The 58,427-nt window shown below is 35.7% G+C and overlaps 2 protein-coding genes across 2 annotated transcripts; both read left to right on the forward strand.

Annotated features, from left to right (window-relative positions):
* Nucleotides 1–18,060: 18,060 nt before the first annotated feature.
* Nucleotides 18,061–19,694, forward strand: LOC106767534. The gene is made up of 3 exons (XM_014652454.2): nt 18,061–18,241; nt 18,332–18,469; nt 19,434–19,694. Exons 1-3 carry the CDS (start codon nt 18,151–18,153, stop codon nt 19,448–19,450), a joined length of 246 nt encoding a protein of 81 aa, XP_014507940.1. The 5' UTR covers nt 18,061–18,150; the 3' UTR covers nt 19,451–19,694.
* Nucleotides 19,695–46,705: 27,011 nt separating this feature from the next.
* LOC106766212 (LRR receptor-like serine/threonine-protein kinase GSO1) lies at nt 46,706–51,792 on the forward strand. Its single transcript, XM_014650959.2, has 2 exons — nt 46,706–50,993; nt 51,097–51,792. Exons 1-2 carry the CDS (start codon nt 47,543–47,545, stop codon nt 51,465–51,467), a joined length of 3,822 nt encoding a protein of 1,273 aa, XP_014506445.2. The 5' UTR covers nt 46,706–47,542; the 3' UTR covers nt 51,468–51,792.
* The last annotated feature ends 6,635 nt before the right edge of the window (nt 51,793–58,427 follow it).

Consider the following 58,427-nt stretch of genomic DNA (forward strand, 5'->3'; position numbering starts at 1 on the left):
TCATATGAAAGTTCCTAAATTAAATCAAAGTAGATTCTCAATTAAACCTAGAAACCCTAGAACTCATATAATTAATATGCATGTAGATTCAAACACATAATGATGCAAAAATCTTTGCTTTTAATATGATATAGAGATGAAAGACATAGAGAGAGAGCAACTTAAATCAATAATCAAAATAAACAATTGCATTAATTCATTTAACCTCAGAATCCATAATGAAATTACAGCAGAATAACCCTAGATGCTTAGTTCTCCATGAATGGAGTTGAATACATGATGAAATAAGAGAGAGGAGTGGTGTATTCAGAATGGGATTACTGTTGGGCTTAATGTTGGGCCAGGTTAAGAAAAGAGGGTTGCATGTAGGGAAATTGAGGGTGCAAGGGTAAAGACTGTCTATTTGGCCCATCTATACATTATTTTCCAAACAAATCCTGATTTTGGGCCTTTAATTGAAATTTGGACCAATAAACTTTTAATTTCAGCTGCATAAATAAATATTAGAACATCCAAGAATAATTTATGCAATTAAAATCACTTTTTAACGCCTCTTTAATTCCAAAACCCAACAATTCAACTTCACACAGATTAACTTTAAATCAACCATTTAAGCACAAATATCTCATCAAAAATTTGAATTTTAAAGCATAAATGTGGGCATAAATATTCACTCATCACAGGCGCATAACAAAGTAGGCGCGTTAATGTTACTTATAACACGTATAGATAAAAATGGATAAACGATAACTTTCACTAAGTCGAAAAAAGGGGGAACGGTCGATGAACATCCAAAAAGTATAAAGAACATATCAAAAGGACAGGCGGTAAGGTAAACAGTCGAACACTAGTTGTTTATACTTTGGCCACCAAGTAATACAAGCAAAAAATTACACTTATCCCTCCCAACCATATACAAAAAACAAAAACATGAAAAGAAATTCATTTGTTAGCATTATCCTCTCCCATAACACTAGAACCGCCCGCCGCATCTACCACCGGATCCACAATGTTAGGGTCTGTCGGACCCTCACCAGCACTTGGTGGGCCAAGGTATACTAGCTCACCATCGCATACATCTTTCTCAATATCAAAACCGATGGCAAAAGGCTCGTGAACCTTGAGGAGGACAGCTGCTTGGCGCAACGCCTTGAAGAACCCCTCCTCGTGTTTAGTCATGACATTGGCGTTAAGTTCTGTAATTTTCTCCCGAGCGGCTCACAGATCCTCGTGCAAAGCAACGATCCTCTCCTGTAGCTTGCGTTCCACCTCCTTTTGTTCGATGGCCGCCGACTTCAGCTAATCACACTCCTCGTTCAGGTCAGAATTTGCAGCCCGAACCTCATTCAGCAGATCGGCCGTCTCCTTTAACTTCGAAGAGGTATTAGCAAGCTCTTGCCGCACTTCAGTCGAACGTTGCCTCGCCTCCTCGTGAGTCTTTCACAAGGCCTCCAACTCTGTCTCAAGAGCCACTGTCTTTTCTTTCTCCTTCAATAAAGCAACCTTGACTTCCCGCGATCCGCGATGATCACCGAATTCCTTAAGATACCCTATCATCGAAGCGGTACGGGATGCCATCTCAAAGATGGCCTCTACCAAGGCTGACCCAGAAAGCCCGTCAAGAATTTCTCGATGAGTGGATCCCATATGAAAATCCACCCGATGACCGATATTGAACTCGGTGCTGAAGACTCCACCAGGAAGCGGACAAGGGGGGCGGAGGCACTGCCTTCATGACGACTCCTTTTGGAGGACGACCGGTCGTCGTCCTTGCGAGATTTCCTCCTCTTGTGTGTTGGGGCGGAAGCATTGACTGGGGCCGAATGAGACGCCACCTCGGTTGAAACATTGACGTCCAACGAGGGAAGGACCCTTGTAGTGACAGGAGCAGACTGAGGTTGAGAAGTACCCTCCCCAAAATTAGCAAGCGAACTCCCTACGATAGTTACATTCCCGATGGGAAGCCCTCCGGGGATGATTTGACCCGACGAAGGGTGACTCACAACGACAATCACCCGACCGGTCGGCGGAGGACGCCTTGGGGGTGGAGGGGCACGTCCCCTAACTATAGAGGACACATTGGCAGAACCTCTCCTGGATGCCATGAGGTTGGATTGACGGGGAGCAGGGGCAGCCATGATATGTGAAAGAAAACAAAAAACTTAGCTAAGTTAACATCACTTTATTAATAAAGGCCACGAATTAAATGAACGACATACCAAACGCTCTCTAGTCACAATCCTCGCAAGGAAGGCAGTCATCCATGCTGCGAGCAGGGAGGCGGCGGGGGAGGGCGTTAATGGTTTCAACAACGCTAAGATCTCCAAGATCTAAATCGCGCACAAGGTAGGCTTTTATTTTTTTGGGATTCTCCGTCCAATATAAGGAAAAGAGAGGGAGCCCTTCCTCGTCAAAAAATTCATGCCAACTGAATTCATTGATCACGACCTTAAAAAATTGATCCTTAAAATTCTTGTAAGTCTCCGAATACGGCTTGAAGAGGGTCTAGTCCTTCATAGACGTCAAAGAAACCCAACCACCCTTAGGAGACGGACGAACGTCAAAATAATATAGAAATGCAAGAACAATAGGAGCTACTCCTACAACCAGGCATAAAGCACCGAACGCTTGAATCGTAGCCCACGCGTTCGGATGAAGCTGTGTCGGTGCCACATTCAGCTCATGGAGGACGGCCGTCTGGAACTCGGTTAAAGGGACCCGAATATGCAGTTGGTTAAAAAAGTTAGCATAAGCGAAAAAGAAGTTGTCTATGCTAGACCCCTTCCCGTGAGATACTCGCTCGTTCTCGCGACTGACGGCTACTCGAATCATTAGGCATCTGCCACATCCCTCACTATATACGACCGACTAACCAAATCCCGAAGACCCGTCCGCGAATGATATGAGGACACTTGGGCATTCATGTCAAAACCAGCCCAGTCATAGCCACCGATCACCAGCATACCACCGACTGGAATGAGAGGGACCAGGACGACTGTCACCCCCCTTGAAGAAGGAACAAGGAAATGCCATTGAGAACCCTGCCACCCTCGACAACGGGAGACTGTGTCCTCGAACCGTTGTCAGCTCTGGCAGGATTCGCCTGATCCACCATAGGTTGGACCTTTTTCGCCGGAGGGATCCCTTCCTAAGAGGAAGACGTAAAACTAGAACTAGAGGACGAAGAATTAGGAGATGAAGACTGAGCACAATAATCACTACCCTCGCTACTATCGTCACTGCCCATGCAGCCGCCGCCACCGCCGCGACCTAACGACTCCAAAGAAGACTCAATGGTAACCACAGTCATCTTATTACTTGGGGAAAACAAATCGAAATCGGAAAGAGGGGTTGAAGAAGCATGACCAGGACGCAACCTCGACCCTTATTTATAGAAAAATTTTGAAAAATTGCAACACATCCTCACAGCCCAAATCTCTCACATCCAACGGCTTAGATTAAAGGGTGTTCGGTTACCAAGAAAAGGTAGTCTTCCCAAGCACGACACGTGTCTTTTCTCGCCCAAAATACTCCCACGTTGTGCACCCTCTATCCCCTAACGACCAGACTACTTCTCAAACCCTACAACAAGGTTTTGCTTAGGGCTTAGGGGGCCTGTGTACTGTAAGGTCCGAACAGTCGGAGGATACAGCTGGTCATGAAGATGTAGGCAACAGCCCAATCGGCAGAGGTAAGGATCTATCGTGAACTGGCCGACCGTGAAGAAAAGAACATTAAGATTGAATTAAGGTAATGCAAGATTAGAAGCATTGGGCCAGCTATTGGGCCATGATTAAGACTTTGTTAATCAAAGGCCCATGGTGACACCTATAAATAAGAGGTCAAAGGTAGGAGGTGGTTGGTTATATTGAATGCACATTTACTCCTAGCATTTATTTTCTCTTTCTATCTCTACCCTTTGGTCGTTCACTGACTTGAGCGTCGGAGCTTCATTAGTAGGTAGCTGGCCGTGTGTGGTTGAAGGAAGTTCCAGATCGACCAAGAGGAGACGGAGGTTACGACCAGACATTCAGGAGAAATTGTGTAGGTGGAGTTTGACGACAGCACAATTGGAACAATATTTATTCTCTACAAAATATTACAATACCAATTTCATATGATATATTAAATTTTTTAATTATTCAACATACATTAGCATATATACCTATAAAACAGTTATTCCAAACATTATTAAAATAATAATCCAAAAGAACTCCATCAAGTGGGAGCTTCAATTGGTGCCCTGTGAGAGTTATTTAAACTCTGTAACTGATTCCTTGATGATATCATCTATTCTTGAAAGAGGTATAAAGTTAAAATAGAGCGTGGTTAATTATTGAATGAGATTAGAATAATAAATAGATTTTCTTTTATTTTAAATTTTTCATAAAATCCTTTAAATTGCTTTCATTTATTTTAAATTTCTTTTGAATATTTATGTCCACATTTATGTTTTAAAATTAAAATTTTTAATGAGATTAATTCTTATGTTTAAATGGTTGATGTAAAGTGAATTTGTGACAATTAGATTTATTAGGTTTGGAAATTAAAGATGCTTAAAATGTGATTTTTAGTTACATAAATTATGTTGGATATTCTAATGTTTATTTGTGCAGCTGAAGTTAGAATTTTATTCATTTAAAGTGCAATTAGAGGAAATTTCAAAGGTTTTTCTACAATTTTGGAAAATTAAGAAGGACATAAATGGAATTTCAAAGATAATTGATGGGCTGTCGCAACCCACACAAATTTGATGTGCAAATAAATGCAGTATAGCTAGGGAATGACCCCTAGGTCGTCTCTCAAGGACCAATTTTGCGGTTCGAGTTTCGAGTCTAACACAAAGTGGGGGGGGTTGAAAGTTTGTTTGGTGTGCAGAAAAATTAAACTTAAAACGCAGATGGAATTTAAATTAAAACGCAAATGTAAAAACGTAATTAAAATTAATTAAAACGAAACTAAATGCAACAACCATTTCACCATGCATGAAAATGAAATTAAAACAGTAAAAACGAAATTGCTACAGTAAATACGAAAATTCACGCTAGAACTGGATAACTCTGACCTTTGCTCAATGTTTTACCCATAACGTTTTCTACAGAGCTCTAAATGAGATGAGGTATTTTTTTCTGGAAAGTAGACTCAATTATCTTTCTTGTGACATATAAAACGTAGCATTTGGACCTCTGGTGTGGTTGCAGTTATTTTTTTAAAATCGAGTCCAGAGAGTGAAAATGTTAACCCAATACTTGACTAATCAAATATCTAAACACAGTTAAAATTATTAATATGCATCACTAAATTAAAAACATGAAACCCAACTCAACAAACTATGTAAAATAAATTAAAAACAAAAGAAATAAGAAAACATAAATTCCTTCTACCATTCACGTGGCACACATATTCTACCAAAAGAAAACTTGAATTTGCAAATACTTGAAAAGAACCTTCTTTAGCCGTGACATGTTGGCAACCATTTGCTTCATTAAAAAAAAATTAAAATGGGAAACATTTCCCTCTCCAGAGATGTGCAGCGGGTGAATGCATTGTTGAAGGGAAATGAAATAAAATGCATTAAGTGTGTAATTGACAAAGCAACACATGCATCTTCCATAAAAAAAAATAAAAAAAAATAAAGAAAAGTAACGTTTAAGCATAACAAATGTGTGGCTGGGATTAAAGAGGATAACTAAAAATAATCAATCACCATCTCCTATTTTTGCAATTTCAAGAACCATGGCAGCACCCACCAACTTTCACCTAATCCTCTTCAATCACAAAGATAAATACGGTGCAGCTAGCAAAGGAAATAAGCCACCCTTTAAACTAATTAAAAGAAAAACTTTAAATGAGTGAAGCCTATGCACCATGTCCCATCACCTAGCCTTCCACCTAAATCACTTTTCACTTAACAATAAAAAAAAAAATAAGCTAAAGAAATGCCAACCAACTTAGCAATGAACCGAAATGGTCAACTAAAAAGAAAAATAACTTGTGCTTCCCAAAACTTAGGATGTGACAGCGGGTGCAGTGCAATTTCAATGAAAATGTGCTTTCTACATGAACCAAATCCATGCTGAGAAAGAAAATTGAAATGTTTGGCAGCTGTTCCAGCTTAAAGGAAAAGACCGTGTGCCTTCAATTCAATCAACGAGCAATGAAAAGAAAATTAAAGTGCTTCATTCATTCAACCAAATTCCAAATGCCAAGCCATTCTTCCAAAAAAAAGAGAGAAGAAAGAAAAATAATCTCTGCAGCCCCCTTTCCCAAATAAATTCCCAAGAGTATGACGGCTGGAAGGAAATTCCTAGGACCAAGTGTCACTAAATGAGAGGGTGGGATCCACCCTAAAGAAACCCTAGTGCCATGTGTCCTACCCTACAATTGGGCCTATCATGTTTTTGCCAAAATTTGGCCCAATATTACAAAACTTGGTTTAGAAAGCCTAATCTACTAAATTAAAATTTGACTAATTCTAAAGTGTCTTTGTGGAGAGTCTTGAATTTATTTGGTGTCCTCTAAATGTCCCAAATTGTGTTTTCAAAATTTTCCCTGAAAATAATAATGCAAATAATTAGCTCAGAAAATTCAAATTAATTAAAATTAGAATTTCCAGTCAAATTAAGCATAATTAGGAAAAACGGAAAAATACCAGACAATTAAGCACAATTCCCTGATTAATTCTAGCACAATAAACTAAGTGAAATCACTAAAATATCGACTCATCAATAATTCAGTTTATATTTAAAGATGATTATTTTAATTTTAAAATACCAACAGGAAATATCTATCAAATATTCTTAAAAACTGATTAAATCTATTGAATATTTGAAAGATATAAGATAAAAGATAAAAAATAGTATCAACCGAATATTCCCAGTCCAAACTCAATCAAGCCTATATAAATAGACTCGTAACTCATGCATTCACTTAGACTCCTCCACTAGAAGCAATCATCCAACACTCCTCTCACTTTTATTTTACCATGTATTATACTCCATTCATGGATGACTAAGCTTCTAGGGCTATTCCACTATAATTTCATTAGGTATTATGAGGTTAAGTTGAATTAATGAATTTGTTTCTTTTGATTATTGATTTGAGTTATTCTTCTTCTATGTCTTTCATCTCTTAATCATATTAAAACTAATGATTTTTGCATCATAAGGTGTTTGAATCTACATGCATATTAGTCATATGAGTTCAAGGGTTTCTAGGTTTGATTGAGAATTTACTTTGATTGAATTTAGGAACTTTCATATGATTAAATGGGTTTTTGCTACTAATTGAGAATGTACTTTGGTTGGTGGTAAGAATTTCAACTATAATTAATTGAAAATTTACTTTGACTAATTAACTTTTAATTTGGTTAGGAGATTTAAGAATAGACATGATTAAACACAATAGGATTTGATTGTGAATTTACTTTAGTTGAATTCATTATGAAAAATCTAGAAAGGTCTTGCATTTGATTGAGAATCTACTTTGGTTAGTTGTATGATCGCCCTTAAGTTAATTAAGAATGTACTTTAATTAATTTGAAACCTGAACAATGATATGTGGATAACCAATGATGAATTTATCTTGGAAAAGTAGTGGAATTAGTCTACTTCATTATAATTGTTTCAAAGTTTCTCATTTGTTCTTCACTTAAACTCACGACATTCTTCAACATCAAATTCATTAGGATAAATTTTCGTTCTTATTTTTAACCATTGTATAACATTAACTAACCTTTTCAAAGTCTTCATAAGAGTCAAGTATTGGAAAACAATTACGTATTTGTTGGGAAACGAATCAAGGTTACTTTAACCTTATCTAGTTTCTTGACTACTAACTTGGCAATACTAAAGTTGCCTTGTAAAGTAGTATTAATTTGATAGTTTCAATGACATCGTATCACTCACCATTCCATAATGGTGGATGTGCATAAGGATATTAAAGCCATATGAGTGAAGCTCTTCAAGGTCCACCTAGTGCTCTAAAAACAACATGATAGGGTTGTCAAGGGTGAAGTTGATATTGATCCTTTTTGAAGCAAAATATACTTCTTCCATAGAGATGGCATCTTGTTTGATATTTTCCATTGATTCAAAATATAAGCTTTTTCTGGGTTAGGGTAAAGGGTTTGGAAGAGGGGTAGTTTTCTAAGAAAAACTTGAAAGTTAAGTTTTCATGCTTTGGAGGTTATGATTTCAAGAGTAGATATAACACGTAGAGTTGACGGTTATATGTAGGCTCAATTGAAATTATATTTTTTCTTTTGAAAGACTTTTTGACCTATTTGCCTTTCACACATGTATCACAAAAGATTTTGTCATTGAATGACATTTTAGACAAACCTTTTACGAAGTCATGACATTGCAACTTTGAGATTAATCTCATATTTTCATGTCCACATTTGTTATGTCATACCATAGCCTCATCTTTTATGGATACAAGTCATGAAAAGCTTTTAGCATGTGGTTTATTTAAATATATTTTTTACAAGTTATCTTTTCTATCAATAGAAAATATTATTTGACCCTTATTGTCTAGGACTTTACATAGGCATTTTTCAAAAACTACATTGTATCCACTATCACATAATTGAATTATGCTGAGCAGATTATGTTTCAAGCCATCTACTAGTAAAACATTATCAATAGAGGAGGAAGTTTTTATACCTATTCTTCTAATGACTATAATCTTGCCTTTTTAATTTCCTCTAAAAGTCACCGTTCCTTCCTTCTTCTTTTTCATGCTTTGAAACATACACCTTTCTCTCGTCATGTGATGTTATGTATAGTAGAAATAATTTTATTCTTAGGTAACTATTGTAACACCCCAATTTTTTGAGATGCCACGGTGCAATTTTTTTGTTCAAAACCTTTCTATAAAACATTTAATTCAAATGCGGAATCAAGTCATAACTATAAACATCGTTTGAAAATCTTAGAATATCACTTTTACATAAAAATACCAAATCGAAATACTTTCAAATAATAGAAAATAAATAATAAATCCTTGATCATAACATCCCAACTCTTGTCAGCTACTCAGATTCGATCTTATCTGCAAACCATCTACTCCCGTACAAGTACGATCATCGTAGGTGGAAACCACAACCATGACTTTCAGGGTGAGTAACTAGAATTATCATATCATACAATATACAATTATATTAACTGCAATAATAACCAAATCATAAACATATAACATCACAACATTAACACCACAACATTAACATCAAAACTACCACACCACCTAATCATCATAACCAATTTCCTGTACACTACCACACCACCTAATCATCATAACTAATTCACTATGATTCACACGACATCCTTTTTTCGTATCCCATAGCCCAAGAGAACCTCTTTTCTGCATCACACGACCAAAAGTTTCATCACTACCAACCCATCCTTTTTCCGCATCACATGACCGAAGAGAAACCTTTCTCGCATCACACTTAACTCATCTTTCTCTCTCCCGCTTTCACCCACTTTCACGTCACCCATCATCATCATCACTCCAAATTTACAATGCACACCAACAACCATACAGATTGCAACATATGATAAAGAATATCATACAATGTCAAACGTTACACACATAAGGTAATTCTAGTCACTCCCCTTACTTGGTCTTGTACGATTTTTATTTCCAAGATCACCAAGAAAGCTTCACAACGTCACCGATGGTCCTCCCTTTTTTGATGCCCCATTCTCGGCTCTATTTTCTCCTAGAAAACGTCTTTTCTCTCCCTTATCATTTTAATTTTCGTTTTTTTCTTTTAGGGTAACAAAATGCAAACCCCTTTTTACTCTTCTCCTTTTTTATTCTCTTATATTCTATCTCTATCTTTTTAGTTTTTGTTGGAAAAAGAATGGCTTAGTTTCAACACCAAGAGGGGGAGGGGAGGGGGGGTTGAATTGGTGAAAATAAAAAATCAGAGTCTTTTCGAAATCTTTTTCACAAAGTGTATAAACCTTTCAAAAGTTTATTGAATCTCGTATGAAAAAGATAAATCAGTGCAACGGGTTTTCCCAGAACGCAACAGTCCTCTTCCTGTAATCACAACAGGGCAGCCACAATCTTCACAAGATTGAGAGAAGTAGATGATCATGTTTCCAGTACACCTCAATGTGCAATATGGTCAAGCCTTTCTTTCAGCACAGCCTTTGCTCGTCAAGCAACTATCCAAGAGAGATCTTGATGAGGAAGTGCATGCCTAGAATGAATAGACTAAAATGGCATACAAGAAATGGAGAGAAATTAAAAGTGGAAAAGATTAGAGAAAGGGGAAACTTATGACTTGAGGATGCGCCACTTGAAGTAAGCTCCAAGATAAGCATCAAAGGAGAACCGCCACTTGCTTGAGAAAGATAAGGTCTGCCCAAATTAGGGACTTGGATTGCAAAAGTGCAAATCAACTCAAAGTACCGCTTATAATGTCCTGTTGGGACGGCCGTGCCTCAACGCGTTCGGAGCGATTGTATCTACCCCCATTTAACAATGAAGTACCCCACCCGAAGAGGAACCATATGCACCGTTCGAGCTAATCAAAAAACTGCAAAAGAATGTTATGCGGCCGGGCTGCGCATATACCCGAAGGAGGAAAGGAGGAAGATAAGTCGGTCCGAGGTCGCTTTGGCTGACCTCGATCCAAGGACCAACACGGACGATCGGTTGGAGCCGGTGGGTGAAACCCAACCGATACTGATAGGGAACAAAGCCGACCAGACCACAACCATTGCAAGAGGATTACCGGAAGAGATTGAGATGGAATTACGAGGTATGCTGTGGAAGAACCGGGACTTGTTCGCCTGGACGGCAGCAGATATGCCGGAGATCCATCCGTCCGTTATGGCCCACAAACTGTCCTTATACAAGGAAGCCCGTCCAGTATCCCAAAAGAAAAGGAAGATGGGAGACGAGAAGAGGAGGGCGGTGGAGAGTGAGGTGCAAAAGCTGAAGGAGGCGGGTTTCACCAAAGAGGTGACCTATATGACCTGGTTGGCCAATGTGGTAATGGTGAAGAAGGCGAATGGGAAGTGGCGGATGTGTACTGATTATACAGACTTGAATAAGGCGTGCCCTAAAGATTCTTACCCCCTACCAAGCATAGACGCGTTGGTAGACGGTGCCTCCGGGCACAAGATACTGAGTTTCTTAGATGCTTATTCGGGATACAATCAAATCCCAATGCATATCCCAGACTGAGAAAAGACTGCCTTCATGTCAGACCGGGCTAATTACTGTTACGAAGTAATGCCGTTCGGGTTGAAGAACGCCGGAGCCACTTATCAGAGGCTGATGGATAGGGTCTTCTCCAGATAGATTGGGCGTTGCATGGACGTGTACATTGACGACATGGTAGTCCGGTCACCTGACGAGAGAAGCCACTTACGTGACTTAGAGGAAGTCTTTGGCGAGGTCCGGAGGTATGGAATGAGGTTAAACCCGACGAAGTGCACCTTTGGAGTATCTGGGGGAAAATTTCTTGGTTTCATGTTAACCTCCAGGGGCATTGAGGCTAATCCGGACAAGTGTGAGGCCATTTTAAAAATGCCGAACCCGACAACTCTGAAAGACATCCAAAGGTTGGTCGGGCGTCTCACGGCTTTATCCCGATTCATCCCTAAACTCGCAGAACGGGCAAGGTCGATCATGAAAAAGATGAAGAAGGAGGTTGTTAGCAAGTGGGACGTTGAGTGTGAGTAGGCTTTCGCCCAGGTAAATGAGATCTTGATGAACCCGCCAATAATGAACCAACCGGACGGGGGATCGGAGCTTCACGTATACCTGGGAGTCTCGGACACGGCTATAAGCGCCATCTTGGTTCAGGAGCTTCCCTCCCCTAAGCTTGTATACTTCGTTAGCCGGACGCTGCAGGACGCCGAGACCAGATACCATCTGGTGGAAAAGGTTGCGCTGGCTTTGCTCCACGCAGCATGGCGATTGAGACCCTATTTCCAAAGCCATCAGGTGGTAGTCCGAACCAACCATCCGATCTCTAAGGTGCTGAGGAAACCCGACTTGGCCGGACGAATGGTGGCGTGGGCCGTGGAATTGTCTGAATTTGGAATGCGTTACGAGCCAAGGGGTTCCATAAAAGGCCAACATCTTGCGGACTTCGCAGCGGAGTTGTCGCCAGCACTTGACGACGTTTGGAATTTGTATGTGGACGGAGCCTCAGGCAAAAATGTGAGTGGCGCGGGAATAGTCCTTGAGGGGCCGAACGGTTTCCTCTTGGAACATTCCCTCCTATTCAAGTTCAAAACTTCCAACAACCAGGCGCAGTATGAGGCCCTAGTGGCCGGCCTGGAACTAGCTAAAGATATGGGAGCCAAGAAGTTAACCTGCCGAACCGATTCGCAATTAGTGATCGGGCAGATGAATGGAAAGTTCCAGGTCAAAGAGGACCACCTCTCTAAGTATTTCCATAAAGCATCCGCTCTGGTCGCCGAGTTCGAGAAGGTGGATATCCTGCACATTCCCCGGGAGTAGAATGCCCGGGCAGACCTCCTGTCCAAACTATCATCCGGCAAGGAGAAGGGGCAGTTGACAACGGTCATTCGGCAAGTCCTTTTGCAGTCGTCCGTCGACTGCCATGCTATTACCACGAACGTTGCCGATTGGCGGGGGGAGATAAGGGGTCTAATGAAAAAACAAGACGATGGAGGTACCTTACGACCAGAAGAGGCTAAGAAGATAGCCCGTTTCCTACTTATCGGCGACAATATGTATAAAAGAGGATTCTCCACTCCCTTACTCAAATGTGTGTCCAAAGAAGAAGCACAGTACGTGATGGACGAGCTCCATAACGGGATTTGTGGTTTCCACTCCGCACAGAGGACTTTGAAGGCCCGGATACTTCGAGCTGGCTATTATTGGCCCACTATGGAGGAAGACTCCCGCGTCTTCACCCGAAAATGTCTACAATGCCAGGCACATGCCGGTGATCTCCGAACACCACCTCATCCTTTGCACTCCCTCGTAGCCCCGTGGCCTTTTTCGTAGTGGGGTATGGACATCGTAGGACCATTCCCGATCGGTCCAGCACAGAAAAAGTTCCTTCTGGTAGCAGTTGATTATTTCACCAAATGGGTGGAAGCCGAGCCCTTGGCAACCATTACAGCGGGTCAAGTCCAAAAATTTTGCTGGAAGCTGATTTATAGGTTCGATCTACCAAGAACGATCATTACAGATAACGGCAGACAGTTCATAGATAAGAAACTGGGGGAATTCTACCAGAATTTGGGGATTAAGCATGTAACTAGCTCGGTCGAACACCCACAAACGAACGGACAAGTTGAAGCTGTAAACAAAACTATAGTGGCGGAGTTGAAGAAAAGACTGGGCGAAAAGAAGGCAGCATGAGTGGAGGAGTTGCCAGAAGTCCTGTGGGGGTACAGATGCACCCCGCACGGCACAACAGGAGAAACCCCTTTTAACCTGACATACGGTGTAGACGCCATGCTTCCTGTTGAGTTAAGAGAGCCCTCATTGAGAAGACAAGTGGAGGATATAGCCCTAAACGATCAAGAACTCCGGGTTGAACTCGACACGATTGACGAACGGCGCGATCGAGCGGCACTGAGGGCCAAAGCATGCAAGAGGATGGTGGAGAGGAGGTACAACACCAAAGTCCGCCCACGAGATTTCCAGGAGGGGGACCTCGTGTGGCGCAAAACGGAGGAAGCAAGGCAAACATCCTCAAACGGAAAGCTAGCTGCCAAGTGGGAGGGCCCATTCCTAGTCGTGGCCACCCTCAACAACGGAGCCTACCGCCTCGCACGACCGGACGATCAGATGCTCCCCAACACATGGAATGCAACCCATCTCAAATTTTATTTCAGTTAAGTCACTATTGTAATTCAATCAAGTACTTGATGACAATTCGAAAAGGGTCGTTCCAGGCACATTATAGTCGAAAATGGGATCCGTCCCAGCGATAAAAAACGATGTCTATTTATCCAAACAAGTGGGATCCGTCCCCCGAAGACGGGATCCGTCCCCTAAAAGGGATCCGTCCCACGAACTGACCAGGCACTTACCTACCTTCTCGTGTTCATCACAAAGGGATCCGTCCCATTAAAATGAAAACGAAGGGACGAACGGCATCCTTGCCTACCAAAGCGCATGCATTTTTTCACGGCGCAGTTGATGAAACAACAGGATAATAAGAATTCGCACAACTGATTAATTGAATTGAACGACTGATATATTGATTGTACTTCGACAAAATATGAAGTATGGGTTTGCAAAAAGCCTATGCATGAGCGGGTTGAACATCAAACACTAAACATTCCTAAGTGTTTTGAGGCCGACCCTACTGATAAGTGTGAAAAACAAATATTTTTACACTTATAAATTACCTTAATCATGTAATTATTCATGTTTTTACTCAGTGAAAAGTTGTAATTTGTAGCAGAGTGTTTCGTAAATTATTGTTCAGGAAAAGTTGCATAAATGTGAAGTTGACAGTCAATTCTCGCACAGCCAGCAAAATTCGCAGAGCCAGAGGAATACATTCGCACAGCGCACCACTATTGGTTCGCTGAGCGAATCAACCAATTTGGAGGAGCAAAACTCAATAATTCGCTAAGCGCACCAGTATTGGTTCGCTAAGCGAATTACAGCAGAAAAGAGAAAAAATTGCAAATTCGCAAAGCGCACCTGATGCTGTGCGCTGAGCGAATTACAGCAGTTGAGCTGCATAAATAAAAATTAATTCGCATAGCGAATCTGCTTCTGTGCGCTGAGCGAATGGTGCAAGTTACTGAAAAATTAACTGGCTTTTAATGATACGTGACAGAGAGGAAGGTTATCTTCAGACACGAGAAAAATTAGAGAACCTCTCTGAAGACCATAGAAGACGCTGAGAAGACTCTCTGAAGACATCAAGACTACACATGATGCAAGGAATTGCTAAAATGAGTACGTTTGTGATGTCTAGGATAGGCTAAATTTTCTTTCATTGGAATTGGCTGTATGGCAAAACATTGATGTATATGTCCTGATCAATAAATGTATTTGTTCGTGTTCTTTTCTTTACTTGATTTTGATTATATGGAAGTATAATCTTTCTTAAAGGTTCTTTTTGTACTGGGAAGTATTTTAGAACCAGAAACGTAAGAAAAGAAGCTAAAAGTGATCACGCTAGGAATAGCTTACATGCTTTTGGTCATTCTGAACATCTGAACTCAATGCAAAATTATTCATTAAATTAATTAAGGAATTAATAATTTAAGGAATAATTTTAGAACTTGTTTTAAGGAATTAAAGCAAGATATCAACTTGTGAATGCATGAACAGGTCATATATTGTACAAGATGTTACTGAGATGCTAGTCTGAAACCAATTCCAATGATTGTTAGTATCATATTTTCATCTTAACTTTTACGTTGTTAAATCCTGTGTTCTTTATGCAAAAATCAAAGCAACTTTCATCAACACGAATTGATCTTGATATAATTTTTAAATTAAATAACGTAACACAAATTCCCTGAGGAGAACGATACTTTTCTTATCACTGTATTACTTGTAACAATTTGGTATACTTGCCAAAAAGTTATCAACTACCCTAAAGAAATTACGCTAAATCGAAAAGCCTGCGCTAAATAAAAAAGTTTGAAAAAGAAAAAACAAGTTGAATGCCGCCCAGTTAGTCAAGGCGCTCTTCGTTGACTTCGACACCATCCTCTGGTTGACTCCTGTCAACTTCAACCTCCACCCCATCATCATTCCCCTCGGCCGGAAGAGTCGCCCGCACCGGACCCATCTCCCCATCATATACATCTTGGTAGAGATCAAATCCGATGGTCATCAGGTTCACCTTCAGCAAATGGGCCACTTGGCGAAAGGCTTTGTTAAAGCCCTCTTCATGCTCCAATATGACCGTCGCATCCAGCTGGGCGAACTCTTCCTTCACTTGAGCCAACTCCGCATCCGTTTTCTTTTTCTCTTCGCGGGCAGCAAGAGACTCCTGTGTTAGCCGATCACTTAGTTCGGTCAACTCGTCCCCCCTCTTGCCTAGACGGCGTATTTCGAGCTTATGTTTCTTGACCTCCTCACTTAAACTCATCTCGCGGGACTGAGCGGCTTCGAGAGCTTTCTTCGAATTGGCCAATTGTAGTCGGGCCTCCTCCAAGTCCGCTTGCAACTTGTCTTTTGTCTCGCCACATCCCTCATGGTCCTTGGCAAGGGACTCCACCCGGCGACGTAGAGCGGCAGCCGACTCTTGCTCCTCGGTCAGCTCGCGAAGCAAGTCACGTCCTTCTCGAACTTTCCCCTTTTCGCGGGTATTCACAACCATTATAACTCCCCGGGCCATCATCTCAACGGCCGCAGCATACAGTTCACCTTCGGACAAAGGTTCGATGACCGCCCGCTGTGATGAACTGGCCCGAACTTCAATTCGGGAGGCAGCATCGAAGGCCGGATCAAAAATGCCGGCCGGAAGGGGAATGGAGGACGAACTCCCGCTCCGGCGACTCTTCTTGGAAGACTTGCCCTCTTCGCGAGATTTCCTTTTCCTTTCCAAAGGGGCCACCGATTCCGGAGGAGACTCAGAGGATTGCACAATGATAGGTTGGACTTGCGGACGAGGTGGTTGGTTAGGCATCTGACCAGTGGCCATAACTTCGTGGGGATGCACCTCCACGGTAACTAGCTCGGCCTGAGGAATGCCGACCGGAATCTGAGTAGAAGGGGCGGAGCTGGAAGCGACGGACGGACGTTTCACTCCTTGCGACCCTATGCTTCCTCGGCGATGTTGAGACGAAGAAAACCATCCGGTTTGGCGGGGAACGGGAAGAGACATGTATCCTGAAGGAAAAACAAAAATTTAGACAAGTCAAACCATGGCGTAAAAAGTGAGAAATCCGAATAAATGCATACCAAAAGCTATCTGATCGAAATCCTCATATTTCAAACAATCGACGAAGCCTCGGGCGCTCAGCTGGCGGGGCAGGGTCTTTATTATCCGGACGGCGTCTTTTTCGGCCGCATTCAATAACCCGACTCCGTATACCCTTATTTTTCGAGGGGCTTCGGTCCAATAAAAGGGGAACCGAGGTGCGCCCTCGGAATCACAAAATTATGACCGCCCAGACTCCTTAATTATTATCTTAAAATATCGCTTCTTGAAACGAGGTGCGCCCTCGCACATTTATTTCTCTCTATCTCAACCTTTATCATTTAAAAGAAAAAGTCTGAATACTGACTTGAGCGTCGGGGTGCCATTAACAGATACCCGGACGGTTTGACGAAGGAGAACGGTTGGACTAGTCGGATCAGCGGAGGACCGAACGGTTCGAAGCGGGAAATTGTGCAAGGGAGCTTGGACGAAATCCCGACCGGAACACTTAGTATTTTAATTTGAAATATATATATAATTATAATTTGTTTCTAAATATTTGATATTGAAGAAAGAAGAATTCCATTTTTTTAATTAATTCATATTGAAATACTAAGAAAATGGGTACAAGATCCGAATATATCTATTATTCAATGGAATATACTAGGAGGAAATTTTGATATATGCTAGATTACGGTGTGGAAAGAAGGATAAATTTGTCATTTGGGATCGATATGGAATAGTGAACGGATCATTGTCCTATTTCATTATCATTCATATGTATACATAACAATGGATCGAGTAGGTACATATAATATGTATACCCATTACTCAACCCTAACAAAAAAAATCTATCGCTAAACTACCCATTATTTGTTAGATACTAGTTAAAAAATACTAAATATTCTAAAATCCATGAATATTTATGAATATTTCAAATATTTTAAAAAAATATTTTATAAATTCTTAAAATATAATAAAAAAATAATATAAAATATAATATAAATAAAAATACAATTTTAATAAATATAACCTAATAAAATATAAATTAATTTTAATAAAATATAAATTAATTTTTTATTTTAATTTTTTATAATAATAAATATCCCTAAGTATTAACTTAGAATTTTATTGAAAAACATAGTACAATATCATCTATAAATGTGCAATGTGAGTACATAATTCCTTTAATACCCCTGTTTGAACATACTCTGTCGTGGCGTCCTTTAAAATTGAGGATTCGAGAAAGAAATAGGTTTGGTCTGTGCGAAAGTTTGTGGAATCAAGTGAAAGAGGAAAAAAAGATGGTTCTCAGTGCAACGACGATCGGCGCGTTACTTGGTTTGGGAACCCAGATGTACTCGAATGCTCTCCGCAAACTCCCCTACATGCGCCGTATCCATCTTTCTCTGTCTTTCTGTTGTTGAGTGCCAATTCTTCAATTTCATTTTTCATTCATTTATTGGTTCGTGTATTTGGGTGTAGATCCGTGGGAGCACGTCGTGGGAATGGGGTTGGGCGCTGTTTTTGTGAACCAGCTTCTCAAATGGGAGGCCCAGGTCGAACAGGACCTCGACAAGATGCTTGAAAAGGCCAAAGCCGCCAACGAAAGACGTTACATAGGTTTTCTTTCCTTTCATTCCTAACGTTTTTTCAATTGCCCATCCCAAAGCCTCAATTGCAGTTTATTTTATCTTTTCCTCCTATCTATAGTAACTGTGAAAATATTTTGGCTTTTGGGGCTGTGGGGAAATGAAACTGCCTTGGATTGGCCTTTGCAATGGTTGTTGTTCATTTTTTAGATGTGTTGGTGAAGAAAAGGGCGAATGTTTGCATATGAGATCATTATTTGAATTGAATCATGTCCCCCTTTTGTCCATTTTGGGATTGGATAGGTAGTTTCAGTTCAGAGTGCTTTGAGGAAGATGTTACTGATTCATTTGCTCTTAAATTAATACAGTGCGAAAAATTTAGATTAGAGGAGAGGATAACGTGAACAGTGAATACTGGAATGAAAATCATTTGATAGTTTGATTTTAAATTGCCATGATGTAGTTTCATGTGAAATGTAGCTAGCTAAAATAAGAATGTGATTTTTTTTATGGCTAGGCCGTGAATGTCATGGTAATAAGGATTTTGTTTGTTTTTTGAGTGATGACACTTAATTTTTGAACTTGTAATAGCCGTGGGGTTACTACAGTTTTAATGCAATGAGATGGCTTAAGATTTTTGCCATGCGTAGTGAGATTTTGGTGACTCATCTGATGCTTTGGAGACCTGATTGCTCCAGCAAGAAATTCTATTCTTCTTAGGGTTCTCATTGTATTATTGATTCTCTTTCGGTTTTACAAGTCAAGAGTTTTATATATTCCATCATTTTATTGTTTGACCTTTTAGAATTTTATGGAAGCTTCTTCCTCATCATCAACTTAGTATTTATGCTTTACATGTTTTTGTATTGTCAGCTGCTCTGTAATTGAATGCTTTGGAAGTGGTGTTTTTGGGTTGTCATTCGTTTACTTTGATGTTTTTACGTTGTCATATTATTACCTCATCGCATCTTATTATTTGTGATATTGCATTGCAGATGGAGATGATGATTAATGCATGTCCTCAAGGATGGTAGCAGTGGGTGGAAATAATCATGAAATATGTTGAACTTGTTGCTTTTGTTTTCTGATTTCATGGTGTTATGTTTGTAAGGCTGTTAACTTTTTCATGCTAATCAGCCTATTTTGTGCACAAGCATTTTGCAAGCAGTGAAATTGTTATAGATGATAATATTCTGGCCTTGGCCGTGTGGTTTGGTTGGTAATAATTAAATCACGGTATTTGTGACTTCAATGCCTATATTATCTTCTGTGTTTGCACTCTGTTTATTTCGGAGAATATAACATCCCTTGGGAGCAGACATTATAAAATAATGGATAATGATATTTAGACAACATTTTTTTGACAACATTTGAACATTGATTACGTGTCAATCTGTGATTAGTCAAAAATTACTCCACAATCAATAATAATAATCATAAACATTATTGTGGAGTAATTTTTGACCAATCACATATTGACACGTAATCAATGTTCAAATATTGTCAAAAAAATGTTGTCTAAATATCATTATCCTAAAATAATAGTCAGCTTGTGATTCTCACTGTATAGTTGTATTCGTTATTATAAAAATTAATTGCCAAGAGATTTGCAGTTTCAATGCTTGTAAAACTTTGGAAACTTAGTGTCATTTTTCTAAGAATGACAGTAGCTTTTGAAGACTTGAAACAACAAATTTATATTTGTTACGAATGGCTTTTCGTAGTGTTATGAATTATTTTTATGACTGCCAATTGAACTTCCATATTATGTAGTTATTACTCTTTAATATAGAGTAACCTGAGTTATGTTTTCCACCTAAAAGAAGAGTATTCTACTAGTGAATAAAAATATGGAAATATTTTATTGGTCATTCTGTCTTCTATTTTTATCTCTACTCTAATATCGTATCTTTATATTTATAATACTTGTGATCAGTGAAAAACTGACATTTTCCTTAATATCTTCTTATTGTACAATGATTAATAATTATTCATGCTTTGTTATTTGATTTATTATATTTAATTTTATAGAAGCATAGTATTTCAAAACTAGAGATGAATGGATTCCATCCAGGGAATCAATTTGGCTCATTGAACTCTATTTACTTAATATGTGGGTTAAATGGGTTCAACAAGATTGAAAGTGAGTTGACTAGTAATTCAGAAGCAATAACATTTATTAATTTATATATATTTTTTAACAAGTTTTTTTTCGTTATATTTATTTATTATTTTAAATTATGTAGGTTGATATTTTTAAATATTAAAATGGTATTTAATAACTTTTAAATAATTTAAATATTTAATTTATTTTTTTTCAAGTTATTATTTATGTTTTAATTTTAAACAATTGACTTTATAATAATATTTGTTGGAATAGATGAAAATTGTGATTGTAATGCTATAAAATATGAATCCAATTTATCTACTTTAATTTTATTATAACAAATATATAAAATAAATTGAAAGAGCAAAATATCTTTAAGTAATTTAACACAATAACCAATTATCTTTTAATTAGTTAAATTGTATTACAAAATTTCTAATCACAAAAAATGAGTAAGATTGAACGGTTCAATTTTTCTCAGTTAACTCGGTTCAGAAGCTTGACTCACTTTAGCAGGTGTATTCAAAACACTATTATTTGTTACATTTTTATAGCAATTTCAGTTTGTACTATTTTTATGTTTTATTGTATTAATTTACGTATATGTGTTTTTTTAATTTAATATTCTATTTTCCCGTGATAGTTATGAGAATTCCCAATGTTATATGGGAAAAAAAAAATTCTCTATCTTGAATATTATAGTGAGTTATAATTCTTCTAAAACCTCGTTATTATTGAATGCATTATGCAATGTTTATCTGGCTTTATTCTCCTACTGAAATTAGAGAGAGAAAACAATTTCTGATGATGAGATGCAAAAAAGATATTCTCTATTTTTATAGCAATTGTTTTACTCATCTAACAAGAATATCATGAAAAAGTTTTAGAAGTTATTATAAATTAATTCAATGTCTTTCAGTGAAGACTTGGAAAATAAGGTTAAAAAGCATATGGTGTATTGTGTCAGTGGAACCAGACTTTTAATATTTAAAAACACAGACCGTATAAATAGAGTTGTTTTAGAACATTTTGGTTCGTTAACATCGTCAGTTTATCTCTCTAGAACTTAGCTCTCCAAGTTCCTCCACCTTCTCTCTATCTCTTCTCCTTAGTAAACTGTTGCATTGTCGATTAGGTGGTGCCCAGGCGTTCTCGACGTAAAGGGTTTCGCAACTAACCGATTAGTTTCACATTTTTCAGCGGGTAAGTTGTTCTGTCCTTTCCTCTACTGTTCTTGAACCTAGGGCATGCAACCTTTGCTGGTTGCATGTGACTTGTGTCTTCCCCTTTCTATTCTCTACAAAATCTTGAGTTCTAAAAGTTGTTCCCATCACCATTTTGGATGGTTGTTAGGGCATTCCGGGTCACTACGCTATTCAACTCCAAGGTAAAGGGAGCTAGAATACTTCTTTATTTTGTGGTGTGATATGAATGTATGTTGAAATCTGACTCTATGTACTACTTTAGAATGGTATTTTATGTCTAATATGTTTATGGTGTGGTTTGTGCTGAAACTGAATTCTATGAAGTTGTGTTGTAGTGTTATAACTGTTTTGGATGAGTTTTGTTGTTGTAATTTGGGCATGTTGAGAGTACTTGGAGTAACAAATTTGTTATAGTTGAATTGAATGGAAAGTTAAGTGAAATTTTAGTGTTTTAGGACAAATGAGAGGAAGTGAGGTAGTGATTTTGGGCATGGGTGGTCTTGAGTGCAATTGGGCTGTTTGGGTAGCTCAGATATGTCAATTGTGACTTGTTAGGAACTTTAAACTGGAAAAAAACATGTTAAAAGTGGTATAATTAAAATTAGGTCTCCAAGTTGTTGAATTTGGTGTTTTAGAACAAGATCTGAGTCTTAAACCTTTTAGATTGGTTGTAAGGATGTTTAAAATCAACTAGATAAGTATAATCAGGGTTAAAACTCAAATTAGGGGTGTTAGAAGTTAGGGAATTGGACTAAAAATGGTATGTGAGTTGTATAATTCTGCAGAATTTGTGTTCTACAGATTATGCAGACTCGCTGAACGAAAGTTTTTGCATAGCGAGTCCTCATAGAGGGGTGCTCTCTGTTTGGTCATTCGCACAACGATTCGGTGCGCTATGCGAGTGACTGGATAGTGTTGCTCCCTGTTTGATGATTCACATAGCGAATTTGAGTCGCTTTGTGATTGGTGCAAATCTGAGAAAATGCTAAATTAATTGGAATAGCGAATGGGGACGCTTTGCGAGTGTTTAGGGAGTTCAAGCCACTGTTTGAGGCTCTCGCATAGCGATTTGGGGCACTATGCAAGGGGTTAGGGTCTAATACTATGTATTAGAATTTCAGTTTAGCTGAGTGCACAGACTTGGTGCGCTAAGCTAATGGGCTTTAGTTGAGCGCACGGGCTTGGTGTGCTAAGCGAATGGCCTTTAACTGAGCGCACAGGCTTGGTGCGCTGAGCGAATGTGAGTGAGTAAAACCCACTTTTTCTATTATTCGCACAATGAGTTTGGTGCGCTAAGTAACTTGTCCAGAACCTGTTTTTATTCTTTTTATCGTTGTTTTATGATAACCTTGAGCTATGTTTTGATTAATAGAATGGTGTAAAGATATCTATGATATTGTATGGTCATTAAGGTTATATGTTTGGATTCAATGTGATAGTATTATGGTATTTGGTGGTTCATGTCTTGAGTAAAGATTTAAAGTGAAAGTATGGTTGATAGACGTGATTCAATGATCCTCAAGGGAGGTTACATGGTGGTGCCCTGTATGGTTGATGGACGTAATTCCATGATCCTCACGGAGAGGTTATGTGGTGGTGCCCTATTAATGTTTATAATGATTTGCACGGAAGCTCAATCTTGGGGGTTATCCTAAAACTACAATGATCAATCATTCTCAAGTAGAGAGGATTGAATCATGTCAGGAGTAGTAGCAGGAGGTCTTAGTCTTGGAGGCTTCCAGTATGCTCCAAGGCACGGTACAAACTAACCTTGTGAGTGTGGTAGGGTGAAACCCATTGGCAATGACTTTGCAAAGCAGTAGAGGCCACCACGAGTGCATGACCCACCATAGCTCGACAATCATTCTAGTCTGGACGAGTCAAGTTAAAAGTGCAACAAGTCATGTTTGTGTAGTCTAGTATATTTGTCTTTAACTTGCATATTGTGTGTGATTGATATAACATGATTTTTGTATACCTAGCTCACCCTTGCTTCTGTGTTTGTCTGTCCTTGTATGTTTTCTCTTTTGCGATGATCACTTGATTGGTGTGAGCTTAGGGAGACATATGTTTCAGTTACTCCAACGATAGGTGATTGAGGGGATTCAGTAGAAAAGTCGGACAAATCTACAGGAGTAGATATTGTCTTTCGTAGGTTTGTTTTCTTATAGTAGTTAATTTATCATATATGTAACATTCATTTTAGTAGTATTTTAATATTAAACATGGGATGTCACACTTTTTGTGACTAAAAGCAATAATTAGCTTTTGATAAAAATAATATTATGTTATGAGATTCTACTCTGCATAAGTGAATATAACAATATAATTAATATTTTTATGGTAAGAGTGGTACTAATAATCATGATTATGGAGATGGTTTAATAAAGAAATTTTTAAGAATATTCTTTTTCATCGGAAATGAGATAATACTATGAAAAAAATGATGAAAAGATTAGTAAAGAAAATGAAAAGAAAAATGTTATAATTATGAGGATACAAGCTATTAGAGTGATGAATTAAAGATCTTAAAGAATTTTTTTTTTCATTTTGATCTTAATTGTTAATAAATATTAAGTCTAAATCAATTATACAATATTGTTTTGTAAGGTGAGAATTGTATATATATTAAACATGTCATATTTCTAGTCAATATAATACTTTTAAAATTAATTATGATGATATAGATACTATACTTCTCACCACTAAATTTCCTGTAAAATTTTGTGAGCAAATTGTACTTGTAGGTAATTAAATAATATTTATTTTTAGAATTGCAAAGTGGAATAATTACATTTGGATGAAGGTGAATTGGTTTTTTAATAAAAATTGTGCTTTTAAAATTTTTTCCATTTTTAAAATCTCAATAAAATTGATTCCTTTTTAAGATAACAAATAAATAAAGAGAATATGGAAATAAAATTTTGCATAATAAATTTTATATTAGTTCGGATTAAAAGACTTTACATCTAATTGTTAATCTCTTTAAAAAGGGATTAACTCACACTAAAAATAAATCAAACTTACAATCATATAAGAGAGAGTTTAAGGTTTAGAGAGTTTAAGGTTTAGAGAACACTTTTGAAGCCATAAGAGATGAAAGACAAACACCTCTCTTAAAATCCACAAGGGATGAACACCTTCTTTGAATCCCATAAATGATAAAGACATCACTCTTGAATCACAAAAGAGATGAAAACACCTTCTTTGAATCACATAAAGGATGAAAACACCTCCTTTAAGTCTCAAAAGAGATGAAGAAACACCTTCCTTAAATCTATAAAGAATGAAAGACTTCCTTTAAATAACACAAAGGATGAACGACTTCACCACCACCAACAACAACAAGAGGACTTAATTACTCAAGATCACACAAATCTATAAAGAATGAAAGACTTTCTTTAAATCACACAAAGGATGAACGACTTCACCAACAACAACAACCACAGGACTTAATTACTCAAGATCACACTTGATGATAGTAATTACTCTACCCACACCAGATTTTAAAAGTTTTTCCACACAAAGTTACAACCCAACTCATATATGTGAAAACATAAGGCTTTGCCCATTTTATAGAAGAAAACTTGCTTTGGAAAAAACTCATTTCACAACTAAGTTAGAATATGAAAAGTCAAGTTACAACTATCCCTAATAATATATTATTGCAACCAATAATCAACTATTGCACATTACTTTTCAAAATATGCTTCAATACAAATTTTTGTTTTATCAATAATTGATTATAGTAAAATGGTAATCAATTATCATAAGTCATAATTAATATGATAATTGATTATTCAGGTGAAGTTTAGAAAAATAATTTTCTATTTAAATGACTTAGTGCTTTATTGTTTGTGTTTTACCTTTTGACTCTTGACCTTCTAACGTTATTATCTTAAATAATATACACAAATTATATGACCTCAACAACTAAATTTTTAAATATTTAATGCGAATCTAAACATTCAATCTTCAATGTAACTCTTGAATCCAAGCTTTCTTTAACTCTACACCATTCCTCTATAAATCATCATTACCATCAATAAAACTTCAAATTTTCTTCATTTATTATCATCATCAAAACTTTAATTCTCTCCAAGATTAAGAATAAAATATTCATCCTCTTTTATTCACAATCTTTGGCTTTTTTATAACGATCAATATTAAAATAAGGCTCCAACCCTTATTATTGAGGCCTAAAACTCAAAGCCTCAGTGAGCTAAAAATATCTCGAGAAAAGACACAGCCCGAGAAAGTCCTCGACAGTAAAGAGAGAGGAGGTGATTCAGCAGCTTCTAGAGAAAAGAAAGAAGGAGCTCGAAGCTCTCTTGCGGTGCGCGCACATGGGTTTAGAAAAGAGGAAATGCAGAGCAGTCGGCGAAGGTAAGAAAACGTGTAGCTTTATTATTCTGTATTACATTCAGAAAGTGCAATTACAATTGGGAAAAGGCAAAAGGGAAAACCTTATTTATAGGGTTCTAACAATCAGGAAGAGGGAAACCAATTAGGAACCTAACAGACTAAAATATGTTAGGATACACATTGATTGTTGCAATAAAGTTGTGATCTTAACAGATAAAAGGATTCTAAATAACTCAATAGCCCCCCCTCAAACTGGATGGTGAATACTCACTAATATGAGCTTGGGGATGACCGATCCGAACCTAACTCGATGAGGGAACTTAGTAAAAACATCAGCTAATTGTTCTTCTGAACGAATGGGAAGAAGATGTAAGAGTTTGGCCTGAATCTTCTCTCGAACCACATGGCAGTCAAGTTCGATGTGCTTCGTCCTTTCGTGGAAGCTTTAGTTCTAAGCTACGTGCCTTGCAGATTTGTTGTCGCAATAAAGAGTTAGAGTGTCAATGTCTTGAACGTGAAGATCTTGAAGAAGATAATGGATCCACTGTATTTCGCAAATGGCAACAGCTAAAGCACAATATTCTGCTTCTGTTGAAGATCTAGAGACCGTGCTCTGCTTTTTTGACTTCCATGAGATGAGAGAAGTCCCAAGAAAAATGCAAAAACCCGTGGTAGATCTTCTGGTGGTAGGACAGGCAGCCCAATCTAAGTCACTAAAGGCTTTTATTTGTATTTGTGAGTCAACAACAAAAAGGAGTCCTTGTGAAGGATTGGACTTTATGTGCTTCACAGCTTGATAGTGATAATTAGTGGGTTTTTTTCATAAACTGACTTATCAAATTAACAGAAAAACATAAGTCAGGTCTAGTGTTAGTAAGATAGAGCAACTTCCCTATTAGCCTTATATAGGAATTTGGATTGTCAAGATAACTCTCTGCTTTATACAGTAAGCTAGTATCCTTTAAGAAGGGAGTAGAACAAGGCTTGCACCCAACATCCCCGTTTCTTCAAGGATGTCTAGGGCATATTTCCTTTGGCAAAGGTGAATGCCCTTCTTAGATCTCGCAACCCCAAAGCCTAGGAAGTATTTTAGTTCTCCTAGATTCTTGATCTGAAAGCTGTTGTGCAAGAGGGCTTTTATGTGATTGATTTATGTCATGGAGCTTCTTGCTAAAATGATATCATCTACATAGATAAGGAGAGTTGTGAAGTCTATAGATGTTCTTTTAATAAAAAGTGAGTGGTCAGATTTAGATTGTATATAATTGACAGACATAAGGAAGGAAGATAATTTCTCAAACCATTGTCTACTAGCTTGTTTCAATCCATATAGAGACTTGCACTAGTGGAAAAGGAGGATTTTATGACAGACTTATTATGACGGATAAAATTTATCTGTCATAATAAGTTGTTTGGTGGCATTTTTGTAATTAAAATAATAGATATTATGACGTAGTTTTAAATATTAGTCATAATATATCAACCGATGGCAAAATTGAAATTAAGTTTAAAACGTATTATTACGTATCTAAAAGAATCAGTCATAATAGATTTTATTTTTTATAATTTTTACAATAATAAATTTGAAATTACTTATGATTGAGTTTAAAAATCTCGTCATAAAACCCTAATCACTTAACTTTTTATCCTCCAAATTGTGGTCATTCTCTTGGACAAAGCTACGAACCCTAATTAGAAGTTCTTTTCCCCTCAACGTTCTCTCTCGCAGACAGACCCAACTCAAGGTGTCTATGGGATTTTCTTCTTCTTCTCTTTCGTCCGGTTCAAATTTGCGAACGCTGGTGGCACGAGGAGGCGACAATGGCATTTCGGGTGGGGGTTCATCGTCGTGCAAGGAGGCGTCCTTTCCTTCTTTAGTTCGTTCGTGCATGGGAGGGAAGCGATTTCGACAGCAGGCGCAACCTCCCTCTTGGCGGCACCGTGGTCGCGACAAAGCATCTCCGCGATGCAAGGGGGTTTCACTCTTCATTGACTTCACGATTGTTGGCGCAAGTTGTTGGTCATGCGATTTGGGGGTTAGGGATTTGAATGGGGTTTTCTTTCTGTGTTTTGCGATTTTGGGTGCGGTTCTGGAGGAGAAGAAATTTCAGGTATGGGGAGCTATTTTCGTTGCTTTAATTTTTCTTTTATTACAAGCGTGAGATGAATGTGATTCTGATTGTAGTTGATGACTTGGGTAATGTTTGTGTGAGTGGGTGTTCTNACGAAAAAGATGTTGTGTTGAACAGGAACCATTAAAAGATGGCATGGTCGTGCTTGGATCACTGTTGCTGGTGGGTGGGGTGCATTTGCACGGTGTGGTGGTTTCTTCTTTTTCTATATCAGATGATGCCTTCTTCGATTCCTCAATACGTGACCGAGGCATTTACTGGGCCCATGCCTGATCCACCGGGCCTTAAGCTCAAGAAGGAGGGGCTAAGGGTGAAGCACCCTGTTGTTTTTGTGCCGGGTATTGTCACTGGGGGGCTTGAACTATGGGAGGGTCATCAGTGTGCTGAAGGGTTATTCAGGAAATGCTTGTGGGGTGGTACCTTTGGAGAAGTATATAAAAGGTATCACCACCAAACATATTTGCTTGTTCTTGCTTTTGTTTGCTGCGTAGATCTGATTTGATGGTGATATTTTCTTGTGACTTCTTTTGTCAATCTACTAGTTCAGTGATTTATGGTGTTGGTATGTTGTGTCTCTGTTTTATTTTGTTAATTATGATAAAAGCTCTTGCTTGATTTTGTTCATTGAGTTCAATTTTCTCACCTTTTTTTTCCCATGTGGACACTCGCCATTTTCTTCAAGTTTGAATCTTTTTGAATGATCTCACTAGAACACTCTGTGTATGGTAGTTATCCTGTGCACAAGTGAGAACCCCACTTGTTTTCTTTCTTCTGGAGGTTTTGAATTCCCCTTATTTTTGCTGTTGTTTTCGTTTTGTAATCATTATTTTTGTTGCTTTGGTGCCCATTTATTTGTTGAATGGCCGCTTCCATTTCATCATGGTCTTTGTTCATAACTGTGGTGGTTACTGTTTTATTGGAAATTGAGAATTGCATGGGGCATCGCATGGTTTAAGGTTGAAATCCTTTTTTTTTTTTAACTATGAAATGAATTTGTGTTGGAAGATGAAATAGCTCTTCTAGTCGATGAACTTTATTGTAGATTGTTTGTTGTTGGAAATATTTTCAGGTACTCCCCCCTATGATCAACTGTTCCAATTTGATTTAAATTGTATTTATAATTTAGATATTGTATTCATAGAGTGAAACATAAATTAAAACCATCAGTTATTAAGAATTCATTTCACTCAATTGTTCTATGATATATGATCTGGTTTTTAGGTGGTTGAAATATCTTGTTTTAAATTGTGGGATTTTGGGTGCATGTTTAACCTTGTATACCATGATTGGTGATTTATTAAATAATAGTGGTGCTTAAGTAATACGTGGAATACATTCACCTTTACAAGCAAATTTATGGTCCTAAATAAGTAACGTTTGGTGATTTATGGTGAAATATGTCACTCTAGTTTTGGAATGTTGGATGGATCTGTCAAATTGTTTCCATTATAGGTGGTGGAGTCTTTGAAAGCAATGAATTGAAAGGGGACTTTCCTTTCAATTGTAACTAACCAGAAGAATCCTGTAAACAAGTGGCGATNTGGGGCTTCTCCAATAGCAGTATGTCATTCTTACCATTATTTTTCTTGTATTATTTAATTTATGGTGGTTTATGATAGCTTTGGTAATATCTCAATGCTTTCCATATTAGAGACTCATCTATTTTGCCTCTGGTGAACTTTAGGCTATGATAACTGTGAAACGATGGTCTCCAAATCTAGGAGCAACATCAATTGGAAAACCTGCTATTCATCCAGCTACCGTGGACTTTAGAGGCAAAGCTTATGAGTAAGTTTTCTTGGCATGTGTAATGCATGTGTTCATATATAGCTTCATATGGAATATAAGACTTTTTGCTGAGATTTTATATGCAAATCAGTAAATTCACATAACTTGATTAAACATGTACTTGATAATAACAACACTTGTTTTGTTTCACCTGAGCTTATTTGGTCTCATTTCTTGGTAGTGTTTCTATAAAGGGCATTTCTCTTATGTATGATTTTAATTGGTTGCAGGCTGTTGAGAAAAAACGTTCCAAGCTTTCTCATGGATGTTGAGATTCTCATATAAGAAGGTTGAAGACTTAGAATAAGACCCTCTATATTTTGGATATCTGGAGAACTTAGACAGGAGGGGGGATGATTTGTACGAATAATGAACATTTTTTTANTCTTTGGAGCCCACTTGATTTGTTTGAAGAGGCTTGCTTTTATGNATAAATAATATATTAAATATTGTTAGATATGTATAAAATGAATTCCATTTTGTTTATTGATTATAATACAAATTATATGGATTATAAATTGATTAGATAAAAAGATAATATTGAATGTCAAAATGTAAGCTTGATTTTTTTTTTTAAAAAACAACTTTTTATGACGTACAAAAGAACTACGTCATAATAGGTTGAATCTATTATAACGTACTTTTTGCTACGTCATAAAATGTGCAGACCTATTATGACGCCCAGAACTATGTCCCCAGTTTTGTACGTCATAATAGGTCATTTTTGTACGTCATAAAATGTGTTTTTTGCACTAGTGTTGGTAAGTTTGCAAACCTGACCTTCTTCATGGACATGTAGACCAGGTGGAGGTTCCATGTAGACTTCTTCATTTAGGTCTCCATGTAGGAAAGCATTGTCCACGTCAAACTGGTGTAAGAACCAATTCTTTGAGGCAGCAAGGGCAACGAGTAACCTGACAGTAGTAAGCTTAGCAACTAGAGAAAAAGTATCTAAAAAATCTATTCCCTCTTGTTGGGTATATCCTTTAGCCACCAGCCTGGCCTTGTGTCTTTCTATGGTACCATCAGCTCTATATTTGGTCTTGTAAATCCATCTACAGCCAATGGGGGTCTTTCCCAAAGGAAGTTTAGTTAGATACCAAGTATCATTCTCTTGTAGGGCTTTTATCTCTTTCTGCATGGCATCTGCCACTCATATCTGTCTTTAGCCTCATCATAAGAGTGAGGTTAATCGTTGGCAGTTATGTCTAGAGTATATTTTAAGTGTTTCTTGGATAAGGAATTATAAGACAACACGTTAGAAATAGGATAAAGGGCTTTTAAAGCATTTTTTATACATAAGGACTGATTAACCTGGTGCACATAATCATTTAGGTATTCTGGACTTCTTCGGACTTTGACAGATCTTTTGTAATTGCAATTTTCTTCTCCTTCAACAGAGTTATTGTTGTTGTCACTATTAATGTCAACAAGTTCGGTTTCTTCTCCTTCAAGAGAGTTGTTGTTGTTGTCACTATTAGTGTCAACAAGTTCGGTATGCCTCTGGTCATCATCATTCCTTTCAATTGGTCTTCCAATTTCAATTGGATTATAGCTGCATATAAGGTCATTAAAAAGAGCAATTTTGTCTTCTTCCTTATCGTGGGTTTTCTTGTTGTTTTACTGGTCTTTATAGGGAAAAACATCTTCATAGAAGACCACATTCCTGCTTAAGAAAAGTTCTCTAGTATTGATGTCAAGCGCAATATAACCCTTCACACCACTCTTATAACCAAGAAAGACTCCCTTCCTAGCTCTAGGATCGAGTTTGCTTCTGTTATTTTCAAGAGTAGAGGCAAAACATAAACACCCAAAAGTTTTTAAATTGAGATAAGTGGGAGGAACATCATACATTATGTCATGAGGGGTTTTACCATTAAGAATAGTAGAGGGCAAACTATTTATTAAACATATAGCATGAGTGACATCATATGACCAATAAGCACTAGGAATATTTGACTGAAACAGAAGACTCTGGGTTACATTTAGAATGTGCTGATGTTTGCGCTCCACAACAAAATTCTGTTGAGGAGTTTCAACACAACTCTTTTGGTGATCAATGCCATGAGATTCATACAAAGCGACACAATTAAATTCAGGTCCATTATCAGATCTAACAGTTTTAGCAAACTTATTAAACTAGTTTTTAACTCTTATAATGAAATTATGTAACATATCTCTAGTTTGACCTTTATTATGCATTAAGAAAGCCTAAGTATGTCTACTGCAATCATCAACTATAGTAAGGAAATATTTGTGACCATGAACAGAAGGAGTAGAGATAGGACCCCAGATATCACAGTGAATTATGTCAAAGCATTCATTGGACAAAGAAACACTTTTGGAAAAGGGCAATTTATGTTGTTTAGCATAGTGACAGGTATCACAAACAGTATTAGAATTCATTTGCACATAAGGAAAACTTTTACATATTTGTTCTATAGTTTTGTGTCCTGGATGGCCTAATCTGTTGTGCCACAAATTTACATCAACACTTTCATAGGAGAAAACAGATTTGTGAACAAAATTCTGGTCATAATTGGGAAATAACTGTAAGTAATAAAGTCCTCGGGAGAGGTCAACACACCAATCATCTTTAAAGTAGAACTGTCCATTATCTAACACATCTCAGAGGAAAAAGTTAGTGTGCAGTTTAAGTCCTTAATTAGGCTCTGGATAGAAATTAAATTAAAAGAAAAATCAAGAATGTACAATACTTTGAAGATGACCAAATTTTTTGAAAATTGGATAGTTCCAGCATATTTAGCAATGACAATGGATTTATTTGGAAGTTTAACATATATAGGTTTAATTTTATAAAATGTAACGAATTGTGTTTTCTCATGAGTCACATGGTCAGTGGCTCTAGTATCAATAATCCAAGAAGAATGACCTTTACCTTGTTTGTCTTCCATAGTGTTTCTTTATACTTGATTGACCTTGTGTGAAGGATCATTATCCTTTTCTATCATTTTGAGAAGCCTTTGCATTTGTTCTAGAGTAAAAGAGTTTAAAACAATACTATTGTTGGCCTGTTAAGTGGGTTGTATGCGTTCTGGGTCAGAGTCACTCTTACAAATATTGGTAGAATTCCAGTCACTCTACCATCCTTTATTCTGATTGTTGTCATTCTTTTTGTACCATGGTGGATAACCATGTTTTGAGTAACATTCATCTATAGTATGATTCATTTTGTGGCAGTATGAGCACTATTTCCCATGATTAAAGTTTCTTCCTCTTCCTCTTCCTGTCCCACGTGATCCAGTATCAAGTGCTTGTCCTCTCCAGGTTTGCTCAGGTTTCCAGTGGTTGTATTTGTTAGCAGCATTAACCAAAATCTTGGTTTCGGCATTCTGGTTAACAGTATTCTAATTGATGATATCGGTGCTTTGTCTTTCTTGTTGCATGATAAGAGAAAAAACACGATTGATGTTGGGAAGAGGGTCCATTAAAAGGATTTGAGTCCTCACGGTATTATAGGTGTCATTTAACCCCTTTAGAAAACATATAACATGATTTATTTCTATATACTTGAGAGAAATTCTTGACAAATCACAATTACAAGGAATATCACAAGTGCAGCAAGGTATGGGTCTAAGAGATTCTAACTCTTCCCAAATGATCTTTAAATCTATAAAAAATTGGTTTACACTTCTTTCTCCCTGTTTAATGGAATGGATGTCTTGAAGCAAATAAGAAATTTTGAAGTAATCACCCTTTGAAAATCTTTCCTTCAATTCATCCCACAACTCCTTAGCATCTTCGGCGTATATAACACTTTCTGCAATTTGTGGAAAAAGTGTTTTTATGATCCAAGAAAACACCATCATATTGCCTCTTTCCCAAGCATCAAAGGACGCATCATTTCTTTGAGGTTTCTTTATTGATCCATCGATGAACTTGACTTTATTTTTGGAAAGGAGAGCCCTTCTCGTGCTCTTGCTCCAAGAAGGGTAATTAGTTTCATTTAACACTTGAGAGATGAGTGTGAGACCTGGATTTTCACCAGGATGTAGGTAGAAAGGATTAACGAGGTTGGCAGATTGATCTGTGTAGTCCATTGCAGCAAGAAGGGTCCAAGAAACAAACCAAGAACTAGTCAGGGATGAATTCTGGGGTAGTGAGGCAGCAAAATGCGTTGTGCTCTTGATACCATATTAAAATAAGGCCCAAAATCTTATTATTGAGGCCCAAAACACAAAGCCTCTGTGAGATAAAAATATCTCGAGAAAAGGAACAGCCCGAGAAAGTCCTCGATAGTAAAGAGAGAGGAGGTGATTCAGCAACTTGTAGAGAAAGGAAAGAAGGAGCTCGAAGCTCTCTTACGTTGCACGCACATGGGTTTAGAAAAGAGGAAATGCAGAGCAGAGTGATCGGTGAAGGTAAGAAAATGTGTAGCTTTCTTATTTTGTATTACATTCAGAAAGTACAATTACAATTAGGAAAAGGCAAAAGGGAAAACCCTATTTATAGGGTTCTAATAATCGGGAATGGGGAAATCAATTAGGAACCTAAAAGACTAAAATCTGTTAGGATACAAATTGATTGTTACAATAAAGTCATGATCTTAACAAATAAAAAGATTCTAACTAACTTAATAATCAAAATATCTTCAAATCTTATGTGATTTTCTACACTAAAAGTTCTTGACATTCAAAAGAGAGAAAGTTAAGTATATCATGACATTTTTAATCACAAATACTTCTAAATTCATCCCCTACATGTATATATCTATAACTAATAAAAAATTATTGTTATATTTGTAATTGATTTTATTGCATACATAATCTATTTCTAGTTTTATGCTTAGAGATTTAACACAATTTTCTATTCATACTTTTTATAAAAAGAAAAATTAATTATAATTCGTAACTATTAGTAAAAATTTATTGTTTATAATTGTAGTATGCACATTTTAGGTTTTATTCTTATTAATATAATTTAATTTATTACATTTAAAATAGTTACTTATAATTACTTTATAATAATGCGTTAAAAAGTTAAAAATATTATTTTATAATAATTTTTATTTTGATATCTAATTTTTTAACTATTTTTTACGTTTTTATATGATAAAAAAGGTAAATATACATATTCTTTTATTATTTGTAAGAAATGTAACTTGAAAACATTTGGATTAATGGAAGACAAATCTTTTTAGTAAAAGATTCTATGAATTTGTTTTTTATTTATTGGAGGATATGAGAAAAATTTTGGATATTGGTACTTAGAACTTATCTCTTGATATTCTCGTGATTTTATATGGAAAAGGGTTTTTTTTTTTCTGTTTCTATAAAATTTACGAAAACTCAATGTTAGGTTTATATTTATTGGGAGTCCCACATCAATTAAAGATAAGACTAAATTATAATATATAAGTGGGGTGCAAATTTCATAATACAAGCCGATTTTGTAGGGTTAAGTAAGACTTTAATCCCACTTCTTAATATAGTATCAGAAGTGGGGTGTTGGAAGTCTCACATCGGCTGACGATAAGGTCAAGTTATAATATATAAAGTGGGTGCAAACCTGTAATTTCTTTTATGCAAATCACCGTTAAGGAACTCCAGTTGATAAAGAGACCATTGTTGAAGAGCCACCATGGCTATAAATGAACTAACATAAGTCATTTTACCATTAGAGAAAATGTACATATGGACGAAAGAAGCCATGGATAGAAAGGAGAGAAAAATCCTAAAAATTCAAGATTCTCCACACGATAAGAAATGGAGCATATCCACAACTTCAAAAGGTGTTGAGAACACGTAGGTGTCACCTAGCCAAGAAGATAAAAATTGTGTGGTTGCAAAACTGGAAATTCGATGGTGACAATGGTACACGGCAATGCTGCCGATAGAGGCGACAAAATATTTTATATAAAAGAACCTTAGGCTCTAGATATTATATTCAATATAGTAAAAACTATATATGAGATTAATCTCTCTTGTGTTGAATATACACATAGGATAATTTATAGTGAAAAGAAATATAAGTTAAGTGCAATACAAATAAGGAATAATAATAAACTTAACTAAAAATAAAAGATATAATATATCTAATAATCTAATATATCTAATAATGTTTATTACTTATGTAAAATATAAAAAATTGTCTTTATTTTATCCTAAATGATTGGTGATTACCAATCTAATTGTAAAATGTTACAATAAGATACCAATGACAATTCTAGTGAAGATAAAAGAGTTGTTACAAAAATTCAATAATATTATAGTTGGTGTTCTGAATGATTCACAAGATTCAACTTTTATATTTTTAATAATTCAAATATTTTTTAATTTATCACTCACTAATTTTGATAATCTTTCATCTTCCATCCCTTTATTTCTTACAATCTTTCTTAATTCAAACAATTTTACTTTCACCTCTATTTCCTTTCAAATCTACATCTCCAAATCCATTTTAAAAAACAAACACACCTCCAAAATATAAACATACAAGCATAAACTAAAAATTAATCATAAAATGGAAAAGTAAAGGAATAAATATTATGAAAGAATATAAAGTTACCTAAACATTATATGTTTTGATGTAATGAATTTATATCATGCAATATTGGTTAGGTAACGTTACAATTGTTAATGTGTTAAATGTACCTTATGATTTAGATCTTTCTTCTCAATTTACATTACAATGTTTATAACAGAGCACGTATCGTAATAAAAACTTAAATATTTTACAATTATATTTATACTTCTAGTTGAAGTTCCTTTCTACGGGTTATTAGTCTTTAGATTTGCTTAGCACATTATACATATACATCATTTTACACCTTACTTTTAATAATCAAGATTTAAATATTATAGTCTTTTATATTGAGTGCTTTAATTTTTTTAAAGTTGACATTTTCTAATAGATTTTCTTTTTCATAAACATAAACAAACGATAATGTATCAATGGAATGGTACGGAAAGTTAGACATGCATAATGCATATGAAAACCTATTAAAAACATGTCAACTTTTTAAAGAAATATCAATGGATTAAAGGATTACCTTTTACCAGTCTTCCTATATATCAATCATTGAAATTTTGGTATTGAATAAGGATTGAATATAATCGACGTACCATTTGTTGTCCTTCACTGGAGAAGATCTTTATGACGTGATTTGATCACTTAAAATATTCATTCCACTAGTTGAAAATTAGAATTTTATAACGATCTATTATAATCAATGAAATCCACCTATCATAATATCTATCATAATTGACAACATTTTCATAATAAAAATTAAATTTTTTATAACGTAATTTTAAAAATCAATCATAATATATCAATAAGTTTAAAATGTTTATGACAGATTTTTGTAAACCTATCATAATATACTTTATTTTATGATTATTAACTCCTCACTTGTCATAATACATGGCACACAATCACAAATTAAAAATTTTATCAAAAATATATTATGATTGATTTTATAACTGTCATTATAGCTCTTAATTTGCATTTTTGCGTTCAGTCTATAATCACATTTTTCCTTTTTCACGATTCATCATAAATTCAACGATAAACCATACTTTTCAACACAATTTTTAGATAATATATTTGTAAATTTTTTTCTTAGAAATTATTTTGAGTATTTATTTATTTTTACATGATTCTAATTCACACTTAACTCCAAGGAAAACTAGAAAATAAAAAATACTCACATCACATGTGTTAATGGGTACTGTATATTTAAAAAGTGATGTATCTTATTAAATTTTTTTTTTTAAAAAAAGTGGAAATTCAAACTTTGATAAAAAGATTATAATATATCTTATCATAAAGTTTTGAAGACCTAAAGGGGATTTTTTTTTTCATTCGAGGTTTTTTATGATTCCATTGCATCGCATAATTCACTTTTGAGAGATTCTCTCTACACTACCACACCCTTTTCCTGCAGCTCTCAATTTCTCATTTATCTTTGGCAAAAATTTAAACGTTGGTGGTTAGAAAAAAATTATTTTTCATCAACATTCAACCACCTCATTTAAACTCATTTAAAGGTTCCCACTATATATGCACCCCACACCCACGGAAATCACATTTTCTCTTCTTGTGCTGTTGTGCTTCTTATGGTAGATCTTGGTGTGTTATTGTGTTGTAGTTTTTTTGGAGGTGGCCGAGTTTCCTAGAAGAGTTTGGTGGTGCAACAAGGTGGTTTGGTGGTAGTGATGTTGGTGCAAAAAGGTGGTCCAGTAGTAATGGTGGTGGCAAAAGGAGGAGGAGGAGCTCATCTCAAGTGTGAAAGCAATCGAAAATGGATGGTGAACTCTTCAACGGATATGCAAATTTGTCAATGAATATCAACATCCATTGAAGAGAAAACAGATATGAACATTCGTTTTTCCTTTAACGGATTTGCATATTCATCGAAGGATTCACCATCCGTTTCGAAAACTTAATTTAATGTTTTCTCATTGTTAGTTTATAATGTCACTATATATTAGTTTAATGTTATTAATTATAGATTATTTATGATGTTAGTTTAGTAATTTAATTATTATGTAGATGTATAATTTTTTTTTCGTATTTTTTATTTGTTTAATAATTTTATAATTATATAAAAAATAACAAATTATTTTCATTATATGAATTATATAGTTTAATTATATTAATATTTTTATATTTGTTTAATTAATGAGAGTGATTAAAATTTTATAAGTGATTATTGTTTAAAATGAATGAATATTGTCATATGAATTCTCAAATTAATTTTAGTTTTATATTAGATTTCTCTTCTTTCATCAATGAAGTTATAGAGGGAGATTTGATAAATAAATTTACCATAAATGAAATTTTTGGTTCTCAGGAGCATTTTATTGAATAGGTAAGAAGGATCGCTTATGATTTAGGATTTTTCGTGGTTATAGTAAGATCTGACATAGCTACTAGTGTACGAGAAAGAAAAACGTTTGTCGTACTTGGATGTAAAAGAGGTGAGAAATATCAGAAATACAAAGCGAATGTGGTGGCTAGTGTATACGACACTCGTAAATATAAGTGTCCGTTTAGGTTAAAGGGTAAACCATGTTCAGATGGCGACGAATAAGTGTTGAAGGTGATGTGTGGACATCACAACCATGAGTTGGTTGAAACGTTAGTTGGTCACCCTTAAGCTGGCAGGTTAAATATGAGTGAGCAGTTATTACTCGTTGATATTTATATTATGTGTCAACATATGTAAATATACACTAATAATTGTTAATTGAGTATTTATCCATTTATTCTCAAGTATATAAATCTCGTATCATCTCCAGAAGCAATAAGAAAAAATGTAAATAAAACATTAAAATAAATGTCAAAAGGAAATATATATATATATATATATATATATATATATATAGTCGTAATATAAATAATACATAATAAAGTATATAACATAAATAATGTACAATAATAAAATGCTGAAAATATGATAATGTTATCCAAACGACAATGATCGTCTCCCACGTACATTCTTCCCGTCTCTCCTGATCGATGGATGTTCCTTAATGGACTCATTAGGAATCCGTAGCATCTCAGTCGAGATATGGTACGCTTCAGTTCCCTTAGTCACAGTCCAGCACGAGATCACCGTCTGTAACATTCTGGCCATCCGCTTCACTCTAGCCTGCATTATAATTGTCACAAACAATTAACTAAATATTCATAGAAAATGATATAACATAAACAATGTAAGATAACATACCAGCAATCCAAATGATGATGGTGGAGACGATCTATGAGGGGCTGGTGTAGTAGGTGGAACATCTCGGCGTTGTGTAGGAACAACACTCGGTCGATCCTCACCTTTCATCTTCGAACATGGAAACAAGTAGATCAAATCAAAGATGAAGGTACATTTGTACCTGTAGTAGAGTCAAATATCCGGCCATTTGCTTCGGGAACCCTGTCTCGTATCTCCAAGCTACTCATATAAATAGGTGAGTGCAGCAACGTCCCAGACATATTTGTCACATGCACATATGTCTCTAAACAATAGTAAGTACGACATGCAAATTTCAGTGATACTCTTATTTGCGAATATCATGCATCCAACTAGATGCAATAGATACGCTCTGGCAACATACTCCCATTGTTGCGCCTTACACCATTGAAGATGAATCTGTCTAAGTTAGCTAAGCCTGAATATCGTGCTTCTTCCATCTCCGCACCAGTCATGCCACGATCAATGCCAAGAAGCTCGACAAGGATTGCATGAGCTTCTTCAAACTTCAACTCCTCCACGTCACAGAACTGTCCCAGGACTAGGAGGTGAAGCAACGTCGAGACATCATCAAGAGTAACAGACATCTCACCTATAGGAAGATGAAAACTACTCGTCTCGAAATGTCATCTCTCAATGAATCCAAGCAATAAACCCTTATCGACATACTCATAAGAAATGCACGAGAGAGGCATCAAAGTAGAATTCAATACAATCTGTTGAATTCCCTCGTTGCACGGTCCTAACTTATTTATTTTTTGTCGTGGGAGATCAACTTCAGGATCTCTCCTCGATCCTACACAATAACATTTAATATAAATTATATTTAAAATAAAAAATAAAAATTATAAATTCAGTTTTTCACTCACCCGACCTTGCGCAATAGCATATGCAACATGTTGAACACAGTGCTTCAATAAGGAAGAATCACGTAAACCTCTAGGAAATCCACCAAAAGCCTCATCTATGTGAGGAACATCTTCATGTTGCTCGTCTTCATCAACATGGGCCTCAACTGCCCCCTTTTGAAAAGCCTCCTCCTTAAAAGCCTCCATACATGAGCATCAATAGGAGCGTGACGCCTTCTCCGAATTGAAGTTGTCGGTCTTGTCCTTGCTTTGCTTTGGGAAGAACTCTCTCCTCGATAACTAGATGATGCACTGCGTGTTCTTACAATTTCTGACCAAAATTTAAATTAAATAAAGTAAAATTAAATTAAATATTGTTTTAAATATAATTAAATTATAAAAATGGAAAAACTATAAAAAATAATTTCAATTAAAAAAATAAACTAATAATAATTAATTTATTAACTACATATAAATTAAATAATTACGTAATTAATTCTTAAAAAAATTATAGACAATTTCATTTAATTATTATTAAATTAATACTAATTAATTTATTAACTATAAATAAATTAAATAAAAAAATAATTACGTAATTATTACAAATAAAAAATTACTAACTATTTCAATTGACTATAATTAAATTAATAATATTTAATTCATTAAATATATAAAATAATTATGTAATTAATTACAAATAAAAAATTACCAACAATTTCAATCAACTACAATTAAATAAATAAGATTTAATTCATTAAATATAAATAAATTAAATATATAAAATAATTACATAATTAATTATAAATTAAACAATTTATTTAAAAACTATAAATAGAAAATTTTATAAATCAATAAACAAATAAACTAAAACATTACAAAAAAACTAAAATAAAAATGAGCGAAGGACTCAACGAAATGGAGAATACGTTGGGCCTTCGATTAATACCAATATGGGTGTTGTTCCCTTCACCTCCTCAAGTGGGTCCTGTACCTCTTTACTATTTTAATTTATTTTAAAAATATTCTACATCTCCCCACTATTTTTTTTTATTCCAAAAATACCCTACATATTCCCACTATTCTTAACAATCTTTCTCTTTCTCTCTCTACATTAATGAAGCATTTATATGGCTCATTAATGGAGCATTTACATGACTCAAATTTCAACTTGTGATATATTTTCTTAAATAAGTTTTATTCAATCTTATTTTCGCAGTTGAATATATTTTTTTCTTTTTAAATTACTCAATAAATTGTAAAATTTTGTTCTATATTTCTAGAAAAAATGTTTATATATATGTGTGCTTTTTTTACATATAATATCTATAATTTTTAACATTATATTATGTTTTAACTCACCGACATGTTTGACTCAAATAACTTGAATAAAATATTTAATTTATTAGATAAATAATATAAAAATATTATTAAATACTTAAAATATAAAAAAAAAGTTATTTGTTAAGGATTTAGAATTTATTTAGTTCTTTNATTATTAAATACTTAAAATATAAAAAAAAAGTTATTTGTTAAGGATTTAGAATTTATTTAGTTCTTTCGTCATTATAAAGTTAGTATATAATAATAATAATAATAATAATAATATATCATTATTTACTATTAATATTATTATGTTTATTATTTTGTATTTGCATCTAACTTTTAATTATATAAAATGAAAATGGTAGAAGTACTAATATTGAAGTTTTCTTTGAATTTTATATTTTGTAATATATCACAACTTCAAATCTGAACCATGTGAATGTTCCATTAATATAGAGAGAGAAAGGGAAAGGTTGTTGAGGATAGTAGGGAGGTGTAGGGTATTTTTGTTATAAAAGAAAATAGTGGAGATGTGTAGAATATTTTTGAAATAAATGAAAATAGTGGGGAGGTGGAGGAGCACTTGAGGAAGTTGAGGGAACAATACCCTACCAATATTCATTGACGGATATGGACATTCGTTGAAGGCCCAACAGACTCCCCATTTATTTCCGTTGAGGCCTTCAACCAATTTTTTTTAACAAAACAACTTTTACTCTTTATAAAAACAATTAGAAAAAATATTAAATCAAATACAAATAAATAAATTCTAAATATAAGTTAAATAAATCTAACAAAAAACTTAATTAATAAACGAAAAAAATCAATACAGAAATCTAAAGACCACAAAAAAAATGGGATAGACCACAACGAAAATGGATATTTGGTGGACCTTAGCCATATCCATCAACGAGTATACATTGATTGGCCAACAAATATTCCATTTCTATTGTGGCCTTCGTGATTCTCTTCATTTTTCATAGAACACGCATCACACACAGTATATATCAGCACAAATGTTCACAAAATGCACAACACAATATACATTCAAATGAAACTATCTATCATGTAAAGATTCATCCAAAAGAAGCACCAACCTGGATCGGAGATCAAACCAAAATGAGGAATGAGGAAGAGAGAAATAACTAAGGAAGAGAGAAAGTAAAAGTGTGAGAGTGGGGTGGGGTGTGTGGCACTGGGTGAATAAGAGAGGTAACAAATTAGGGATTTAAGAAAAAAAAAAAAAAGAGTAAATGGTAAAACTAAGAAAGGATATTTTTGAAATGAAAAAAAATTGGGCAAAAAAAGATGTAGTGGTGTAGAGGTGTATGAGAGAACCTCTCTTGACTTTTTCTTCATCATCATATTGGATTTGAGTATGCTTTTCCTTTTCGTTTTGATACATTCAAATAAATCGATACCTGCATCATAGAATATTTATTATATTCCTTTTGTGTGTTATCTCAATACTATTTATTTTCTCTTTCTTTAGTAACCCATTTGCTAAAATGACTAATTTCCGAAAGAAAAAAAAAATGGAAGTTACATCTTTTACAAATAAAATTGATGGAACTTTAAGTACCAAGTTGAGATATTAACGAGTTAAGGACATACTCTTATAAGATAGCACTATAGCATTATTAATTTATATATATATATATATAATACTTGTGAAAACAAATGTAACATCCGAACAGGACACTTCGAACAAATCGTTTTAATAAATAAATGAATATAAATATTTAAGACAACTTGTAAAATTAATTCAAACTTCCAAACCGTAATTAAAACTCAAAATAACTAATTGTTAAATAATTTTATAAACATAGTTTGTATAAAAAAATTTGGGTTAAATATGTTTTTAGTCCCTAAAGTTTCACTGATTTTTGGTTTTAGTCCCTGCATGAAACATTGATGGCATTTCATCCTCTTAATATGATAACTCGTATTTTTAGTCCCTAAAAACAGACGCCGTTAGTTTTTTTATGATGTGGCTAACGGCAGAGTCATGTACTCTTCCACATCCATTGACCTCCTTCACTTTCTCTCTCTAAAACCTCAAGAACGTCCTCTCATTGCTCTCTCTCTCATCTGCAAAGAAGATAAAAACGCATTTCCACCCCTTAATATGAAAACGCATTTCTCACTGTTACAAATCAACTAACAGAAAACTATTCTAAACAAAGGGTTATAACAAATTTCCACCCCTACACACAAGACTTGACCTCAAGTCCTAGTATTACTTTTTGTAGCAGCAGTACGAATCAATTGATTGAAAGGGAATCACAAAGAAGTTGAAGCATTAAGTACAATCCCGGGAGGTCTGCCTGAATCATCCACAATTCTCNAAGACGGTCCCTGCAACTTCTTAGTTAATTCTTGTAAGACTTCTTCTTGGAAGCGAGCCAACCGAACTGCTTCTTGAATGGATTGTGGCCTATGAAGACATATAAACTTTTTGAATTCCAATTTTAATCTGGAAAGAAAAAGAATTAAAGCAAGTTCTTTAAAATTATTACTCTAGCTAAAAGAGTATCAAAGTAGATATTATTCTTGACTTTGTTAGGATAATAGTAATTAAAAGAAAATAACCAAAAACATATCAACAATGAAAACTTCAGAGGCATAAAGCATTAGTCTCTGTAACGCATGAACCAAAAAAAAAATCCAGCAAGACAAGTCCCTGACACAGCACAACAGATGCACGCTTTGCTAAAAAATAATAAACATACACGTTAAAATATAATGAACACCCAAATCCAGATAATAACCCAGAAACCTACAAAGGAGCTTAAAGTGTTCTTCTTTTCTTTTAGTCCGCGACATCACGCAAAAGCAAAACCAAAAAACGCAAAAAGAAAAAAAACACACAAACAACACTAATTAAAAACTTTCACTTTCTCCTCAAATCCAAACACTAATCTTTTACATTCACCCGTTCTCGTACCGAACCCTTCCATTCATCAATTTACCCACTCAAACCCTCGCACCGGAAGAAGGCGATTGAGGAACGACGACGACTCTTAGTGGATTTCGGTGACGTTGAGGTCAGCGAGCTCACGGCGAGGGAGTGCGCGTAAACGGAATGGGAGAATCTAGGAAAGTATGATCTGCAAAATTAGTTGCAGACGAGAGAGAGAGCAGTGAGAGGGCGTTAGAGAGAGAACTTGAGGTTTTAGAGAGAAAAAGTGAAGGAGATCAAGCAATGGTCAATGGATGTGGAAGAGTACATGGTTGTGCCGTTAGCCACATCACAGAAAAACTAACGACGTCTGTTTTTAGGGACTAAAAATACGAGTTTTCATATTAAGAGGATGAAATGCCATCAATGTTTCATGTAGGGACTAAAACCAAAAATCAGTGAAATTTCAGGGACTAAAAGCATATTTAACCCAAAAAATTTTCAAAGAAATATATTTCCCAAGTCTCTGATTATTCTCGCCGCATTAAACATCCATTAGACTATCTGTATTATCATCATCTGCTCCCATATAATAACCTGAGTCATACGATCATCGCAGGTAGAAAACACGACCATAAGAAAATGTAAGGGTAAGCTAATAGAATAAACATCAAATCAAACGATATAAAATTTATATCATAGTTGTTAATTCTTTACCATAATTCTATTATGTCCAACAATCATCAATACATAATAAGATTATAACAACCATCATCACACCCCTAAACCATTCCCTTAACTAGAATTTATACCATTTCCATTAGCTCTATCTCACCTGTCGAGCAAAGGCAACCCATTCTTATACCAAATTCTCTTATAACATTTTTTTCTTCTATACTTCCACGGATGTTCTATTTTACCGAAATAGAACGATTTGAGTGATCCTCCACCACAACTTCAGACATGTCTCCCCTACTCCACCATGTCTACCACGACACTGAACTCAACATGAGTTGGACCCTACGGGCGAGACATTCATCCTTTTCTACCCTCCTACAAGAGGAAATGTTAGCACTTGAATACTCAGTCCCTTCCATCGCCCCTCTAGGATGAAGAGACTCATCTCTTCCACCGCCTCTTAAAGACAAAAAGATCCAACTTTTTACTCTCCCACAAGAAAAAAGGCAAAACTCGATTTCCAATCTTTTCTACCGCCCCTCAAAGACGAAAAGACTCATCTCTTTAATATTAGACTTCTAATTCACCTTAAATTCTAATAAATAAGTTTATGTTCATAAAACTAATTTAAAAGATAAGATTGACCCTATACAGCATGATTTAACCTTATTTATATTATATGTGCATCAATAAGAGCTTAATCTGAATCTATATAAGTGTTTTACCCTAACCCATTCGAAATATTCCAAGAGATAACAGTATCAATTATGGAGTCATGAATAAGAATTAGATTAAAAATTTTGAATTAGAGGATTGGTATGGAGCCGTGGCATAAAATAAACCACATGAGTTAATTAACATTTGTTTTGCCATCAATTAGAATAACAGTACATTATAGAGTAGACAGAGTATAAAAAATGCTTTTGGAGTAGCCAAAAGGGTTACGTGCAACCAATAATAAAGACGAAACGCTACAAAAGGACATCTGGTTTGGTAACTCAAACCAAAACAAATGCAAACGATATAGGATTCAATTCAATTCAAAAAATTTCTTTTATTTGATCCTACCTTAAATTTATTGATTTCTTTGTATTCTATTGTATATAACAGAAACAGAGTTTGGATTGGTTTGAACTTAAAACAATTTAAGTGGCTTCCGTGGGGATGAAAATGATTCGCTGATCAAGACTCTGTTGACTTTGTTAAAGCAAAGACAGAACAAGGTTTGAAAAGCTATGCTGATACAAAAAGTTATTAACAGATAAATAATAGAAGAAAAGAAAGAGAAAGCAGAATAAAATGATTGATTTGATGATGAGAAATGAAAAGTAATAGTAGTAATAGTTATTACCAACGCCAAATACCTAAACTCAGTTCATCAAGATTAAGAAAGGATATTGGTATTCAACTGCTCACTTTCTCATTGGGTCTCGTTTATGTTCAGCCACGACACTAAAAAAGCAAAACTGCTTCACCTATTCCTCAATCATCACTGTGCCTCACCCAACAACTACTGCATTCTCTTTCATCATTTCATACTTTTTTCAATTCTATTTCTTGTTTCTTTTCTTCTGATAGTCAATCTTTGACCACTGTTACATTAATTCTATGTGCTCTCTTACTATATTTACTATTGGACCTTTTTCTTCCCTTATATTTCCCTTTCTGTCTAGTGTTTTCTGATCCATGTTGACCTTTTTGTTATCAGATTGTTTCTTCTTCATCTAATGCTCCCTCTTCTCTTTCAATGGGAACGGAAGGTGCTTGACTTAGTTGTGTTCTCATCTCTAATTTGTCACCCTTGCCATGCGCAGATACCACTTATCTCCAACTCATGCCTTGCCATGCATTCATCTATCTATATACACTTCCATCTTCACATGTACACACTTCAAAAGAACCATAAAAGCATAGCTCACCCCAGCACCATAATTTTTTCCCTGCTTTCGTATTCATCATTAGGAGCAACTTCCATTGCTACTTGAAACAAAACAGTCCTGTGTCAAGTTTTAGTGTTTCAAAGTTTCAAAGGAGAGCAACCCAAATGCCACAAATAATGAGGTTTTCACCACTTGTAGTTGTGTTGGTTTTCTGTTTTTCTCCTATGCTGGTAGTCCCTGGTCTGGGCTACTCAGATCACACTACTTTGGGAGTGCTGTTGGAAGTGAAGAAGTCTTTTGTGAAAGACCCACGAAATGTTCTGAGTGATTGGTCAGAGGATAACATTGAATACTGCAGTTGGAGAGGGGTGTCATGTGAATTGATATCAGACTCAAATACAATTTCAAACTCTTTAGATGGTAACTCCATGCAAGTGGTGGGTCTCAATCTTTCTGACTCGTCACTCACAGGGTTTGTGTCACCTTCACTCGGTCGTTTGCAAAACCTGCTCCACCTTGATCTCTCCTCCAACAGCCTCACAGGTCCCATTCCACCTAATCTCTCCAACCTCACTTCCTTGGAATCTTTGCTTCTCTTCTCCAACCAACTCACGGGTCACATACCCGAAGAGTTCGGCTCGCTCAAGAGTCTCCGAGTCATGCGACTCGGTGACAATGCATTAACGGGAACGATTCCAGCGTCTCTCGCCAACCTGGTCAATTTGGTCAACCTTGGCTTGGCTTCCTGCGGACTCACCGGGTCCATTCCGAGGCAACTTGGTCAACTCAAACTCATGGAGAATCTGATTCTGCAAGACAACGAGTTGATGGGTCCGATTCCGACCGAGTTGGGGAACTGCTCAAGCCTCACTGTCTTTACTGCAGCTAACAACAAACTCAATGGATCAATACCCAGTGAACTGGGTCGACTCAGCAATCTGCAAATTCTCAACTTTGCCAACAACAGTATATCTGGGGAGATTCCGAGTCAACTCGGTAATATGAGTCAACTCGTTTACCTGAACTTCATGGGGAACCAGTTCGAGGGTACCATTCCTCCGTCTCTAGCTCAACTGGGTAATCTTCAAAATCTGGACTTATCAATGAACAAGCTCAGTGGAGGAATCCCAGAGGAGTTGGGCACCTTGGGTGAGTTGGCTTATTTGGTTCTGTCTGGTAACAACCTTAATGGTGTCATACCAAGGACCATATGTTCCAATGCAACAAGTTTGGAGCACTTGATGTTGTCAGAAAGTGGACTTCATGGTGAGATTCCAGGTGAATTGAATCAATGCCAGCAACTGATGCAACTCGATTTGTCCAACAATGCACTCAACGGATCCATACCTCTTGAACTTTATGAGTTGCTGCTGTTAACTGATCTCTTGCTGAACAATAACAGCTTGGTTGGTTCCATCTCTCCCTCCATTGGGAACCTCAGTGGCTTGCAGACACTTGCTTTGTTTCACAATAATTTGGAGGGTGTTCTGCCGAGAGAGATTGGAATGCTTGGCAAGTTGGAAATTTTGTATCTTTATGATAACCAATTGTCAGGGTCTATACCTACGGAGATTGGTAATTGTTCTAGCTTGCAAATGATTGATTTCTTTGGAAACCATTTCAGTGGGGAAATTCCAGTCACTATTGGAAGGCTGAAAAAGTTGAATTTCCTTCACCTTAGACAGAATGAGCTAGTTGGTGAGATTCCAGCCACCTTGGGTAATTGTCATAAACTGAGCATTCTAGATTTAGCTGACAATCAGCTCTCAGGTGCAATTCCTGCAACATTTGGATTCCTCAATGAATTACAGCAACTCATGATCTACAACAATTCCCTTGAAGGTAATCTCCCTCACCAACTGATAACCGTAAAAAACTTGACCAGAGTGAATCTTTCTAAAAACAGATTGAATGGTAGTATATCTGCATTGTGTAGCTCTCAGTCATTTCTTTCTTTCGATGTTACTGACAATGAGTTTGAGGGTGAAATTCCTTCCCAAATGGGAAACTCACCCTCCCTTGAGAGACTACGATTAGGTAACAACAACTTTTCTGGAGAAATTCCAAGGACATTGGGAAAAATCCGTGAGCTGTCATTATTAGACCTCTCAGGAAATTCACTCATTGGATCAATACCAGCTGAGCTTTCTTTGTGCAACAAACTGGCTTATATTGATTTAAGCAGTAACTTTCTTTTCGGACAAATACCATTATGGCTTGGAAGTTTATCTCAGTTGGGAGAGCTCAAACTCTCCTCCAATAATTTTTCTGGGCCACTTCCATTAGGCCTATTCAAATGTTTTAAGTTGCTTGTTCTGTCTCTAAATGACAATTCCGTGAATGGAACTCTCCCATCTGATATTGGTGAACTTGCGAACCTAAATGTCCTCAGACTTGAGCACAATAAGTTTTCTGGACCGATCCCTCTGGAGATAAGCAAATTGACCAAGCTTTATGAGCTCCGGCTCTCAAGAAATGGATTCAACGGTGAGATTCCAGCTGAGATTGGAAAACTTCAAAATCTCCAAATCATTTTAGACCTTAGTTACAATAATCTCTCAGGTCTCATCCCACTTTCTCTTGGGAAACAGTCAAAGTTAGAAGCTCTTGATCTTTCCCACAATCAACTAACTGGAGAAGTCCCTCCACAAATTGGGGAAATGAGCAGTTTGGGAAAGCTTGACCTCTCTTACAACAGCCTTCAAGGAAAATTGGATAAGCAGTTTTCCCGTTGGCCAGACCAGGCATTTGAAGGAAACATACATCTTTGTGGAAGCCCTCTTGGGAGCTGCCACAGAAATGACGACTCTGAAAATGCAGGCCTGAATGAATCAACAGTAGTGATAATCTCTTCCCTTTCAACTTTCGCTGCAATTGCACTTCTGATACTCGCAGTCCGAATCTTTTCCAAAAACAAGCAAGAATTTTGCAGGAAAGCCAGCGAAGTGAATTATGTTTACTCCTCTTCTTCATCACAAGCACAGAGAAGACCACTGTTCCAACTAAATGCAACGGGAAATAGAGATTTCAGATGGGAAGACATCATGGATGCTACGAACAATCTAAGTGAGGACTTCATGATTGGCTCAGGCGGCTCAGGGAAAATCTACAAAGCTGAATTGGCATCTGGAGAAACTGTGGCTGTCAAGAAGATTTCATCAAAAGATGAATTTCTGTTAAACAAAAGCTTCATAAGAGAAGTTAAGACACTGGGGAGGATTAGGCACAGACATCTGGTGAAGCTAATAGGATATTGTAGCAACAGAAACAAAGAAGCGGGTTGGAATCTGTTGATATATGAGTACATGGAGAATGGGAGTGTTTGGGATTGGCTTCACGGGAAACCAGCCAAGGAGAGCAAAGTAAAGAGGAGCCTTGATTGGGAGACAAGGTTCAAAATTGCTGTAGGATTAGCTCAAGGAGTGGAATACCTGCATCACGATTGCGTCCCAAAGATCCTTCACAGGGACATCAAATCCAGCAATGTATTGCTAGACTCAAAAATGGAGGCGCACTTGGGAGATTTTGGACTGGCAAAAGCACTAACCGAGAATTATGACTCTAATACCGACTCTAATTCTTGGTTTGCTGGCTCTTATGGCTACATAGCTCCAGGTAGGTGATCAAAATACTGGTTTGAATTCACCTTTATCTTACAATATCTTTTGCCTATCTTTAACCACTGAAGAAACTTGTTTGATATTGGCTTTATTTTCAGAGTATGCATACTCCCAACAGGCAACAGAAAAAAGTGACGTTTACAGCATGGGAATAGTGCTGATGGAACTTGTTAGTGGTAAAATGCCAACAAATGAAATTTTTGGAGCTGAGATGAACATGGTGAGATGGGTAGAAATGAACGTGGATATGCATGGTTTTACCAGTGAGGAATTGATAGATCCTGAACTGAAACCTCTTTTACCTGACGAAGAGTTTGCTGCATTCAAAGTGCTTGAGATAGCCTTGCAATGCACGAAAGCTACACCACACGAGAGGCCATCTTCGAGGAAAGCATGCGACCTTCTCCTCCATGTATTCAACAACAGGATGCTGAACTTTGAGAAGATGAATTTGGAGCATTGCAAATGAATTTGCTTTCGGAGGATTGAAACAAACCCTACTAGCATTATGGAAAATTTATGTAAACGATACTCTTTTTTTTTTTTTTTTTCACATTACATAGAGACATTGCATACCTGCCGTTGTTCAACAGTTCCCAGCTATCAGCCAAAATTGGCAAGAACAAATCATCAATTTTCAACGGTTCATGCTGATCTTGAATTAATTACTAAAAGCCGTGTCAGGATGTTGAAGAAGATGAATTAGATTTTCATACTTATTTCAACCTAAAAGTTCAAAATTCAGTTTTCCAATTTTTTTTTTTTTCATATGCATTACTCAACTTTTTCATTGTGAAATATATTTTTGTTTTGATTTTCCAAATAAGACAATTTCTGTGAGTTTTTTTTCAATAAATATTCAATATTTTAAAATTAAAACTTTAAAATAAAATCTACTTATTTATTTAATAAATTTGTTAAGATTATTAATCATGCACAGATTTTATGTATAAAAGTTAACTCTGATAATTAATATTAACATAAAATATTAAATTAGTAAATAAATATATTTTTAAGAAATTTCAATATTATTAATATTAATAATTAATTTTAGGTTTAATCATTTCCGACGTCCCTATTTTGGCTGGGTTGGCTCAATTTGGTTTCTGTATTTCTAAACCTCTCGATTTGATCCTTAATTTTGCAAATTTAACTCAATTGAGGTCTTGTCGTTAAGTTGGCTAGACAACGTTACAAAAATTGAAATGTGGGTTGGTGACAAGACTAAGTGTTCCTGACATGGCAGAAGTTGGTCATGTTACATGGCTTTTCATGATTTTTATATTTAAAATTAAATATTTCATATCAAAACGCACGTTTCAATAAGGAAGACTTGATTACTGTTTAGGTAAGTCTGAATTGGAGATAATTGGGAAGAAAAACTCTGACTGGTTGATAATTGGGGATAATTGGGAGAATAGGGTTTTCTCGAGGGTTGGGTTTATGGTTGGAAATTGGGGGACAATTGGGTAGATCGTTGGTATTTGGAATAGTTGGTGAGTAATTTGGTTTCTTTTTAAGATTTTTGAGTGATCAATCGGTGCTATTTTGGTGGGGGAATCAGGAAGGTATTGTCGGTGAAGCACGTGGAAGACAGTGGCGACAGTGTTCGTAGTGAAAGTGTTTGTGGCGAAAGGTTAGTAAATTTGCTTTTCATTGAAGTTTTTAAGATTTTGTCCTTTTATGCTTGTCCGACAATCTTGAATGTTGTATAATGTTTCGTTTTCGGTTGGTATGTGGTCCCCCATTATTAAAGTGTTGTGTAAATGTCTTTTTCATTGGGTTCTGGTTTGCCTATATTGTTAATCATTTTTGGTGTGGTCCCTTTGGTTATTATTTTATAGGTTAAAATATAAGTATTGTGGTTTACGTCATGGAAGAAAATTTTGAAGTAGTTTTCCACCACGGTGGAAAGTTTGTAAATGAAGGGAAACTTGTCTATGAGGGTGAGAGTACAACTTATTAATTTGACCCAGACGTTTGGAGCTATTTCCTAATAGTAAGTGTAGTAAAATGGTTAGGTTATGATGGGTTTAAGGAGCTGTTCTACTCTGTAGGTGGTTGTTCTGTCTTAGAAAATAGGCTGGAGCCTTTGTTAGATGACGTAGGAGCCATGCAGATGATAACCTTAGCTAGGCTTAATGGACAGGTACATCTATTTGTTGTTCATAAAGTGTCTGAACCGGAATTAATTCATATGTTAGAATATGTTCCTCAAAATACAGTTGAAGAACAAGGTGAGGGTATGGTTGAGGGTGAACATGAAGAGGAAGGTGGGGGTATGGTTCAAGGGGAATGTGAAGAGGAAGGTGTGGTTTTGGTTGAGGGTGATGGTGAAGAGGAAGTTGGGGGTATGGTTAAGGGTGAACGTGAAGAGGAAGGTGGGGTTACGGTTGAGGGTGATCGTGAAGAGGAAGCTGGGGGTATGGTTGAGGGTGAATGTGAAGAGGAAGGTGGGGTTACGNAGGAAGCTGGGGGTATGGTTGAGGGTGAATGTGAAGAGGAAGGTGGGGTTACGGTTGAGGGTGATCATGAAGAGGAAGGTGGGGTTACCGTTGAGGTTGAATGTGAAGAGGAAGGTGGGGGTAATGTTGAGGTTGAATGTGAAGACCAAGGTGGGGTGGCTGCCAATGAAGGTGATAAAATGACTGAAAATGTTGTTGTGGATGAAGAAAGAGTTCAGGCTGATGATGTTGTTGAAGGTCACATTGAAACAGAGGATGTTGGTGATGTTCGTAGCTGGACTTCTAGTGGTAAAGATGATGATGGCAGTGATGAGGTTAACTATGAGTGTATGGAAGGTCTGTTTGATGTTAATGTTGAGTGTGATTTAGAAGAGGATGTAGAAGATGGAGTTGGAGATTGGTTTGGTAATGTCCAAGTTGATGTGCAATCTGATGATAGTGATCTTGATGATGGAATAAATAGTGATAATGATAGAGGTTTGTCCGATGATGAATGGAAATATGATGAATTAGATAGTGAAGCAGAAAGTGATGGACAAGATGATGAAGAGGAGGGTTATGGGAAGTTTGTAACATTTTCCATGCCTAAGTCAATGGTAGATTATAAATGGGATGTGGGAACCTATTTTGCTAACAAGCAAGACTTTGTGGATGCCATCAAAACATATTCAATAGAAAATGGTAGAAATATTAAATTTCTTAAAAATGATATGAAGAGATGTCGGCTAATATGTATGGGTGCTAAAGGACAGTGCCCTTGGATGGCATATTGTGCCTATATGGAAGCCATTCGTACGTGGCAATTGAGAAATGTGGTTGACAATCACATATGTAGTAGAGAGCACAAATTAAGATTACTTAATGCAAAATGGCTCAGTAAGAGGTTGGAAAAAACTGTTAGAGAAAATCCCCAAGTAAAGGGAGTGGAAATTCGAGAGAAGATTAGTAGAAAATGGAATGTAGGTGTCTCTAGATGTATGGCTTATAGGGCAAGGGCCATTGCTTCAGACCATGTTTATGGGTCTTTTAAAGACCAATATAGAAGGATTTATGACTATGCCAATGAGCTCCTAGCTCGTAATCCAGGATCAAATGTGAAGGTCAAAGTTGAAGAGACAGTGGATGGACACATTTTTCAGAGGTTTTATACATGTGAAATTATGCATAAGAAATGATAAAATTATGTAGAATAACATAGCTATTGTTGCACCTACAAACAAACAAAACCAGAAAGATGCCAACGCATCAGTTTGTACTCCATTTGGTACTCAATCATAGACTCACCAATTTTATTATGCAGGCAATTATGCGAACCAGTTTCTTATGCAGTTTTACATCTCAGATTTAGTCCATACCATATAAAACCAATAACAACAATTGAATTTCAAAGTCATAAACACATCAAACAAGTCTCATTTTCAATGAAATGGATGAAAGTTACAACAGAGTTACAAGACATCAGCCCATTCTCATCAACATTAACACTAAAATTGTGTTTATTACACATAAAATACAAACCATAAATATTAACACCTTCATCCACTTTTGAACAACCAAGAACAATTTATCTAACTTAATGAGATGGTTCCTATTAATGTCCATTTCTTCACTGTGCAACAACCTTTCTTGCTTTCCTTCAGACTTCAAACATGTGCCCCTTTCCTCTTCCGCAACATCAGTGCACCATTTGAAGTAGTCGCAACCACCCTCTTCAGCACCACTCTGTATAAACAACAATCTTTTCTCAGAAACACTTCGGCATAATACAAACATCAAATAAATCATACCTTATACTTCGAGCATCCCCAAAATTGCTTCCCACGATTCTTCACAATTTTAGCAGTTCGCATCACACATCTCAGTCCATAGTGGCAAATCGGTGGACACACGTTACGGTTCTCCTTCATCCATACATTGCACGTCGACGAACAACATGAATGCTCCTTCGACATCGTGTTCTCCTTCGACATCGTGTTCTCCTTCACCCGCCCATCCACNTNCGTNGCACCACAAAACACTCTAATAAGAACCACGACAAGCTCGAACAAAGACGAATCTCGATCAATTTATGGATGAAGGTCGCTCAATTTATGGATTTAGGGTTTTCTTCCGATTTAAGGATTTCTTCCAATTTAGGGATTTCTTCAAATCCCAATTAATCTCCACAATTATCCCCAATTACAGAGCAGGTCAGACTTACCTAAGCACTAATCAAGTCTTCCTTTAATTGAAACGTGCATTTTGATATGAAATATTTAATTTTAAATATAAAAATCATGAAAAGCCATGTAACATGACCAACTTCTGCCACGTCAGGAACACTTAGTCTTGTCACCAACCCACGTTTCAATTTTTGTAACACCGTCTAGCCAACTTAACGGCAAGACCTCAATTGAGTTAAATTTGCAAAATTAAGAACCAAATCGAGAGGTTTAGAAATACAGGGACCAAATTGAGACAACCCAACCAAAATAGAGACGTCGGAAATGATTAAACCTTAATTTTATTAATTCAAATATATAACAATAGAAAATATTCAAAATTAAAAGTTAATGTAATAATTTAAAATATTAATAACAGCATTTGTTAACTGAAAGTTTATATATATATATATATATATATATATATATATATATATATATATATAAAATTAATAATATAATATAGGCTTTGAAATATTAAATTAATAAATGAATCTTTAATATTAATTAGTATAGTATCATTTTCAATGAATTAATATCAAATGTTGGTAGTATAAATAAATTTATTTGATATATTTAATTAAATAAGTTAGAAATGGTCAAATAATGTAAAATTAAATTCAAAAATTAATAATTAATTTGTGAATGATATTATTATTGGTATCACCATTCACGTCTTCATATTTATCATTGTCATAAAATTATATATTATATAATTAAGATGAAACTAATATTATAAATATAAAATTTTTATTTTTCTTAAAAAAAATTAAGCATTACATAGACCAATAATTTTAATTTTAATCGATATTTCTAAATTTTGTACAGAAAAAAAAAATTTACACATGAGTTTTAACATCATATTATATTGATACTTTTAATTTGTATGTTCAGCGCTGAAAATAGACGAAACATATAAACAAGGACGATTGAATTCTGGACAATAAGCTTTTGTAATAATTTACACGGACAATGCCTTATCAAATGATTATACAAAGTTTTAGTACGATAGATTTGTGTCAAAATATATTCTCACGATTCTTTTTAAAAAAACAGTCTTTAATATTGAATACTACAATATGTAATTCAAAAACAATAAGAGGGATTTACTATGAGTATTTTATTTTTTTTTATAATGGCTAGTCTATCAACTAAAAGTACATGTAATTATTAATAAACATAATCAAGAATTATTAGACCATTGTTATAAACTAAATATTGTTTTGGATTCCGATATTTCGTAGTAGAATTGATGCATAAAATAATTGAGAATATAACTTTTTTAGAGGTTTTAGACAATTGTTCTTTATAGAACCGAGGTAATAGAATCTTATTACCTCGGTTAAAAAAAATAATTAAGCTAATAATATGTGTTTAGGGTTAAATTTTTCAAATAAAGGTATTTTTAGACAGAAGCTATTTTCTGTGTGTGGTGTTGCGTCGTTGTTTTTTTGTTTTCGCAACCATCATTTTTAACTTTTCTTGCATTCTTTTCTTTTATTCTATGTTGATTAAGTGTTTAGGTATGATTTTCTTTCGTTTTGACCAATTAAATTTGTGGACACTTAGGGATGTTCATTTCGTTTCGTTTTATCCCCAAACTCACCTCCAAGGTTAGTTTCGTTTTGGGCTTTTCTTTGGTTGGTACAATTGAGAGTATGCATAAATAGAAAACAACGTTGTAGGTTTTCCATTTTTTCATGTTTTCATTTTGCAAAGTTTGAAAAAAAAACAAAATAAATTTCCAATAAATAGAAAACAATATTTTCTAGGAGATCTGGAAGGATTAACTGGCTATGCAAGTTACCATAGTATCAGAAATTTTTTTCTACCCTGAATGCATATATAATAATAGAAAAACAGTTAACCAGAGTGAAAGTTAAAGTTGTTTTAAGATTTGCATATCCAACTAAATTTTCAACTTCAAATTCTAGGTTCTGATACTTGTTTCTAGGTTTGTTTCTGGACATGGTATGTGGATATGGAATGTTTACATAAACATCCATTTCTTTTAAAAAAAACATACTTTAAAGAACAATTCTAGTAAAAACTGAGGCAAAAAAGATCCTAGTTTTGGATCCAACCAAGGCCATAAACTCTTTAATTAATTCATTTTAAGGGTGTACGACCTCGGTTGGAACCAGAACCGAGACAATAGACCCATTTTTTTTTTGTTTACTGCTTAAGATGTTTTGAACCAAGGAAAAATAACCACCTTTTTGCTTCGATTTTTGAACAGAGGCCAAAAGTCCCGACTTTTTATCTCGTCTGAATATACGTCAGTTGTTCAACCGCTGTCATAAACCCAAAATAACCGTTGTCGTATCCCTTAATTGCACCAATGATATATCCTAATGAGTTTGATGTTAAAGAATGTCATGAGTTTAATTGAAGAACAAATGAAAAACTTTGAAACAATTATAATGAAATAAGATAATTTCACTACTTTTCCAAGATAGATTCATCATCGGTTATCCACATATCATTGTTCAATTGATTATTGTTCAAGTTTCAAATTAATTAAAGTGCATTCTTAATTACTTGAGGACGTGATGAAGGTTGAAAAACAGTTATTTTCATATGTCAATTTAGACCGAATTACGCCCTTTACTACTTGGAATGAGCCTAGAATCAAGCAAAACTCAATAAATGAGTCTGTAGAGAGTCAAAAGCTGTTTTTAGCGATATTATGCTTGTTTTGCATTGTTTTGTAGCTATTTTGAGAAAGTGAAGAATGAAGTTGAAGATACAGGTCGTAGACTC

The sequence above is a fragment of the Vigna radiata genome, chromosome 7 (assembly GCF_000741045.1).
Source record: "Vigna radiata var. radiata cultivar VC1973A chromosome 7, Vradiata_ver6, whole genome shotgun sequence".
Lineage (NCBI taxonomy): Eukaryota > Viridiplantae > Streptophyta > Magnoliopsida > Fabales > Fabaceae > Vigna > Vigna radiata.

Excerpts from the sequence above, each read along its gene's own strand:
- LOC106767534 (XM_014652454.2), top strand. The coding sequence starts at position 18,151 with ATGGTTCTCAGTGCAACGACGATCGGCGCGTTACTTGGTTTGGGAACC. Across the intron at positions 18,242-18,331 it reads CAAACTCCCCTACATGCGCC|ATCCGTGGGAGCACGTCGTG; the intron begins GTATCCATCTTT and ends ATTTGGGTGTAG.
- LOC106766212 (XM_014650959.2), top strand. The coding sequence starts at position 47,543 with ATGCCACAAATAATGAGGTTTTCACCACTTGTAGTTGTGTTGGTTTTC. Across the intron at positions 50,994-51,096 it reads TTATGGCTACATAGCTCCAG|AGTATGCATACTCCCAACAG; the intron begins GTAGGTGATCAA and ends CTTTATTTTCAG.